The sequence below is a fragment of the Homalodisca vitripennis genome, chromosome 4 (assembly GCF_021130785.1).
Source record: "Homalodisca vitripennis isolate AUS2020 chromosome 4, UT_GWSS_2.1, whole genome shotgun sequence".
Taxonomy (NCBI): domain Eukaryota; kingdom Metazoa; phylum Arthropoda; class Insecta; order Hemiptera; family Cicadellidae; genus Homalodisca; species Homalodisca vitripennis.
The window spans coordinates 131,973,862-132,034,809 of record NC_060210.1 but is presented as its reverse complement, the minus strand read 5'-3'; the positions used below and the strand labels follow the sequence as shown (position 1 = coordinate 132,034,809).

General features: G+C 33.3%; 1 protein-coding gene and 1 pseudogene across 1 annotated transcript; both read right to left on the bottom strand.

Moving 5' to 3' along the window:
• Window positions 1-254: 254 nt before the first annotated feature.
• LOC124360176 (E3 UFM1-protein ligase 1 homolog) lies at window positions 255-21,300 on the bottom strand. Its single transcript, XM_046813558.1, has 14 exons — window positions 21,071-21,300; window positions 16,000-16,145; window positions 13,541-13,782; window positions 11,891-12,080; window positions 10,966-11,112; window positions 10,287-10,462; window positions 9,130-9,312; window positions 7,966-8,109; window positions 5,926-6,042; window positions 4,714-4,802; window positions 3,715-4,018; window positions 2,731-2,897; window positions 2,037-2,248; window positions 255-437 (listed from the first exon to the last, which is right to left on the bottom strand). Exons 1-14 carry the CDS (start codon window positions 21,148-21,150, stop codon window positions 295-297), a joined length of 2,340 nt encoding a protein of 779 aa, XP_046669514.1. The 5' UTR covers window positions 21,151-21,300; the 3' UTR covers window positions 255-294.
• A 4,004-nt stretch (window positions 21,301-25,304) lies between these two features.
• Window positions 25,305-25,397, bottom strand: LOC124361598 (annotated as a pseudogene).
• Between the last annotated feature and the right edge of the window lie 35,551 nt (window positions 25,398-60,948).

Below are 60,948 nucleotides of genomic sequence, written 5' to 3'. Positions count from 1 at the left end.
CCTCTCTTCAAAAACAAGAGCCTGGAAATATATTTTAACCTTATTAACATTGATTTTAATTTCCCACAAGCAAAGTGAAACTTAAAGAAAGAATTGGCTTTGAGTATTGAAAATGGAACTTATATGGTACACCAGTAAAATATTTATAACTGATTATATGGAAGAATTATCTATTAATTGATCATGAATAGTCACTTGAGAATTGCAGACTTGGATATGGGAATTGGTGGAAGGTAAAGAAACAAAACTTTTCATCCATAACCAAAGTAAAAATATATTAATCATCAACAATCCTTAGCTTGATTTGCTTACTGTGTCATTCTTTTTGTAATTTAAAGCAATATCTTTGACTGAGTTCATATCCTCTTGTAGTACTTTTATGATTTGGTTCTTTTCTTCGACGTCATCTCCAACTTTCAAAAGCTTCAATACAGAATCTGTAAAAAATATAAATATTTGAGTTTAAATTGAAATAGTACGAATAGTAACAAAGAGTTTAAGTAATACATTTTCAGAAGGCAACTGAAGGCAGAACATGATACATACTTCTTTAATGTTGTCAAACAACATTTCATAACAAATAAAGTAAAAATAAACTGAATTGTTGATTTGTTAATGATTTAATTGATTGAAGAGTTTACACATAAAAATAAAATGTCTAAGCAACTAGTTTTCACCTCAGAAAGCAACCAACAGGAATATCATATATGTTAGCATAGTTCAAGAAAGGTTTCACAAATAAGAGGGACGCAAAAGAACAAATATTTGAGAGAATGATGTAAAACTAAGCATTTAAAAATGAGACAGGTAGACTTATACTGCTGCATTGAGGATCGTGTGTGACTTCCTCCAGCCTGCTACCTTTTAATTCCACTTTCTCTTTTGAACCACTATCTCATGAAAATTACTCAGTTTCCTCTACAGAGAGTAAGCCCATACTTTCCCATAATTTTTATAGCACATGTATTAATTAAACTCTACACGTGTAGACTGTAATTATTAAATAAAACGAGTAAACTAACTCATCTAGCAAGATACTTCAGACATATCCGATACATTCACTAGCTTATCACAGATAAAAATGTTTTCTAATACTGTTGATTACAAATACAATAAATAAAGCAACAAGATGATTAGTTTATTTGGGATAAACCTTTCGAGAGAAAAATGGAAAATATTTTTATTGTCTTTACATTTTAACCTTTCACAAATGGCCAAAACTCAAAAAACATGTCAAGTTTATTATGGTTTTTAGGACAAAAAATATTTTATAAAAACTTGTTTTTTGACACATATTTATGTCAAATTTTGTGTTTGATAGTAAATTTGAACTAAATAGTGTTTTATGGTTTTATGGCAAACAAAGGCATGCTGATATATAAGATTCCAGTGTTGCCATTGCACAAAACAAATTTTCCTTAAAAATAATTATTAAATTCATATTTCAAAAGGTTTTATTTTTATAAAAATTATTTTACAATTATTTAAAAATTTTAAAAAAATTTTATTTTGTATCTGATAAATACGGTTTTAAATAGTTTTACGAAAGAATAAATTAATATGGTTATACCTAATTTTGCCGATATATCCACAAACCGTCCATGAAGAATTAAACTGTAAGCGGATATATCCGCAAGCCGTTGGCTACAACAGTCTTAAGCGGATACATCCATCTGTGAAGTGTTAAATACTGTATTTTTATCAATTATTTGTGTACTAAAGTGAAAAATTTTCCCATAAGCCCTCTTGAGTTCCAGGTGATGGCACATTAAATGGGATACTCCTTTCACACCAGATGATCAGCTAGGCATGAGAGGGGTATAATGTAATAAACCTTAGATAATATAGCTATGTAATAGAGTTCACAAAAAAGCCAAGTATATCTAGAACCTATATATTTAAAATCACTATTGAGTATCATTACAGAGTTTGAAAAAAAAACAAAAAGATTTAGTGACCAACAATCTAAAAATTTGGATCCTATATGTTCATACGGAATCAAATGTTCATGTAGGCAAAAAACATGTAGTGCTCACCGTGGTACTTCTGCAGCTTGTCGTAGATCTCCTGTGAGAGGTGAGGTGCCAGAAACTGCAGTATGGAGGATACAAAGCGGCCGGATGCCTGCAGCATTGTCTGGGTGACAGCTTGGAACAGTAGGAGTACCACGAGGTGCAGCACTAGTGCCGGGTCTTCACACACTGTCAGCTGTTGGCTCAAGGCTTGTCTGTGAGCGAACAGCTGGGGCCTGTAATACACATTGTACATACTACTCTGTTGTGGGCACAGGACATAATATTATTAAAACTAGCCTTCCTAAGCAGTGTAAGAAGTGTAAAAGGCTAACCAAATTTATATTAAAATTCTATGAATGGATGAGGTAGTATGACAACACATGAAAATTTGGTTAGATATGACCATATGATGACCTCCTCTTTCATTATATATATATATACTCTGTTAACTGTAAAAATTGATTAATATTACACTTATAATCATGAGCTGTTCATGTGTGCTGTTAGGATTTGACCTCTCTAAAAATCCTTTGCAATTCATGAAAGTCATAATAGTCCTCATTTTGATACTTTGTAAACAGATGCTCTCCACTTTTATGGGTAAGAATGACCAAACAAACAAATCGCTTTATATAAACTTTTGAAGTAAAAAATTTCACTGTTGGAACACACAAATCTTAGATGTGCACCCTGTACAAAAACTGATTATACAGACCTCTCCTTTTTCTTGTCAGGTTTCCGAAGCAGAAGACCGACAGCTGTAAATGCAGGTTCTACCGTCTCTAGAAACTCGTCAATGGAACTCCCACTCACAGCCTTGTGCAGTTTCATGAGTTGATCCTTCGTATCAGCAGGACATTCACCTAAGATCTTCAGTCGGTCCTTTAAAACAAATAGTTTAATTTCACCTCAATTTATTTTTTATCATAGAAATATGAGGGAGTACCCAGAAGTTACAAGAATAACATTGCCGTGATCAAGTATCATGTAGTACGCATCTTGCTGCTAGCACTCAGGACCCAAGGAATAAACTTGACAGCAACCCATTTCATTCCAAAATATTCTGTTCATTGAACCAAACTTCAAGATAATCCATCAATCTCTGATAATTGATCAATCGTCTACTAATGATTTGTAAGTTGACAGTTGATGAATGTCCAGAATGAGATGTTATCAATCAACATGTCACAATTTTCTAATCGAGTTAACCATTTGTACACTTGAATTTTTTCCACAGCGTCGTTCTGGTAAGCTGTTTCAACATTAAAACAGTTTCAGTAACATTTTTACTGGATAGAAAACAAAATTTCACAGCTCCATGTTGATCACTGAAAAAAAGAAACTAAATCAAAACAGAATAGTAAAAACACAAATTACTGCAAATGAACAGAAAAAACCAGTTTGACAAAACAGGCAGTACTGAACTGACAATGAGTTGTGCTGTATATGTCTAGCAGCAGGAATATGGTCCTCGCCCATGGCACTGTTATTGCAGTTACTTTTGGGTACCCCCTAGTACATACATTGATTCAATTATATCACTGATTTTTTAAGCATAAAAATCTTGAACAAATTTAAATATGAGTTTATCTACATACTTTTATACTGATTACATAATATGACTGTAAAAAATATTGCAGTTTAAACATAAGAAATAACGTTATATAATGCACTTAAATAATGAAAAAGTTTACTGAACCTCAGGTGTAAGGTCTTTGTCTCCACTCATGTCGGGGTGTGAGCCACTCTCTTGGGCGATAAAGTTGAAGATTGCATTGGCTATCTCGGTGGCAGTAGTCTTTAGTAGATACTTGGCAAGCTGGGCCTGTGTGTCTTTGTTGGGGAACTGCTTGATAGCTTTCTCGTAGAGACGAACATCGTTCACAGACACGTTCAACTTCTCCTGCAAGTCGGAGTGAGTCTTGCGTCGGCTGGAGCCGCGATTCATCATTATGTTCTCAAACGCTGTCTCTGCTGCTACGAGCGCTCTTCTGTTCACATCCCTGCACAACAAAGCCAGGTGTATGGTCTGAGAAGTTTTAATAATGGATGAAGATAAATTTTTAAAATTTAGAACAACTTTTACTGAATGTTATCATGCATCTGATTTGTTTAGTGATTAGCTGAGAGTTATCAAAGCCTATCACTTTTGTCTGTCTGTCCACATGATATCTCAAAAACAATCCAATCTATAGACTTAAAATTTTGCATGAAGCCTCACTGATGAACACTGAGTTTGATAATGGTGCATGTATCTCCATGTGATGTAGCTAAACATTAGCGAATAATTTTATATTGGTCTTATTGATAACTATAAGGGTTACGAGAAAATAGATGAATAAATAAATTTGTAAGTAACAGAGTACAATCATACAAAATGCTGTAGCGTTTTTAATTCACAGAGCAATAGAAAAATAATAGAGAGGAAAGTCAAATATTTCAGTCGGTGACAAGATTTGACTTCAACTCAAATTATACATTAATATTTTTTACAAACAATTCTAGAGGTGACTGAAAGTAAATCTATATAAATCCAATTATTTGAACTTTCAAGAACTACAACAATAATAAAGCATATTATGTAAAAGTGTAAATAAATTTATTTTATGATAATTTTTATTTCCATAAAATATAATTAGGGGCTTCAGTAGAGAAAAACCTAATTGGTTGAAGGAAATAATAACTTTTAAACACTTACGGAAGTACAAATTTGGCCATTTCAGTGATGAAATCATCTAGCTCTTCATCTTGAAGGGACTCTTCTCGCTTTAACACCTGAATCACTTCCTAACAAACAAACAATAAAATTACTTACACTTATGAACATACAGATGTACTCTTTGTGCTTGAATCATGCTGATCTACTTTCTAAGTGGACAAAAGTTTAAACAAAACAATAAAAGTTATTATTATAATATTTTAGAGTCATAGTTGTAATGTATCAGATCAATTTGTAATTTGAGAATGACTGTTTAATTATAGTTCCTATCTTGGTAGTTGTTTATATTGAACAATAAATGAAAATATAATTCAACCAGCTATTGAAGTTTTTAAACAAATATGAGCATTTTAATACATTTTTCTATTTTATTTATATATTTCTCCAGTCAATGTAATCCATCAGAATGAACCAAATTTAAAACAAGTAATGAATGAAATAAAATACAAATAGTAAAAAAAACAACTGAAACATTTTTGGTTTTATTTTATTTGATTATTATAAGTTAATATAATCTTAGAACCTTTGATTATTATAACCTTATTTTGAGATAATTTAATAAAGGTTATGGGAATCTTGTACGATTTCTTGAATGTTATATTAAGAACATGCTAATAATTTTTGATGAGATATGCTGCTTGGTGCACAAGCAGCATATCTCATCAATATTATAGTGTCTCACAATAATATATGCTTGGTGCACAAACTATAACGGGCATGTTGGTGCTAAAATTCAGGTTGTAGTTGGAAGTAATGGGCTGAATAACGTGGTTTAGTACTTGATCGTTTAAGAGCCCATGATAAGAGTGAAGTCATCGGTGACCCTGGTTTGCTGATATAATAAAACAAACTATTGTTACTGGCTAATGATCCTTGATTCAAATAAATATTACATTTTATATGTTTTATTTAATAAATACTATTAGAATGACTTGGATGGTTTTACAAGTGTCTTATCAATTCAGATTGCTAAATAATAATAATTACAACTTTATAACATTTTAATTTTTAACACACATGAAGTATTATACATTGAATAATAGAATAAGAGTTTATACGATAAATAAAATTGTTATAAACTTAAAACTCCAATTTCTTATAAAACCGTTTTGTAAATTACAGCATAAAACACAGGCTTGGTGTGACAAATTGTAGTAGCCAGTGTTCTTACCCTGAGATGAGAACACTTACTTTCAACGACAAAAGCTCCAATTTTCCACTGGTATGCTCTTCTTCTTCCGAGTCACTGGCTTCAACACGATTCTTTTGATACTTCTTCTTTGTTGACTTGGTTTTAGTCTCTCTACCCTGGAGAAGGCAATTAAGTTGTATAACATTAAATAAAATCAAATTCATTCATTGTGCATTCCACCAGCATCACTATTAATCAACCAAAATAGATTTAAGTCTATATAAATTTCACAACAAATACTGCTATAAAATTTACAAATAGTATTTAATGTCTGATGTTACTAACAAAATGCCTGAAAAGATAGATTATTCTTTAAAATTAGAATTCATGGAGACATTATTCATCAGATTAATTGTGATCACAAATATTAATTTTAAAAATAAGATCATTATAATCAGTGTAAATTACAAAAAAATATTATGCTCCTTAAACATTTTACATTTCTATTTTTTGTGGCCCAAGACTACATTTACGTAGATAATTTGTGTTGATCGTACATTTCAATGAATAAGATTGAAAAATACAATAAAAACATTACTACATAAACTTAACCCTTTTAGGAAGAGGCCAACATTTTATTTGTGAAACATTCATTTAAATATTTTGGTCCATGTTACAAAACCTGTGTACATGGAAACTGTACAATTTTGCATGCTTTTGGGAAAATAATCATATCTATATAAGTATCTATTCAACAGTTCTGGTTTTAGGCATTATTGTTTTACTTATAAATTCAACTAGAAAATTATTTTTTGAGTTTACATGTAATTTTGAATAAATATAGCAAATGTTTAATCTTTAGTATTTAAAATAAACAATATGTGAATACATAATCCAATTAGGTATATTTGCGAAAACAAAGTTTTTATCATGATTACAGGCAAAACCTTATAGCCTACTTAGAAAAAAGCTAAAAACGTGCCTGCATGAATATGAGACTGCCTTTTGAATGAAATAAGGAAGTAAAGGGTCCGTATTTTTGTGACTTGTAAATCATATATATATATATATATATATATATGATATATATATATATATATATATATATATATGTAATATATATATATATATATATATTACAAAAAATTATAAAAGTCTGACACAATTGATAATTTGGCCAGGCTTTTATTTAGTGTTTGTCATAAGTCTGTTTGTTTCAAAAAGAATAAAATAAATTTTGAAAAAAAGAATAAAGATTTCAAAGAATTTATTGCAGTACAATGAACGGATTTGTTCTACAGCTGTGGATGAATTTACTAACATTAAATAAACTTATAATATATTAATATATTTTAAATCATTTACTTTTATAAAAAATACAAGTTTTTTAATGTATTTTACAGAATATTTTTATTATAATCCATTTTGTGTTACATATCACTGGAAACAGCATAAGATTGATGTAAAATGACACCTTTCCTAGCTCTCTATGTTAATTAGGAGAGCTCCTAGAACAATATCAGGAACATCTGTTCATATCTTCTTAGTAAGTTTTTAGAAACTTTACATAAGCCTGTTTTGGAAACGATAAAAATTGGAAATTAGTATTTTTCTTAGTCTTAGCGCTTTCTATGAGTATATTAAATTTTAGCAAGCTCTAAAATGGTTAGGTAAATTGTGTGTTTTGAGTTAACATGGAATGACCTAATACTAAATTTACTCTAGCTGTTACATGTTTAAATAAATTTAAAACAAACATGTATAACGGCTATCTTATGTCCTTGACTTCCAAAGGATAAAATTATTTAAGTTTTATTTGCTAGGTATAAATTTCCCCTTTTTCTTGAAAAGCTTAACAATTATGTTTTAGTACCAAAATATATGTTAATTTATGAGTAAAAACAATAATTAGGCAAAATAAAATCTACATATTTCAAAAGAATAATAGTAACAGAAGCTCTTACACTAAACCCGCAGTGCCTCACTTAATGTACTGATCATAACACATGATAAGAACAAAAATAATAACCTCTAATGAAACCCACTTTGTTTTGGTTTACAACTTCAGGAAATCAGTAAGAAGTAATATACGGACCAACCTGTGTGCCACCTCCCCCCTTGCCTCCTGCTGCTCTCTTCCTCCGCTCCTCTCTCCGCTCTGCTTTGTGATCCACTTCCACCTGGACCTCCTTGCCCACCGCCCGGTCCACTCGGGACTGTTGATATTTGCCCGAGGATACTGCCTGGGCACACAAAAAAACTTCATCAGAGAAAGAGAATGAACCTTGTAACATCTAATACTAATTTTATAATTATGAAATTTCTTACTCTCTTTGGTATTCTTAGCAATTAAGAATGCAAAGTGCAATTCGTTACTAAATATAATTTGTAATTATATAGTAAGTAGTGAAATACTGGTTTGTACTTATTGTAGCTTCAACAAAACACAATGATAAAAACTATATTTTATTGCTGCCAAAGAATTCTTTTCAGAACATTCTTTTATAGGCTATTATATTTATAAAACTGCAATTCCAATTGTACTGGTTACTTATTTTCAGTTTCTTCCAGGAAGGTATTAAACAAGGTATTATTCATAATTAATAATTATTCTAAACTAGTAAATTTCACTTTTTAATGGAATACAGTATAAGTATTACTAATGTTATGATGGAATATTAGCATGGTCTTGATTTATTAGGCATTAAAGTCACAAAAGAAAGATATTGCAAACTCAAAAAACGATTTTTGAGCACTATATTAAAACAAAAAAATAATTTTTTAAAGTATTAACAGTTTAATTTATCTTGGAAATATAACATTTGCAAATTAGTATTGAAATAACCATATTTTACCCGATAAAAACAATAAGACAATGTAAGAATGTAATGATTTATTAAGAAAGGCTCAAGATCTTGATCTACATGAATATCTAAAAACTCATTCATTTGTTAGGTAGTAGCAATATCTACCTAAAAAACTAATTATATTAATTTTAAACCCATTACTTTTATTATACAAACAGTATTTGAAATTTAACAATATCATATTTTATTACACAAAATAGTTTGATTCAACAAAACATAACAAATAATAAATTTGTAGAATTAATATATATATATATATATATATATATATATGATATTTGATGATATATATTATGATATTGATATGATATATATTATGATATTATTGCTACATCATATTTCGGTAAAAAAATCTCTAGGACTAACAAAATCAAATAATTTTACAAGTTTACTTACTTCTTCAGCTTTTTTATCTATGATTTCTTCATTTATTGGTTTCATGACAGTTTGCAAGAAGTGATCAGTTACGATGAAAGTATGGCAAAAAGTATGGATTTGTACATTACTCTTGATGTTCTTCAACACTTCCTTCAAAATTTCTTCACCATCTTCAATTTCGAAAATAGATGGCAAAATGGACTAGAACAAACAATTTTCCATTAGAGAGCAGTCAGTGTAGTAAAATGAGCACAACATTCTTTAGTATTTAGGAAGCGAATAAAATTCATTTTTGGTCTGTTGTAAAATTCTCAATTTGAAATTTTGCATTGAACCCCAGTGAAGCGTGTTACGTGGAGTACCCCTACCTTGTTTATAACAGTAAAATTCTGATAATCTGTAGCATGGGTTAACCCAGGCTGCTTAAAAAAAATGATTAACCCCTTTGGAAGCAAGGATATAATTGCACTGAATATCTGTAATGTCACTGGTCTGTTTTTGAAGGGTGGGTGCACTGAACACTGTGGCAGCACTGTATCAACTGTTTGCATGGCTCTAAAGGAACACATTTATTGGTTTAAACTGGGTAGTAAGTCAAATTTATCACTCAATATTGAGTTTTTCTGTAAATCAGTATATTTCATTGTAATCTCCATCCGAGATTTTCCGTGTCTGAGGTAATTCCGGTCCTGTTTATCTCAGTTAATCGGACTCAACTAATTACTGTATGTATGTTTGCATGCAGTATCTGAACCTAGTTTGAACCAAGATGATAAAATAATGGTTCCAGTTAGAGCTTTTCACCATCCGCAATAAAAGTATATACACTCTATAAAATGAATTTCACCCACTTCAGATCATTAATCTTATTGTGGTAGTCTTAACTAATGATGTAAAACATAAAAAATCATGATTCTACATTGCATACTTTAAACAATCAGATTAGTGAAATCATTTAGAAAACTGAAAGGACTATCTTTCATTGCCATAATTCTGGCTAGGTAAGATACAAAAATTTAGTACCAAGATAACATAATGTGAAATGTACATTTCCCTTTTCTATATCCTCAATTGTGTGGAAGATGAAAAAAGTTGCGAAAGTAACAAGATTTTGATATTATTAACTGGTAGTTATATTATCAACCGGTACACTCTCGAATTAATCCTTGTCTCACCATGATATCTATCCAAGAAAGAGAGGTTATAGCATCCTCAAGAGAACCTTCTACCTGGTCCAGCAGTTGCTTGCCCACAGCACAAGACGGTAACATTACCAACTTCTCTCCGGAGAACTGGCGCTTCACAAACGACTGTGCGTCTGATATACCCAGCCTGTTCAACGCACTGTACTCTGAAACACAAGGCAGAGTATAAATGAACAGAAACATAGTACATAACATATTATACTACTTAGTAAAATATCAAAATGCAATTTAAGTTTTTAAAATTCTACATTATAAATGAAGATAATCTAACTGCCAAGTTAAATGGTAACTGTACATTTATAGCAATATAATGTCTAAATTTTAGCTTACATCTTTAATTTTTTATAGACTGAACAAAACTCTTTATTGAGTGGATTCTATGTAAGAACAATACATAAGAACAACACATGTGCTATTACATCTCACTGGGGTTAGAAGCCATTGGAATTTGGTCATCATAAACTTTAGTTTTTGTGAGATGTCTGTATTTTTAATAATTGTAATCCAAAATTTGTACATACTGGCAATTAAAGCTTTTCTTGCTATTAAAAGCATTATGAAAAAATGTAATATTTATCAAAGAAAACTTTGTCAGAAAAATACAACACTACTTTAAAGCCTTTAACTTAAATTTCATCTTAATACTTACCAATGTACCCATTCTGCTTATAGAAGTTATTCACCCATTCACTCTGAGCTTTGGAGTAAACATGGGGGATAAAAGTAGCTGTGCCACCTTGCCGACTAGTCAGGGTACCAGCAACTTCCTTGCTCTCTAGTAGGCTATCAATTACAGCTGTCAAAAACAAGCAGGATTAGTAATAATGAATTTCTTATCAATAAGGCCTATTAAGTGTCAGAATTGTTAATTGCTTTGAGTATTTGATAATGGCCAGCTGATCTGGACTTCTGGGAGAATGAATAAATTATTAGTTACCAGGTGTGCTGAATACCAGAGTTCAGGGGATAAAGCACATTACAAAATATGTTCGAGCTGAAATACAAACTGCAATGACCAGCAATACTTATTGCACGCACGCGCGCACGCATGCGCGCACACACACACACACACACACACACTGACGTTTAAAAGTTATAAAGATGTCCTAAAACTTAATTGTCACTCTATATAAAAAACATATTAGACGACTCTGAATCGACACTTTACTAGTACAACAGTATGTTAACTTACTGCTTGATTTGTTCCAGATTCTGGGTATATTTATACGTGCTAGTACAAATATCACTTTATTGTTCCTCATTTATTAACCTCTTAAAAAAAATATTCTCAAAGTTAGAAATAAAAGAGAAGGATCATTAAAAAGAACTATTGGACCCAGATAACGTTTTAATGCCTTAGCTTCCACAAATTTAGATATCCAATATTTATATTAATTAGATATTTAGATAATAGCAAATCTTGTAAAGTTTTCTAAAATAATAATATTGCAGGTTTATTAAAATATTTTATAAGACTAACGTAATTAATTTTAATAGAGAAATACTTTGTGTCTACAGTACATAAAAAAACAACATCTAAACCTAAAAAAGAAGTAAAAATGATCCTCACTTACAGAAGAAAGTCCTCTCTGAGATGCCGCACTGGTTGAGCACAGCTGTAATCGAGATGGGGCGTGTGGCTGCTACCAGAGCACCACGGACAATTGCCTTGTTACGGGCCACAAATGCATCGGTAAAGAACAGCCGATGATCCTGCTTGTCCTGCTTGGCGAAGATCACCTTGCCCAGCTGCTTCTCTACCACCTGAGTAAAACAGAAAACTTATTACAATAAACTGATACAATGAAGTAACAACGGACTTGACAGAACCTAAAGAAAAGGTACATGTAGCCCATTGAAGATTTAAGTGAAAATTTAGTGGCCCTTTAACCTTTTTGAATCAAAAATTAATAGAATTCTTCCTTGGTCCAAGAGGAACATACTTTCCAAGTTTAAAGTCTCTAGTAAATATTTATAAAATTTTGTCACACAGACAATGACACAATTTTACGATGGATCTGTCAGGTCCCCAATGAGTAGTACGTATAAGAAAAACAAAAAAACAATTGCTTATCTTTGTTCCAATTTGGAGTATTTAAAATTCTCTTATTCGCCAGGTATAAGTAGGCTATAGTTTCATTCAGCGTAACTTTTTAAAATAAGGTTTTAATAACATATATATTTTCTAATATCAAATTGTGGGCAAAAACATGGTCAATGATATGTGCAATGAACGTGGTCAACAAAGACAATACAATCCTAGATGCCACACTAAACTTAACACTAGAAACAGTAAACAGAACTCACTAGTGTTACGTTATAAACACAGTTTCTAGGTCTGGTCATAGGATGGTATTGTGAATAGTGTTCCAGTGAGACATTTGTGTTTTACGTATTCTGAGGAGGATGATTCCCACTTAATAAAAAAAATCAGTAAATTATAAAGATGCATGGGTTTTTACTGCGGGAAACGACAATACACTATAAGTTTTGCTTATTGTTGGATGTCTGCATTGTTGTTTTGTCAAGTAGTACTAATCAAGGTCATCACCAGATGTGAGCAAATAACGCCAGGCTAGTTTAGATTAGATAACGCTCATAGTGCCAGTAGTAGCCTGTTTTGATACCACTTCCGCTGCAGTGTCGCTTGCTGCAATTTATTGCTGTGTTCCCATTTCTCTTGGTTTCAGTAATTTAATATTTAACTGAACAAATCGAGCGCTTACGTGATCTGAGATTGAATTGTGGTACTATCTCAAGGGACGATTTTTGCCAGATGTGTAGAGTGGCACCATAGAGGTATTAATGATCAGTATTTTGTGTACCAAATAACCTTACGTGATCTGAGTAGGGGAAAGAACTGATTGACAATGCCCCTGGTCAGATGTGCAGCTTTCGGTAACGCCTTCGGTGTCACTCAGCATTTAAGGCGCAAAAAGTAAAACAACCCTCGAGATACAGTAGTACCTAAATTCAAGCTCAGATCATGTAAGTGCTCCTATACAACAATGAATGAAGACATCCAACAATAAACAAAACTAATACAATATTGTTGTTTCCCCTAGTAAAAAAACATGTATCTTTATAATAGTGAACAAGTGCCAAAAAAGCACAATACATAATAATGAGATGATGTAAAGAAACAAAAAATGTCACTACTGATGTAGGTTACTTACAAGAAGATTACAGACAATGTAATAATATATGTACAAAACAGATCTTACAGATTGTAGAAAGTCGCTTGGCAAGTCGTATTGCCGAGTGAGGTCAGCTATTGACACTTGTCCCTGTTGAGTCAAGCGTTCATTAATCTCCTCCGCTATATGTTTTGTATAGTTGCGGTCAATCAGCTGACCCAGGACTAGCTGGCATCCTGTATCTGCTCTCTCAATTTCATTTGCCTTCACTGTTATTTGGGCAAGGTCAACGTTCAAGACCTTTGAAAGCTCAACCAAGTTGATACGACCTAAAAAATATAACAAATTAAACAATGAATAATATAAATTAGATAGTATGACATTATACCGTCAATTAAAAATATTTCTAATACAGAACTTGTTTATCTATAATATGGTACACTTGTTTTATATTAAAAGTGGTAACACGAGTACAAACCAACTTTTTTACAGTACTAGAAGTTATAGAAATAATGTTTTTCGAGTTCCTATAATTAGGAAATTGTTCTTCAGACAATCTTTTGTCTGAAGTATTAAGTAGGTCCATAATTGTTAAGTATTATTGCGTTAAATAACTTGTTTTTTATTACCTAATATGAAAAGGCTACTTTTATTGAACAATAATTATGTATATATTTTTTGGGCAATTTATACTCTATATTTGCCTTTATTTTACTAAACTGTATATACTGCATTAATTCTATATCTCTTTCTGCGGCCTAGTGCCTACAATACCAATCCTTACTGGATTAAAATATTCACGTACAGTGACAGACCAATGAACCATTGTTTCACGAATCAGCTGTTTACTGTACACTCACCAACCAATCACAACGGTTGACTTATCAATTGCCCACCTTGCAAGCGACTGCACTTAAATATTAGTTTATCTCTATTTGTTGTACATTTACATTAACATTAAAGTCAGTGCTCTGGATTGGCAATCTCTACCAGAACGTCTCTGTTCCCGGACACCCACGTCTACCGTGCTCTACAGGACTGGCCACAGTGTTATGAACTATTCGTTTGCGGTCGTATTGTGCGTGAGTGAATCCGTGAAGGACATCTTCCGTCTTCACGCCTGCCTACAAGACAGCAGCCTATTTCCACACTTCCTGATCACAACCTGGCCCTCAGCAACAGCAGACTACGGTTACCCCTCATGAAAACAAAGGTAACTGTTTATTTTCTGCACTTTATTTGAATATGCACTGTTCATAAACTCATTATGTGTAACCTGGTGAACTCTTGTTAAAATCAGTGTGCTCGGCGTCTTTACTGCCTAGTGTGAAGTGGTCCTTCTTAATCGAGCCTCTAAAATCTTATTTCACGGTTCTCATAACCAAAATTCATTACTTCAATAGTTTATGTAATATCAAATTATGTCCTAATATAAGAATTTTTTCTATGAAAGTTAAATTCAGCTATATAGCGATTTACATTTTTTAAACACTGTGCTGTGTAAAAATACAGTCTGTACAGCCAAATGTAAAAATGATAGTTGAGGTGAGTAATTATTTATTTTGTTTACAAATGTGAGCATAAAGTTATTTTCACAAACTGTTCACATAATATACTTAAGGTTATAAAATAGATTAACAACCTGAATTAAATAGTTTATTTTTAAGGTAATTTTTTGTTTTAGTGTCATATTTCAGCTATAGAAATAAGTCATATTAGAAATAAGCAAGGAACTATTGACATACTGTTAGTTTACTGAGATAAGTGAGGAACACAGTTTTTATTTTCATGTTTTTGTGTTGCGCTACCATACCTACTTTAAACTGTGGCAGTGTTAATTCCATGTATGCAACTCGTAAATTGCACTGAGTTTTTGAAAAAAATAGATAAGAAAATATCTTGTTTGAATAAATTTAACCCTTAAATAACACAGAACTTAACCGTTCCCACACGATATAAAGTGAAACATAAGAGCTGCTCTGTGGTGGAATTTACGTATGCATATAAACGCTTGTGGCATTGAGTGGTACTTTTAAACTGCCGCCTGCGAGACAAAAACTAGTCTAGTATAAACTGATAATCACAGAGGCGGTTACATAGCATGCGACACACCTCTAAACTACTGAAAAATACTTCCCGCTCATTAGTGACTAATTTAGAACTACCATCATCAAACAAGACAAACAACCGTTTTGCCTGTATGTATACGCACTTACAGTGTTTAGAGCATGGTCAGCCCTAGTTCTCATAAAAACTGACTCGTGTATATAGAAAACATATATGGAAAATAAATTCAGACTTACACTGAATTAAAAACTACTAATAACTCGGTGACAGCAGAAGCGACATCGTGTTTAATATTATGAATTGAAAAGAATTTTTACTGGAAATAAATTCATGATAGATTTTGAAAGTTTTAATAAAGTATTTCATGACAACACAAATGGTGTTTGTTAAAAAGTTACAAATGGTGTGACACAGCTTAATTTTTGGGTATACGCTGTTAAAAATTAGGAATAATCTGAATAAAAAGCTAGAAAACTTACCACCATGAATAAAAAGTTCATCTTTGATTTCTTTCACAAGTTGTTGTGGTGTCAAATATTCTTTACCGTCAGTTGTGAAGATAACTTCTAGAAGTTTCTGTTCAATAAGTTTAGTAACAACTTCAACGCAGTTTCTTTCAGTCAATCTGGAAATAAACACAAATAGCTTTGTCATAAACACAAGTTATAACAATTTCTCCTTCTCTCAGAAATAAAGCAGACAAAAAAGAATGTTTAGAGAAAATTGAGTTTTTGTTGTTTATATTACTCCTGAAGCATTCCTTATTTTTAAAGTGATAATCATGACTTTTCATTATGTTAAATGTATGGAGTTACTACAGATAGTACACACAATATCTGTCTACGGTTTACCTAATTATATTCAACATAACTTGGATGTGACTTATGATAAAGAAACATTATGAACACAAAATAACTATAAACCACAGTTGTTTTTGCAATGATTTGGCCCCAAGGTCTTTGAGAAACTTGTGTTGAAGAAGGTCGATCGAATTCTGACTAAAGGTATTGTTCCTCAGCAGCATGGTTTTTTTCATGGCAGATCGACCGTCACCAACCTAGTCGTTCTACAAAATGATATAGTGGAAGCGTTCAAAAACACTGAGCAGGAGGACGCTTTATACTTAGACTTTTCTAAAGCGTTCGATAAGGTTAGTCATCCTCTCCTTATTAGGAAGCTTGAGGCTAGTGGAATCACTGGTACTCTTTTGAAATGGTTTGCTAGCTATTTGTCTGATCGCCAATTGTCAGTGAGGTTTGCTTTGTCGGTCTCAGAACCCTTCACAGCAGTTTCTGGCGTGCCCCAAGGATCACATCTGGGTCCAAAACTATTCAATATATTTATCAACAACATTGTCTACAATCTGGAAGCTAATACTTTACTCTTTGCCGATGAAATCAAGATCTTTAAGGCGATTCAACATCCTGATGATGTAAGGTTCTTCTAGATGACTTGACTGCAATAGAGGGATGGTGCGTGCAGAACGATATGGCGCTAAATAGCAAAAAGTGCTTAGCAATAACATTTCACAGGATCAAATCACCAACTCATTTCAATTACAGTATTGGTGGTGATGTCATACGACGGCCTCCCTCGGTTTGTGATCTGGGTGTGGTATGGACACCTACCTTGAATGCCGACGCTCATATTGCTAAGAGTGCCTACAAGCCACACGAGCCCTTGGTTTTTTGATGCGATCTGCTATGCCATTTAGTGATCCTGGTACACTAAGAACGTTGTACTGTTCAATGGTAAGGCCGATTGTCGAATATGCCTCTGTAATGTGGTCTCGGCACTAGTCAAACTTGATAAATGACCTTGAAAGGATTCAAACCAAGTTTTTACGTTATCTGGGCGTCCGAACTGGCTTCCTTTACAGAAAGGTACCTGTGGACCGTTTGGCTGAAGCGCTGTGTTTTCCACCATTGGCAGCCAGAAGAAAAGTCCAAGATCTAACGTTTCTTTATAAAATCATCAATGGTCTGATTGATTGCCCCGAGTTGCTGGAACGTGTGTTTTTTCGTCTGCCTTCTCATACAAGATCCAGAGAACTTTTTCGTAGATTCCATCATGTGACTAACTATGAAATGAACAGCGCTATGGTCAGGATGCAACGTCTTGGAAACTCATTGTCTGAATAGGTGGACTTCTTCTTCATGTTGGAGGCTACTTTCCGAAGATCAATTAAGGACTTCCACTTCTCTGGTGATCATTAGCAGTGGTGCTGTTTGTGTAAATATTTAATTGGTGGTGCCTTTAAAGGGCCACAGTATCACATGTTGTCAGTGGTCCTGTGATGTCTCACTGTGATCAGTGCCAGTACTGCGAATGGTAGTGCACTCGGGGGACTACTTATGGTATTTTGGAGTGGCTGTGATTGTTGCGGAGTCGTTATTCGATGTTATGGCTAAGAAATGGTTTGTTATTGTATGTTGCATGATTTATTTTCTTGTTAATGCTTACCGATAATTTACGTTAGTTGTTATGGTTTTTATTATATTTCTTGTTTTGTTCTTATTTTGGTTTATTGTTATTGTTATGGCATTGTTATTGTTATCACATTGTCATTGTTATTGCATGGTTATTGTTATCACATTGTTATTTGTATCGCATTGTTATTGTTATAGTATTGTTATTGTTTTCGTATTGATATTACTTCTTGAATTGATATAGATTTTTAATAAGCTGGATTTAGTTGGAGTGGATGTGTTTTGTGCACGGCTGCTACGCATGATTAATACTGTTGATTATTATAGAATGTTCCACTATCTCTTTGTTAATGCTTATATGATATATTTATGTTATTGGTTCTTAGTTTTTTATCTCTATATATAAAAATGAATGTTTGTGTGTTTGTCCTTTATGGAATCGTGAACTATTGGACCGATCATGATGAAAATTTGTACGTATATGTATTTTTCCACGGAGAAGGTTTATAAGCTATGCCCATCCCTTTCCCGATTCAGGATTCCGCCCCACTGGTTACAGAAATACCCATAAGAAATGCATTGCAGCAAACATATGTTAACGTCTTTTCAAATTTTTAATCAGCTGTTCTTTGTAAACATATATTACACTTATAGTTTTAAAGCATAGAGTAAGCTTAAGAGAAACGACAAATTTTGTTTAAACTGTTTTTGCAATCACTGTTAAACATAGACTTTACTATCCAGATAATACAATTCAAATTTGACGTAAAAATTCACCTTTAACTGCAATATTTATTTAATATAAACCATGCTCATGCTTGATCAGAAGAGTAATGCAGATATCATAATTACTATCTTACGTTGGCTACAAATATAAAGAATGTTATAAAATCAACCTTAGTTGTTTTTTTTTGACAGAAGTATGGTTCTCAAAACTCCGTGTGTACATATTCTCTCGATCGAGACAACAAAGCAAGCTCAATCGTGGCATCGGAGATATAACTAATTTAATCTAAAATTTATTATAGTAAAAAAAAAAAATTTACTAAGTAATATAAGGACTTCGGTTCTTAAGATTTGCGTGCGAAGCCGTGGGTAACAGCTAGATAGAGGCAGGAATATGGTACATACCTTCATAATGCGCCCAAGAGGCTCACGAAGGAACGACTATCAATTATCTCAGCAATGTTTAGAATGTGATAGAAAAAGAATAAGTGAATATAGTGTACTGTTTTCAACGGGAAATTGCGTGCGAAGCCGCGCGGGCAACTTTTGCAAAAAATTATTGAAATGCGCAGCAATGCGCGCCGGGCCCGCTAGTTATATATATATATGTGTGTATTTACATATATTTATATTCTCTTATTATGATTATTGTTATTTATATTACTTATAGTACTGTCATTGGTTGTATACAATGTCTCTTTTTTTACTTACATACCTCTCATGCACAATGGACTCTTGTTTGATTAATGTTGTTGCCTGCTGTCATCCGTGTAATATATAGCTATTGTGTAAATTTTTTGTCTTCAAACATTGAATGCTTATTGTTATGTAGTTGCATGTACAGTAATGGGTTTCCGTTAAATAAATAAATGATTAAGGCTGCAGTATAATAAGCGGTCACCACGACAATCAAATCAACTATCAATTAGAAATAGCTAAACTATTGAGTACAAAACATTTGACTTATAGATATTCATGATTAATAATTGTCAGAATAACAATGTTTAAATTTACGTTAATTCAAAGTAAAATCATCTGCGTAGTGAGTAGTGACATCGGCATGAACAATGGCGATGAACATGCGGTTTTTGTGATCATATGTATTTTTTACATTTGACCAATGTTTGAAATGGCTAGAAAATAATGGGTTTGCTCCTTTAAATCCAAATTTTTCAGTTTGTAATTAATTAGGAGGTAAAAACTAGAATTCAAGGAGAAAACATCCACAACATTACATAAAATGCACTTGAGAAGGCTTCCTTAACATTGTAAATTTGGTTTAATGAATATACATTAACAATCATGTACTATTTTAGTTGGAACCAAACCAACTAGGCTATGCGTTTCTAATAAATTAATGTAATTTTGACGTCATCAGTACATGCATAAAAATACCTTTGCAGATTGGCTATAATTTTGTACGGTTATAAAAGTATAACTGAAGAAGTATTATTTTCTATAATATTAAATATCTATAGACTATTCTTAACATATAAAAATCTAGCTTTAATATAATACAACCTTAAAAGTCTAAAACGTAATTTGGTTCAACATTACTGTTTCAGACAGCAAATTTCAAACAAAGTAAAATCGCGTATGATATTTGAGTAATGGCTTCAAGTATAATGCCGATGTACACACATGTTATTTGTGTCACGAGATATCGGATACATTTAGTCTTCAAAATAGTAAAAGGTAACTAAGTGTTACACTGTTTTGTTACATTTTATAAGTATACATACACTAGATAGTTATTTATTTATCATAAAATTTTAAGATATAAAAATAGCTGAACTATAATGTAATTTGAAATACCTATAGAACCTGTTACATGTCTTGAAGATTTATAAATACAGATTTTGTCTATTATAACGTAACTTTTTTTGACATTTTTGTTTCAGTAGTTTGAGATAACCATGAATATCGAGGATTGTCGTAAGGGCCGCTTATTATACTGCGGCCAAGGTTAATTTTCTCTTGAGGTTAAAATGAAACATTAAGTTAAAGTTGTCATAAACTAAAAATAGCCTAACTATTTTGGTACTCCTGACTAACCCTAACAGACCTATAAATTTTAATTACCATATTGAAGAGCCTATTATTTTACGTTCATAATATTTCTTTACCATATTAATAGAAAGAATGTATGTTATAAGAAGCTTGGTATAAATTAAACAATCAGAGAGTAGTACTTGAAATTGTACCCTATTGTTGCACAAAAAGATCAAGATGGTAAAAAAACATTCTTCATAACTTAGGCTTCACTTCTGGTCATTATTCAAGTGCTAGATATTAATATAAATTTCTTTAAGTTTTTTTTGGGAGATTTGATTAAAAATACCTCCATTCCAGAATACATAATAGGACATAAATAACATATTGTTTGGTTTATTACCTCAAAGATGTTACACTTAGTTGAGCTCTTTGAAAGTCTGCTGCTAAGCGTTTTACTTCTTCCCAGTCTCCTAACGACATTGTAATACACTGGACACAAAATCCTAGACTGTATAATTATATTCTTCAGTATTTATTTTAAAATTAATTTGTAAAGTAACCTAATGAGCTACTACTTCATAACATTAGAGGTTAGTTCACCTAACCACTAACCAGACGACACCGACGTCCGAGTCCGACGGGCAACGACAACACAACACGACAAATAGTTGCCAACAACTGAAACGCAACAACCACAAGTTATCAATAATACAGTAACTATAGTTTGTTACAAAGTCACTTTTCTGTTAATTACTTTTATAAACGAGCGTTACCGATAAATGAATATTTTATGTAATTTGTGTATTAGGAAGAGTAATTTTTCTTGTTAATTGCTGTTATTAACAAACAATATTTTTTTATAATTTACGCGGATAGTACAGTAGAAGTATGCATTAGATAACTTGATAGAAGTTATTATAAAAGCTACAGCAGTGTTATTGTCATTAAGATTATATTATAGAAGATATATTTTATTACGTCTCTATAAATGAATCGCTGAATGCGTTGCCAAGCGCCAATCTCGAGAACGGTTGGACAAATTCAAGTCTTACAAAATATTTATTGAAGTCAAGGTCATATGAAAATAAAAATAAAAAGTTTCCCAAAATACTTTAGAATTCGGAAATATAATAATAATTTGTATGTTTTAAAATCCAAATATTACTTACACAAGAGACTGCTGTTTATACTTTCAGCTGAAGCTATAGGAGGCTGAAATACCTGAATACGTTTAAAATTTTAGAATAAATTGAGTATACATTGTTTCAATAGTGTAATGCAGATAGCAGAGACAATTAATATGCTATCTCACATTTACTCCAGATTGCACCAATGACGAATTTAATACATACTAAATTGTTAAAATTATTTATATTGATTTAAACACCATTATAAAATCCACCTCAATGGACAAAGGTGTAAATGTTTGCACATAAGGTACCCGAAATTGGTTGATTTTCTTGACATTGTGACATGGCATTTGTACAGCAGCTTAAGGAAAACAAAAATGAACTGAACACTATCGTGTCACAACAAACCATTCTTTCTCAGACTGCAGTTAAAAAAAAAAAAAAAAAATACTTCTTACGTGCAAATGTATTATAAACGATTATTTTTAAATTCTAAACAAACTCAATATGGATTTCCCTCCTTATACCAAAATAGATATTGTTTAGTCAGGGTAGGCTTCTCAGCTCTACATATGAATATGCGTATATGTTCTTCAAACGGGACGCAAGACGAACTCATCTCTGGAAAATATCATAGTCCGAAATTAGATTACAAGCGCCGTAAGTAGGCGCTTTTTCATGAAGGAGGTTTCCAAGACCTACTGTATACATGTTACAAGAAGACAAACTCAACATTGGCGTCGGAAATGTAATTCGTTCGAACCAGGAATGCTCTGATTCGCCCAAAAACAGATAATCGAAAAGCCAATAGTAATTTCTATTTAAAAAACAAATTATGGTTGCCTGTAAAGTCGGTTTTACGGGCGAAGATTTTACGTGACAACGTCTTTTTTCGGTAGAATATTTATTGATATGAATATTATTAAATTGCACAATAGGAACAAGGAATTGAATGAAAATAAGAATTGCACAAATTTTAACTATAGAAATATATTTTGTTTACTAAAACATTGTACATAATTTGAAATTAATTAAAATTTGTTATTGTAAATGGTAAAGTTGAATAAAACATTTACTAAAATTGGAACTTGAAATTCTTGCTAAACACAGTTAAATTCTAACTCCGCGCGTGGTGATTGGTCGGTTTAGTTCGTTTGTTTGGTCGCACTGTTATGACAGTTTAGAGGTTATAATTTGTTATTTTAAATGTTTGACTAGCAATACGCGCTTTTTCTTCTCAATCGACTGAATTACGATTGATTGCAGAGTGATTTAAAACTAATAATTTACTTAACACTATCAACATTTGTCAATAGTATGACATAACCTATAAACTCAGTTTCTCAACTTTTGTGTCAATCTAACAATTAATCAATCAATCATAGTTTACGATAATGAAATATCAGTGTACAATTATTTACCTTTATTGTTGTAGTTGTTGTAAATGACGAATCTAAGCACTCCACATTTTCACGAATAAACATAGTTATCTGCTTTATCCCGTGCGGCGGACCCACAGTTATCTGCTTTATCCCGTGCGGATCCCGTGCGGCGGACCCACTGGACGGGCATCGTAACGTTACCGGGCGTTACACTTTTTCATGAGTGACTCCGAGCCGCAACCTAATATAAGACGTTGTCACGTCAAAATTGCGTGTGAAGCTGTGTGTATAACAGCTAGATATTAATGACAGTATTAACTAGGACTTACTACACTTTACTGAGCGTTTACATAGGTTCATAATTAAGGACAACATAATTAAACAACAACTCAAACGACAATTAAGCCGGTGTCTTCTAACAAGTAAGAAGAAAAGCGATAAAAAACCGCCAGTGAAAACTGTACCGTTTTTTATAGCACATATTTTAAATTTATATGGAGCTAATACTTTATAAATTAAACAACTTTTCGGAAATACTTGGTTTATTCCGAAATTCAAGTTTACCAAAAAAATTAACAAAGTTTACAAACTTTTGATTCGATTTTCTTCAAAACTTCACACAATCGAACAAATCTAATTAAGAGTCTGATTAAAAATGAATTAAAATTAAAATGAAACTAAAAATTTATACTTCTCAAAAAAAAAATGGTTTAAATTAACAAAATAAAATAAAAGTTCTCTTCTCAAAATACTCAAAAATCAATATAACACAAAACTTGATATTAACTTTATGACAAAAATTTAATTCACAATACTTCAAAAAATGTAATTAATTCTCAGGGACTCTGAAAGATGGGAAACTTTAGAAATTTTAATTACAACAGTATAAAAAATCAAAGATATTAACTAAACGCTGGTACGGGACTTACTACTTTGAAGATTACGGAGGCTGATAGGGATTTAATACGCACTGAAGAAAAATTAAAAAACTTGAACTTAATTTACACGCGATAAAAAATGGAATTACTCTAAATCCCACACTATAGGGTTAGAGGAAGAGCTGCGATTCTCAACAGGACCTTGTCGTCGTGGCTTCAAGACTCGAACTGAATCCTCCAGCGAGCCGGGAGGAACGCATCACCCGATACGTCACATGACCGATCAGCTGATTGCCGGTCCAACTGAACAAACAAAGTCCCCGCACCGCGTCTAGTTAATAAGAGCCTACTTCCTACCGCGATTCAGCATAAATGAATTTGAACTATGGTACATATTTTCCCTAGCCCGAAGCTGCAATCACGGTAGGAACCTAAACCTTTAAACACTCATCCCGGACTAAGTACAAATAATATCCCTCCACATGCACACTTTTAAATAACAATTCTTTTGTACTTATCACTACGTGGAGGCTGTGATGTGTAGTCCGAGGGGTGATGTGGTAGAAGGTGTCCGACGTCCAGTGTGGGTCCCCAGGTAGCCATCGCAGAGGGATGTGGTAGGTGAGGAGTAGAGGCAGGTAGCTTCTCCAATGATTGTACGGCCGGTGCAGTGCGGCGGCCTCGTTGATCTCGTGGTTGGCTGGCTCTGGTTCGCTAATAGCACTGCTACCTGCTCCTCCAATCTAATAACAAATTTCAGCCAGCGAGGGCATTGAGCTCTTGGAGGACATTCCTTTTACAAAATATTCCCTCCGTATAATTGTATGGCTGTCAGTCTTTCACGGTGTTCTTATTGTACGCCTGCGCCAGTGTCACGAATGTAAACCATTACCAGATGTTGTTAATTACAATACAATCAATTTACAGGGATTACAATGGCACAATAATCAATTGTTTACACACAATAAAACCTCATATAGTGATAAAAAACAATATTACCCTGTCCTTCTACATTTGAAGGAACAGGGAAGAAATATCACTATTAATTACAACTCATTGTATACCAAAAATATTACCCTGTCCTTCTCTATTGGAAGGAACAGGGGACAAAAACACCCACAACATTTACCAAAATTACCCTGTCCTTCTACATTTGAAGGAACAGGGAAGAAATATATCTCATGATATATCACAATACCTCTGTGTATTAATTTCATACACCATTAATGCCATTCATTGTCCCTGAAAATTACATGGTTTACTACAGCACTTAACCAGTATATGTGTTCCATCCTTGTCAAGGGGAGTGCTAAACGTCTTCTCCTTTCATACAACACTCCTATCGCACACTTACACTGGCATTTTATATTATGACTTCTCATCTTAGCCATACAATTGCTGAAATAAAAAACGTCGTCACATCACCCTTTCATATTCCAATATTTATTTGTATTATTATAATAAACTACTGGGACTCTCATACTTAACTTGTTTTGTGTTTTGGGCCAAATTAATACATAATTATATAATCAATTCTTGAAGTTAATTTAGAAATAAATTATATTGTCATTTTATTGTTTTTAGACCCATCTTCCATTCCTTTTCAACAATAAATATAATTGTCCTGAAAATAAAACATACTGACCTTTGCCGGGGGGGGCTAATGTTTATTGAGTTTTCAAAATTTCACATTTCAAGTTTTAAATTATAATTTTGAAATATGCACATTTAAAAAAAAAAACAACCTATCTTTATTTTAAAACAAAAAACACACATTTTACCAGGATCAATATTTCCTTGTTATTTCTGATAAGCATTTCACATGAAAATATTTAATCATATTGCCCAGTCCTATCTTTACTGCCGTGTCATAAACTCTTTCACTTATCGGGCCCACTTAGTTTTCACTTATCAGAGTCACTTCGCTTTCACTTATCGGGTTCACTTGTAATTAAACTTTACGATACGGACTCTACAAACAAATCCTTTTTACAAGGGGCTGGGCTATTGTGGCTTGGGCACATCCGGACCTTTTTAAAATGTACACAGGAAATTCTCAACAATATTCCTATCTCCTGCCCTTATTGTTCTTGACCCTTTCTACAATAACTATAATTATTTTATAACCCCTTTACGGTTACTAGCACTGGCCCTTATATTTAACTTCCGAAGGGACCTCGACATTTTTCTAAGATTCTAACAGCGTCGTATTTTAAAAAGCATTTCCGTCCCCTAAAAGTTTATTTCAAATATTAATTCCTCTTTGAGCAACAGATCTACATGCGCTAGCTCCATTTTTATTTTAAATAATTTTCTTAAAATAAATCAAATATTCCAAACTCACAATATTATTCTAAGTCCTCAGTCTTACACACTACACAAAATTATGCAGGTTTATACACAATGTTCAAGTTTCATACAAGTCTTATACAAGTCTTATACAAGTTACACACACTTACAGGTATCAGACAAGTTTATGCAAGTTTACAAGTTCTTTCCTGTAAATAAACCTGTTGTACAAGTTTATGCTCAAAAAGAAATAGCAGATTGGCGCAAATTATGTACCGTTTTTATAGCACATATTTTAAATTTATATGGAGCTAATACTTTATAAATTAAACAACTTTTCGGAAAATACTTGGTTTATTCCGAAATTCAAGTTTACCAAAAAAATTAACAAAGTTTACAAACTTTTGATTCGATTTTCTTCAAAACTTCACACAATCGAACAAATCTAATTAAGAGTCTGATTAAAAATGAATTAAAATTAAAATGAAACTAAAAAATTTATACTTCTCAAAAAATGGTTTAAATTAACAAAATAAAATAAAAGTTCTCTTCTCAAAAATACTCAAAATCAATATAACACAAAACTTGATATTAACTTTATGACCAAAATTTAATTCACAATACTTCAAAAAATGTAATTAATTCTCAGACTCTGAAAGATGGGAAACTTTAGAAAATTTTAATTACAACAGTATAAAAAATCAAAGATATTAACTAAACGCTGGTACGGGACTTACTACTTTGAAGATTACGGAGGCTGATAGGGATTTAATACGCACTGAAGAAAAATTAAAAAACTTGAATTTAATTTACACGCGATAAAAAATGGAATTACTCTAAATCCCACACTATAGGGTTAGAGGGAAGAGCTGCGATTCTCAACAGGACCTTGTCGTCGTGGCTTCAAGACTCGAACTGAATCCTCCAGCGAGCCGGGAGGAAACGCATCACCCGATACGTCACTGACCGATCAGCTGATTGCCGGTCCAACTGAACAAACAAAGTCCCCGCACCGCGTCTAGTTAATAAGAGCCTACTTCCTACCGCGATTCAGCATAAATGAATTTGAACTATGGTACAAAACAATCCAATATCACTAATATCCCTATATTACTAACATCTTATGAACTTGTATCCCCTGGAAATATTAATTAATTAATTAACTATCAAAATATAAACATAAATGTATTTTTGTTTGATTTTGGTAACAACACAATGCTCTTTTCTATATTGTTGTTTTCTAAAGGCTAGCAATATTGTTTACATTTCTTTAGGTTAGTAACTGTTAAAATCCATTTTGTATTTAAATAATAGTTTTCAACAGTTAGTTAATAGTTTTTACTAAATACAATTAATTACGGTTTCTCTCAAACGATAATCGATTTAATAAGGTCGCTTGTGCAGGTAGTCTTTTATAAGCTACACGATAATGCACCATTTTCTTCCAACACATAGTGCATTAGTTTTCTGGTTCCTTAATGTCTTGGACGGTCATACCACGCCTCTATCTCCATTATTCTGTTGTAGTGTTAAATTTATATACACATTCTTATGAATGTTTTGTTTAAATTAAATGTTAGTTATATTTCATCGACTCGTATATTTATTTATTACAATGAACGGCAATACACCTTTTTACAATATTTGGTTTCTTGATGACTACCTTTTGCTCTTTACATCAATAAATTCAACCAAATTACACCCACATCATAACTATAAATTAATCAGATCAACAAAACAACTAAAAAAATAACAAATTAACAGTAAACAATAAGAACAACAATGATCAATTAAATATATAATATTCTTAAAGGAAAACGTAAGTAGACTATGTATAAATGTAACAATAATAGAAGTAACAAAAATAATTGTACAGGGTGGAGCGCGGTAATTTGCTTTTTTGCACTGCAGGCTGTGGCGGCACTGTTGGTCGAAGAGAGGGGAGAGTGGACGTGGCTTATAGTGGCTGACGGGAGATTTGTATTCCTCCGCGTTCCAGTTGCCATCATGCAGTGGACAAGAGAGGAGAGGCCGTTTTGTGTTGAAGCGTATTTTTCAAATGCCCACTCGATCATTGCAGTGCAGCGTGCTTTTCGTTTACGATTCGCTGTTCCCCCACGCGGACATGTTCCTGGTCGGCAATCAATTGTAAATTGGGTAACTGCATTCAGAACAGCAGGGAATGTGTCATGTGTACGAAGGGGACCTCAAAGAAGGATTAAAACACCGGAAAACATCGATAGAGTTAGAGAAGGAGTACTGCAATCTCCAAAACGCTCTGCTCGGAAGCAATCACTTGCTCTTGGCATTTCAAGACGTTCTCTCCACCGGATTCTTCATGATGAACTGAGATTTCACCCGTATAAAATGTGCGTGGTCCATCAATTGTCAGCACGGGACTATTTGACACGGCGTACTTCTTGTGAAGATATGCTTGCAACTATACCGCGTGAAGCAATTGTGTTCTTTTCTGATGAGGCAAATTTTCACCTCAGTGGGTGTGTCAACAAGCAAAACATGCGCTACTGGAGTGAAACAAACCCCAGAGAAGTCCACCAGAGACCTCTGCATTCGGACCGCGTCACCGTGTGGTGCGCCATATCACGAGTAGGCATTATTGGCCCCTACTTTTTTCAGGATAACCGTCGTGCCATAACTGTGAACTCCGAACGGTACATGACTATGATACAGGATTTTTTTCAGCCAGCTCTTGAGGCAATGCAATTAGAGGATACATGGTTCCAACAGGATAGTGCCACTGCACACACAGCTAGGGTTACCATGAACTGTTTGAGGCTTATCTCTTTGAGGGGTGATGTGAACTGGTCGGCACGCTCACCAGACTTAGCCCCATGCGATTTTTTCCTTTGGGGTTACCTGAAGTCGAAGGTGTATATCAACCGTCCCAACACCTTGGAAGACCTAAGGAACAATATTGAGGCTGAAATTGCCAGAATACCAGTCGACATGCTTGTTAGAGTTAATGAAAACTTCAGAAAACGTATTCAGCAGTGTGTGGATGCCAAAGGTCGACATTTGCCAGATACATTATTTAAAACCATGTAATTTAAAAATTCCCTTCCTGTTCAATATAATTAAAATAAAAAAATAATTTGTTCTAAGGTTCATAATTTTTTTATTTCATTTCCAAATCAGCAAATTACCGCGCTCCACCCTGTATTATAACAGTGACATCAGGCTATATAACAATAAACTAATCAAGCTCATGCAGTATAGTGGCTGCCCTCCTCTTAAATGATGACAGAGGCATCCCAAAAAATCCAGATCTGCAGAGACTGCATTTCCAATCCTCATCAATCTTGGAATAGCGCTGTGGTAAAGGTAGTTTGTCGAGAGATGATGGATGGTAAACAGCTGGAAATGTCTCGCCGACCGAGGAACGTGGAAATCAATCATTTGAAGTATCTCGGAACAATCAATGGTGTTATTAAGAATTTTGTAAAGGAACATCAAGTCAGTGAGCGTTCTTCTTGATGAAAGAGTTGGTAAATTTAGACAACGCTCCATTGCTTGAATGTCAACCTCTATGTATCTGTATCCGAGCTTGACTCCAATCATCCTAATAAATCGTCTCTGCACAGCATCCAAGGATGAACAGTGTCCAATCTGATGAGGAGACCATACAACAACTGAATACTCCATTATTGGTCGGACGAGAGCAACATAAAGAGTCTTGAGAGAAGAGGCAGACAGTCCCTGCCTAAAATTCTATTGACAAGCCCAAGTGTTTTTAAGAGCTTTTCCACATACATTAGATATATAAGCTCCAAAATCCAGATTTGCAGTCAGAAGAATGCCCAGATCTTTAACCTCCGTAGCTCTTCTTAATGTGACATTTTGAAGTATATAGTTAAATTGATGAGTCTGTCTGGATTTTGAAAATGTTATCATCAGACATTTAGTAGAGTTTAAGTCCATGCAATTGAGTACGCACCATTCCTCAATCTTCATGATATCCTCTTGTAGATGAACCAGTTGTTGATATGATGCCACTTCCCCGAATAGTTTTACATCGTCAGCAAACAAAAGGAAATCTCCTTCAAGATTCATGCCAATATCGTTCACAAATAAAGTAAAGAGGAATGGTCCTAGATGGGACCCTTGAGGGACACCAGAAGTTACTACAATTTCCCTCGATAAGGCAGACGCATATTTTACTCGGAGAGTGCGGCCTATAAGATAACTGTGAAGCCAGGATAACAAAGATCCAGAGAGCCCAAGAGCTTCGACTTTCCTGACCAAGTGGGCATGGCTGATTCTATCGAAGGCCTTTGAAAAGTCTAGGTAAATGCAGTCCAGTTGCGCCCGGTTTTTAAAAGCGTTTAGAATGTTATTCATGAAGACAACTAAGTTAGTGGATGTTGATCTGCCCTTCTGGAAACCATGTTGTTGCGGAGTAATGACATTTCTGAAGCTGAAGGCAAGTTTATCAAGAACAAGGCTTTCGAACACCTTAGCTAAACTAGACTGAATAACAACAGGCCTATAATTCTTTGCTGATGATTTGTCGTCCGACTTATGTATTGGTATGAGGTATCCAGCTTTCAAATTTGAAGGAAAGACTCCTCTGGCAAGCAGATAGTTAAAGTAGATAGACAGATGAGGCGCTAATACTTCACTGCAAAACTTTAGAGCAGCAGCAGGAATTTCATCTGGACCGGGACTCTTCGAGATATTCAAGGATTTAAGTTTTAATTCGACTTCATTAGCAGATATGTACATAGAGGAAAGATGAATGGTCTCCCCAAATGTGTAGACAGGCGCTAGTATGGTCTCCTTCCTATACACAGATGAAAAGAAGTCCGCAAAAAGATCCGCTATAGCTTGAGGTTCTTCAGCTTGTTCATCCTCAAACCTAAGACTTATTGGACTAGAAGTTGATGATCTGACTTCACGTAAGAGACTCCAAAACCTTTTAGGGTTACTTCTTAGACTGTCATCAGTTTCGGCAAGGTAATTTTGGTGGTTAGCTCTGGCCAATCTTTTACAATCGTTTCGAACCTTACTGAACCTAGCATAAGTAGCCTCACTCAAAGAGTTCTTATAGTCCTTGTGAAGTATCTTCTTTTGGACGATAGGTTCTTTCAGTTCTTTGGAAAACCATTTAGGGAAGAGATCCGGTTCCTCTCTCTTCAAAGGGCAATTCTTAATAATTGTCTCCCTAAAATTATTGCAGAAGTCAATAAAGTTATCTTCCGCATCATCTAAAGGAGAAAATGATGGGTATGTTTGTCTTTGCACCCAATTGAATACTTCAGTCAAGTTACATTTCCGGAGATTATAAATTAAATTCCGACACTTTCTCTTAGATTGGGGGCCAGTAGGAAGTTCAAAGACTAGAGCAGGGTGAGTGCATTCCTGATGCAACAAGGAATCTTCACAGCTCATTACTTCAATGTCATGCATTTATGAGAACACTAAATCAAGGATAACGCCTTTGGCATTTGAAATATTGTTAATTTGCTTCATTTGCAGGAATTGTGTAGTATCCAGTAAGTGACGTAAAGCTGAAGAAGGGGGGGGTACATGCGGCATTGCTCCAGTTTGCAGAGGGAAGGTTGAAGTCACCAGCTATGATAGTAAGATCATTCTTTCCAGTTGACAAGTTTGCCTCTTCAGCTGCATCGCAGAAACTAGTATACAAGCTAGAAGGGGAGCTAGGGGGCAAATAAACTGCACCAATCAGTAAGTTTAGCCCTGGAAGTTTAAATGATACGAAAACATGCTCTACGTTGATGATAGAGGTCTTGACTTCAGAAGCAAGGAAATCCTTACGAACAGCAATCATGATTCCACCTCCTGATTCTTTAATACTGGTTGATGATGAGCGGTCACATCTAAATGTTGTGAAGTTGTGCATCCCTAATTCAGAAGTAAGAATGTCTGGTGTAAGGTTTGTTTCGATAAACACAAGTATTGTATGCAAGCATATATTGACTGATTCTTTCAACATACACAGTTTCGTTCTGAGACCATTGACATTTTGATAATAAATTGAGATTTGCGAAGGTGTATTGCTATTTAGTAGTTTTTTGGAAGTTGTTTGATAATGGCTGGGATGCCATTACGAAATGTTTATTGTCAATCCCTTTTCTCCTTTCTCCTTTCTTTCTTCCAGCTCAGTCTTCAGGTTAGAAATGTGTACTCTTTCTTTAGCAGTTCTATCTCTTGATATACTGATATTACCAAATGAGTTATCAATATCCTAAGCAGCATCTCTAGAAAATGACTCGAGAAATTGGCGAGCTTCGTAATCCTTTTGGAAAACTACTTTCATTGGTTTCAAACTAGCTGAGCCTTGTTTCGGTTTTCCTACTCGAAATACTCTCACATCTTAGTGCTCCAGATTAAGTACAAAACCAGCTATAAGTTTTCTCCGCCAATTCCTTGTCATGTGCGATCTTGGAATCAATGACAGTGCTACGACTCTCTACCACATTATAAACCATTATATTACGAGCCCGCATTGAGCGATCATTAATTTCTCCAATAATATATTCTGGCATTATTGCGTTACTTGGATTAGTTTTTCTCCTAACTTCCTGCTCCATTTCATCCAGTCTCTCTTCAACAGCCTTCAATCGAGGCTCAAGTTCTTCAATTTTGTTAGACAATTTATGCAGATCAGCCTTTATGTCGTTAATACCAGAGGTAACAGTGGCAATCTCATCTTTCGTTGCTAAACTATTTAACTTGTCCATCATCGAAGCCATTTGAATGGAAAGGGAAGTAATAGGGTTTATATCATTATTAGAGTAATCATTATCTTCACAATCTGTTCTATTGCAGAACCACTTCCTCTTCCTGTCAGCAGAAAGTTTTTTAAATTCATCTCAGTCAAGTTTGACACAATCAGGATGAAACCATCTATTGCAATTAGCGTCGCATATTATACCATCCTCCCCATCAAGAACATATTTGACGCAAACAGAGCAAATATGACTCTGTGGTTTAGCTTTCGGGGGCATTCTTGGCAATTCTTAGAATTCAGTTTTTAAACAGATCAAAAGGTTTATATAATATATTGATGACTACCAACCTGGAGCTACTCGATCTACCCAAAGCCAGTGAATCAACAATATAAAAGAACAGACGCCGAATTATTAAGTACAGTACAGAACCAAAAAGCACTGACGAAATCTAGCTGGCAGTTGCAAAAAAAGTGTCGCAGGTATACTCGTAGGTGTTTGGTTGCGTTGACATTAAATTGTGACTTGTGAGTGACAGATGACAGAAATGAAACATGTTAATCAGGATATTTAATGTGAATAACAAACATCAAAATTTACAAAACATTTATTTAGGGGTGAGACACAGTGACACATTTAACTCACTGACAAAGATGAGAGTAATTGAATGCAACTAGAGTCCAATGGATCATTAATTCAGGTAAATAACGAAGTATAGCGAGAGCACTATTCACAACCAACTTCCTGGTCAGCCATCTTGATATAAATATGAATACGATATAAGATATGATATGATATACGAATATGTAACACATATTTCACCCTTCCTTTTAACATTACAAAAATTTCATTGACTTCTTTGTTTAGATTTTCAACGTTCCTTTTAACTAGCATAACCCATCTAGTATTGCAGATATGTTACCTGGGTTTAGTCCTCCTTTTACCCCTGTTGACACAATTTATCTCCGTTGTCATGATCTTCTTCCGTGTTTTAATATTGGTTCTCTTTGATTTCTTATTCACTCAAACTAGATGTAATACAAGCTTATATTCTGCCTCCTTTTGAAATTTGTATTCTTCTTCATTTGTCTATTCATTACATGTTTAAAATGACTGGTTATTAATCCTTCTTCATTTCTGTTCTCTGATCATCTTAGCCTCGTCCAATCAAATATTTTTTATATCTTGAATGGTCCATCTAGGATTCTAAATTTTTATTTAAATTTGTTTTGTAAATATTTGTTTAAATGTTAAATGTTAAATATATTCTTAAACAAGATTTCAAGTTCATAGAATATTAGATATAAATATTTCATGTAAAATGATCGGTTGTATTATATTAGTTTAATTTATAGTACTTTGTAACTTTAAACGTATATTCTAGGCATCACGTTGGTCAGCACTTTATATAAAATCTCTATTGGTAATATATATGTATAGTATTCTTATATTTAATATTTATAAGTGTAAAGCAGACACAAGACTGAAATATTTTCTTACATTATGCAAAGAAAAGGTGAACTCTAGAAACGTACTACTACAATACAACTCTCGTCTGTTTGAGTTGACTGCTTCTGCTACTCGTTTCAACTTTTAGACAGACATCGTTTCTCTTCAACATTTATATTCAAAGTTTGCTCTTTTCAATTACGTCTCTTTCACTGAACAACTTCATACCAAATATAGTTTTCAAAGGAATCTTTTACTTTCAGAACGTCTTTTGAATTAAAACTATGTTGAATAATAATGTTACAATATTTTCGATTTATACCCAATTTCTTAACAAGTTTAGATGTATTATACTAGATAAATACCAAGGCTATATGTTTTTATTCTTATGATATAATAGGCATTTTTAAGCCAACCAGAAGTAAACCCTCCGTGCGTATAAGTTACCTAAATAAATACGTTGTGTTCATGCATTTTAATATTTTTTACTCACGCGCTGTATGCATACCTAAATTGTATGAATCTAGGTGTCTTCTTTCAACGTTTTCTACCTTTTTGTAAAAATTTCATGGATGTTGAGAATTCGTACGCCTGATGGATTTTAAGGCTTGAACATTGAGTGGGTTTGAATAACTTATAATCACTCAATACATTTTTCAAAGCTTCAAATTTCAATCGAGAAATCCTATGCACATAGGTAAATGTTTAAAGAAATAACATATATACACACAAATCTTCGAGTAAATTATCAAAAACCCTTATTTTCTCTGTTATTTCAAAGACAATCTCGTTTCTTAAACTAAAGACCAACATCAATGATATTATGTTAAGCAAGATGGTGAGCGTACCATCAGCGAGCCAATTGTGATGTAAATTTGTGCAATGTCACTATGGTTGCAAATCGCTTAATCCTTGAGGGATGACTGTGCATGCATTATGTCTACTACAATAGCTGAGGAGCTTATACATAATTTAATCTCCTGCATAATCCCTTCGTGTTTAGGTTCTCTTAAATTCACGCAAATGTATCAAATCACATTTTTCTAGCTGAAATTTAACAGGTTACCAAGACAAAGGTTCTGTGTATACGACGTGTTTTCGTTAAGACGTATATAAACCCTTTTGCGTTTTGGTAGAGCATCAAAATACCATAATTTTGGCAGTTCAACATCATGGTCCTGCTCCTGGATTAACATTCTAATGATCTTACTTAATACACCTGTAATAAGCTAAGACCATTAAAGCTTTTATTTGTCAATTTACAATATAATATACTGCAATTGGAAAAGCAAACATTAATATAATATGGTTACACAAGGCATGATAATGATATGATTGTTCTAATGTACAAAAAGTGGTTTTGAGAAAACCTTTTTTATAAAAGGGTATAGGATGGAAAACGTTTTAATAAATCATCTCTGTACCTCCAAAAAAGCCTTCAAGGTCTTCATGAAGGGGCTCCGTAATATTGTGGATGGCTTATAGGCTACTACTCGGAGACTAAAACCTTCGTTGACACGGCTATACCACTACCCAGCAGGGATCACTTCTGGCTGGTTTATACCGTCCAGTTGAAACCCACCACTGGGCACAGTAAAAACCAATGTGTCACTTCAATCTGAGCAAGTTTATGGATGTCCAGGAGCGGCACCTCACTAACCGCATATGTCGAGATTCTGGGGTTCGTGGATAATTCGATAGGTCCTAGTTACTGTGGGAGATGACTGTTGGAGTGGATGGGGTTTGTTCCCTAACCTCAGAGGTCGTTGGCTAACCTCACCAAGGGTACGCCACCCCCTGCCCTATTTTGACTGGAGAGGCTGGTTTTAGAGCTGGCCTCCCCTTCTTCCAAGGGACATGACTTTGAGATGTAGTGCCCTAATTCTTCCTCATGGATCTCGATAGGAGCGCGGCCTCTACTCCCTAACCTTACCCATCCTGAATATCCTATCACTCCGGAAGCAGCGCAAAGGTTCTTACAGACAGGACTAAGTGCAATTTATAAGCTTCTTGTCCTAAGAGAGAAAAAAGGCTATACCACACCAGGTGTTGCATAATAGGCTTCACTTAACAAATTCCAAGTCCTTTCCTCATTATATTTTACTAAATGTGTTACTTAGTCACATATTAAAATAATATATAGACTACTTATACTGAGTTTGTTCACGAATTTATTTATTCTCCTATTTTTCACGTTGGCGTCAACATTACCAAGAAGAGCAATGTAAAAGTTTCGCTAACGGTCTGCCCATGGAGTGACATGCACCATTACTGAACTCGATGTTGCCTATATAAGAGTGAAGCTTCAAAAGAGTTCATGTCTATCGAGATATCACACAAACGGACACAGTCCGACAGGTAGACAGGGGAGAGAGACATACAGTTTTTCAAATCTTTTGAGTTATGAGGTTCACTAACGCTCAGTCAGCGTTGCTAGTGTGCATTGCCAGTTAATTTTGAGCTTTGGGTTGTAAGTGGAAGATTTAATCATTTCAGTTACTACCCTTAAACTGACATCACTCAAATATATATATATATATATATATATATATATATATATATATATATATATATATATATATATTTATACTGAGACTTTATTACCTACCAAATAAATACAGCCCAATTAGTATAAAAATAGGTTTAACATCGTATAATATATCTAGTAAAGAACAACCCGTACAGTCTCTGTATCTGTTATACACGAGTACTCTTGCAGTGCCACGGCCGGTTGGAGAGTAGCGTCCTAAATCGCTGTGTAGGACGAAACAGGACCGGCCGGTTGGCACTGTAAGGGTTATCATCGTTTAATATTAGAGCGAAAAAATGTCTTTCCAGAGGAATTTGTTAAAAATAACTTATAAAGAGAACAAAAATGTTATTTTTGTATGAAAACGTGCTGTTTGTGCTGTTTTTTGTAACCTAATAAAACACAAATTAGTCCGTTGTAAAAACAAATAAGGTCCCGCGGCTGAATTATGACACACTCAGCCCAAGGTGTCTCCATTACTTTTTATTTGCAAAAGTAGTAGCTGTGTAATAAGTAAACAAAAGATTTATTATTGCAACGCCTTCTACAAATCGCTATACAGAACTATCTTTACCGAACAACATTTCTGCTAACAAAATCTCATTTCGATGCAAGGTCTATTCTATTTTAAAGTCAAAGGCGTAGCAACAGTTTGATACTTACATTCTGAATACGTTTTATCAGAGACGATCATTTAATTTAACTGGTCAAATTAATAAAATACAAGCATTTCGGTTTTAGAAAACAGCTGATTGTAAAGTGGGGGTGGCAGTAAAATATCGACATTGAAATAGTATCACTCTTCTATTCGTAAACATTTATACAGTAATTATAAAGAATTCTACAAATGCATTTAACATATTATTTTGACGAGAAAAACAAACTCTGATATCCATCAATGTCATCACGATTCATACAAAGACGGCTAAACTTGCAGAGTGCCCTAAAACAATGCTAAACTCAAACACAACTGTCCCGAATATTGCAGTTCAGAATGGCTGAGCAAGCTGAAACTTTTCATGTTTGCTTCTCGTGTGTAAGTGCGGAGTGAACTTTGTACAGCTGCCCTTAAGTATGTTTGCTGAGACGTAGCAGGGCTTTGTCATAGAGTACACATTTTATGTGGCAGGATAAAGCTTCTTATAAAAGATATTGTATGATTTAGATATTGATCCTATTGTACCTTTATATAACCTTTATTCGATAAAAACATTACTTTGTTGAAAGAGGTCATAAAATAATTCGGATATAAATATAAATAATTTATAATTTTTATAAATAAAAAAACACAACAATTTGTTGGAATTTAGAACAGACTATTTCACTGCCACTAAGAAAGAGCAGGTTGAAATGATTAGTCACGATCAAGTCACAGCAGGGAGGCCAGCTGCTGGAGAAATGACTCCGGCAGGGTTCTGCTGTCTTGATTGCGCAATCAAAGTGAACGTGAATTGCTTAGCCAAACACCAACAGGACACTAACCTAAAGTTGAGTTTTATGATAAAAGTTACATGTTTTGTTAGGCCACTATTAGAAGATTTTTGAATGTAAATTCGCTGTACAACATACAGTGTTAGCTTATAAAGGAAAATTATTATTTATTTGCTTTAATAATCCTTAGAGAGAGATTTCCCCTATATTTTCACCATAGAACACAAAGAATGATTACTAGTTATTTAGAGGAAAATGTTTAGTTTACCGTATTGTGTTTGTTTTTTTTTTCAAAATTCTGTTATCCTAAGCATCCATAGAGGAAGAATATATGATTCCAGAAAATTAAAAAAAGTATTTATCGTTAACCTATAATTGTATATTTTAGATGCGTTTACACCATGGTTCCGTACTTGACACAAATCCAAACAGTTATACCATTTAAATTCACAATAATTTAGTATTTCCAACATGACTGTTTCACATTACAAGAATAAAAGATAGGAGTACGTCACACCATGTGTTGCGTAAGAGGCTTTGCATACAAACCTTTTAATCTATAACTCATTTAATTCTCGAGATGGTCTGCGGATAGATAGAGAAAAATAAACACGAAAAATCACACATAAAAGAAATGTGATAAAAATTAGCCTAAGTTCAGATAAATTTTGTATTTGAACATGCACCGTCAAATAACACATTCTTGTCTAAGTACAAATGAGTTTCATGCTCCATTTAAAGTGTACGGATGAAAACCTACTCGTGATATCTTGTCATATGATACATTCAAATTTTGTTCATTAAGAAAAGTTTCATAGAAATCTTCAAATAATAAAAGTTTTGGTGAGCTAGCAACCGGTACCACAACACAAGAGAGCGCTAAAATCACATTTTGACACCGACAAGCTACACTGACTTTCCACTCTATTATTTTTTCACTTTACTCTCGTCTATACGTCAGTCACACATGAGTGTACGCAGTTTGTTTTAAAACTTGTTTATTTTGCTGTATTCTCGTCGCTATCATGGTTACCCATAAGACAAGTAAAAATGTTCGCCAACGCTCAACCAAATCCTATAAGGTAACATAATTTTCATTGAACTTAGTATTCCTCACACAGAAATGGACCTTCATGCTCAATTTCAAGTCGATAGGCCATTTCGTATTCCTGCGGACAGACAGGCAGAAATAAACAGCTTTTGCTAAAGCCCAGCCAATAATTGATAGCTGTCAATCATTGATTAATTAACCATAACAATCAATTCAAACCCTGCAGAACCCTTCCAAAATATATTGGTTTGCACATTTTAAGCTTTAATTAAAAATCAAATTAAGTCCCTACAAATCTTAAAAATTTACACATCTCTTAAAAATGTACCATCCAAGACGTAAGAACTTTAGCTAATAAAATATTGAGAAATAAGGTCCTCTTTCATAATTTTGAAACAATGCGTAAGATTTTGAAAACCAATTTACAATTTCTTAAAACTTTAATTGTATTTGTATAAATTATCCTCATTTCATACTCTAATTTCAAAAAAGTACCATTAAGACAGAAAAGTACTCCCACTTTCTATCGCTTTCAAGAATGAATTAAAGATAAAAGGTTACTGCCATCTCTACTACCAGCGATTTATGTTTTCTTGTATAAATTCACCCCATTGTATTGGTTCACAATGATGAAAAAGAGAAAAACACAGATTAATATACTGCTTTGAACTAATTTTTCCTTTATATATAAAGAAAAGGGTTTGAAGATATTGTACTCCAACCACGATGTTATTAATGACATATTTTACAAATTCATAGTTGTTAAAACATTAAAAATTTTAAATTTTGGTCTCACGCGAGTCCTATAGATGCGCTCAAGAAGTTTTCAATTACTGTGGGTATAGAAAATTCTCTTAAAACCGTAGAAACAATACTCCGACGCAAAAATAAGATAAAATAAATTAAAAATAAATAATTAATAAGGATTATATTCACTTTTGATACTTGCACTACAATAAAGTACCATTAAGAACCTAAACACAATTTTACAGCAGGATAAATGCAATATCTTACAATACAGAACAATTTACAATCTTTGGTACTTGTTCTTCTTCTTCATTACTACATTTTAACACTATTATACATATGATGTATAAAAATTTATTAAGTATAACCTTATTATTTACCTGAAACATTGAGAAAGTAAAAGATTTACGTAAAACTATATTTATTGGAATGAAGATTTTCAATAAGGGAGAGTTAATTGAAAAGTACAAACTTTGGATATAAATGTTGAAGAAAATCGCTGCCTGTCTGAAAGTTGAAACGAGTAGCAGAAGCAGACAACTCAAACAGACGAGAGAGATATGCTGTAGTAGAACGTTTCTAGAGTTAAACTTTTCCTTGCAACTTTCTCGCTGTGAAAGTAAATATTCCACTGCCTTTTGTCTTATTTGTTGTTATAAATAATAAATGTACGTATTTATAATGATTGTTAATTATTTTTTATAACTGGAGCCGAATATATCACATCATTTTTATTTAATCCAATAAATAAATACTATGTTTTTATACAATTTAAAAATATTTTGTATTGTATCCTCCGCGTAACTGGTCTGTTACATTGAATATTCAAACAATACACGTTATTATGCGAGTATAGACACCCAAATTTATTACATTACGTCTTAGTCATACTTGGATTGGTCGTGTGTTACCCAGATATTAGAAAATGATTAGCTGTTTAATAGGTTAACAAAAGAATATTTCATACTAAATACGTAGCTCTAAGCTGTAACATCGCCTTAATTTGAGTACATTACTCGACTCTCGAGATTGTCAATGAGATTTCAAACTGCAATTAGCTGCTATCTGTGTGTCGATACTCAGGAACAGGATCTGCCACGCCAGAACACATCATGATTCGGTGAAATATGGTTAGGTATCAGTCAGATATAAAACAGTAAATAACTAATATCACTCATATATCGAACAATATATAACTCTTATCTGTGAGTTGATAATACAAAACCAGTTTTTCCACGTCAGAACTCATCATGACTTGGTGAAATATTGGTCGGGTATCAGTTAGATATCAAACATTAAATAACCGTTATCTGTGAGTTGATATTCGATAACAGGATTGATAGACCAGAACTCATCATGGCTCGGGGAAATATGGGATGCTTATCAGTCAGTAATTGGACAGAAAATAACTGTTATCTGTGAACAGATACTCGATAACTGGATTTGTCACGCCATAACGCGGTGCAACATTGGTCGAGTGTCACTCAAATATCAAACAGTAAGAAATTGTTATCTATGAGTCAATACTCAATAACCAGAATTGCCAAGCTATAGCATATTTAACACGATGAAATATCGGTTGCTTACCACTCAGATATCGAACAGTAAATAACTGTTATCTGCGAGTTGATTCTCAATAACCAGATTTGCCACGCTAGAACACACTATGTCCTGGTAAAATATCGGTGCGTATCATTCAGATGTGAAAAGAGAAAAAAATAATTATTTGCAACCAATCCTTTCGTTTCCTGATTTATAAATTCCGGAGTTTATTTTCGTTAATGCTGATAAGATACAGAAAGTATCATTTAGACATTCAATAATAAATAGTTCTTACTACACACAACGTAGCTAGGCGGGAAGGGTTAATTCAGTGTGGATGTTATATTTAGCTCCAGTTCTCATTCCGCTTAGCTCGTACTATCCGTTGGATGATGGTTATTAACAGGATTATGCGCTTTATACCACGTCATGATCCAGGATTTTTACGTGCAATTACTCAGATGTCCAGAAATAGCCAGATCGTATTACTGTTTGGATGATGTCCAGTAAAAAAATTATGCACATAATAGTACAAAATGGATATTGTAATATTCCGTAGATTTGATATGTATTAGTCAGTTACATGTCGATAACATGATTAGCAGACCTTCGGTTATGCAATCGGACTTTTAGTATACTGTACTTATTGATTGGAATCAGTCATATGCTTCTCAAGCCAAGCAAAACGATTAAATTTCCTTTACTCGTTTAATTAATCCTGTGTTGTAGACTCAGGATACGGTATATTGTATAAAATCTTTGTGTTCTCATGAATTTTAAGCTGTTAATCTCTGGTCACATTTATCAAATTTTGAAAGTTACGGGAATCACCTGAGCTTTCAACGGTAAAATAGTTTTATCAGTTGCTTTACATTCCGGTCCAAAGCCACACATAGTACACCATTTGTTGTCTGCAGTAGAGGCTGTAGTTACATAGGTGTGGAAATTGAGAATATGCAGAGAAAATTGATAATGAGGACGGTATGAAAACTGCCTGAGCTGGTTGAAAATAGTTTGCTAAAAGAGATTCAACTTCCTGATCTTTCAGGGTCTCGTACTTTCATGGATTGTGGACTTTTTTATAAAGTCGCGATTCTACCGAAATAAGACTTACGTTTAAGAATTCTTTGTTGTTTTTGGGACCTGTTCGTTAAATTTATAATTAAAATATGTGATCTAGAAATATACTGAATTCACAAATGTTTTGAATTTTAATTACTGATTTGGCAAGTTTTACGAAATGTAAAAAATATTTTTACTCAATTATAGCAGTCAGTTTATTATATCTCAAGTTTATGTAAGTGTTTCATGTTTGGTACTACGTGCTCTTTTGAATACTTGAGTATCCAAGAGTTCTACGAATCACGGTTTCATTGAGCTGTGAACCATTGATGAGGTGTGTAGGGGTTAATGAAAATTTAAATTAAAATATCCAACATTACCCAGGGAGTATATAGATTGATGATCACTATCCAGATTGCGTATACAATAAGATGTCACAAGACATGCCAAAATATTTCTCAGGTTTGACGTATTTCATTGAAATGTTATACAATACTGGTTTGCTACGTTAGCAGACTGGTGCTCAATATAGAAAACTGATAAAGATCTTGTCTTCACCTCTTGGTACAGCCTGACTTGACATGTTTGGCGAAAACGGAACAGCCATTATCGGTGTCCGACTTGATTTGGAACGTCAGTACTTGTCAGATCTCTTGTAGTTGGACATTTTAAAACGTACGCTTAAATATTTTGGCCGTTCCACCTCAATTAATAGCATTATATGAGTTACCTCCTGTGTAACTAATAAAATTAAAACTAAGTTATTGTAAACTTTTCAAAAGTTTTTAATGCCAATATTCTTAAAGTTTATTGAGAAAATAACCTGAGTGTTTTAACGCTTTTTACGGGTTTACCTTACGAAGTTATTAGTTTTCATTTATCAAGGCACTTTCAACTAGGGATGTTTTTAGTAGGTATAGTAATTTATGTGGTAATTAAAAATTACATAATTTGGCAAGCCTACAACTTGGTTCAGGGTTCACAAAGTAGACAAAGTCAATACTTTGATTCTTACAAAAATGTATGCATACGAGTAGATGAAAAAATACTAGTATGTAGACACTGTGCTATATTTTGAAGAGGAAGTTCATTTTCCTACATACGTAATTCCTGAATTCCTTGCAGCTCTCTGGAATATCTCTGCTTAAATTAGAGTTGAAAGTAGGGTGTCCCGTCATTTTAAATATGTAACCTTAATCTCCCTAAATTATGCAATGGTACACTATTACTAGTAAAATCTTTAAAAACCTACATAATAGAATGCAAAATACTGACTCGATGTGGAACTTGAGAGGTTATTTTGATTCCTTGGCTTCCTTTAATCACTACAGACTTACCTTTCCAATTTAAGCGGCTGCAATTTCCTGCAAAATTGCCTTTTTAAATGATTACAATAAATTACAATGGTCGACATTCAATGTTGCAGGATTAGATTTAACCGTCTAATGTTTCATATAGACATCTATATGTTTCCCTTTCACGAGTAACTTCCAAGAATAACCTATTTGTGTTGCTCAAAGAAAAGACTGCTGTAAATATTGTGTATAAAGTTATTTTGTAGTTATAATAGTAATAATAGTCTAATGTTAGGTAAATCATTATAAATTGTTCTAATTTCATAATATTTTTTGGTTGGTAAGGCGATTGGTTATTATTAGCCAGATTAGTACATTATATTATTTTGAGAATTTAGGGGAACATGTGATCAATATCAATGAAGATATCAATCAATGATTGTTTATGATTGGATTTATAACTACATTAAAAAAAAATGTATTGGACTCGTGCGAAGCCGAACTAGTTAATAATATTGTTATGATAAGTTGTCCATATGTTTTATACAACTAAGTTTTGCTGTTAAATTAAACAGTTGTCTGCTGAGTGCAATAAAACTTCAGACGAGATTTAATTGGCTTTATGGCGCCTAACTCTTGAAGATAACTGTGCTTGCCATCCTCCAAAGCCTCTACTCCCAAGTAGCCAGATAACTGTAAGCAACAAATACACACCTCTGTTGTCAATCAGAGAACCACAACATCTGCAACTACCAACCCCCTGCTAGAGAATTTAAGGTCAATACACCTAACAGTATTAGACCTAATAGGATTAATGTCATGCATACGCCTAGATCTACGGTTGATAGATCAAAACAACCCTCCACCAAGCCGGGTTCAGGTAGACAGACTCAGCGCACAAGAAAGATCACATCTTTCATCACTCCTGAAAACAAAACTCGAGGAAATAAGAGGTAAGCTTAATTCAAGCACAATAACAAGTCTTAAACAAGTTGATGAAATTTATAGTAAGTTTTATGAACAGTGATTCAACTGTTCAAACAAAGACGTGCTCATTAACTAACAATACCAAACCTAAACTTAGGAAACTCATCAAATAGTAAACAACACTCGATTAAATCGCCAGATAAAAATGGCAGTAAGTAAAACTTAACTTAATACAATGGAACGCTAGATCTCTTAAGCCTAAATGGCCAGAGATAATGCAAATGTTTGCAAAAAAAGAAATACACATTGGTGTTATACAAGAGACCCTGGTTACAAAAGGATGATATTCTATCCGATAATAATTACACAATATGCCATCTTGATAGATTGGATGGATATGGTGGCACTGATTTTATTATTCACAATACAATCTCCTACAACATCATCTTAGAACATAATGATAGCACAACCCAAATTCAGGCTATACAGGTGAATAATTACAATAGGCCTATTAATATTTATAATATATACTGTACTGATAAGAAGATAAACAATAATCTCTGGCACAATCAACTCTTCAGTAAGGACAACAGGTTATACCTTGCTGTGTGGTGATTTTAATGCTCACCACCCATACTGGAATGCCACGCAAGCAAACAACAGGGGATGTAGAATATTTAATGAATACAACCAATCTCAATTCATACTATTAAATAATAATAAACACACACCACTGTACCAACTAAGTACCATCAGGCATCCACCATTGACCTCACCTTCGCCACTCCCAACCTTCATGCTTTGCTAGAAGAATGGGTGGTAAGTAATGATCCATTAGGAAGCAACCATCTACCAATTTTTATGAAATTTAATACTTGCCCTATTAGTTATAACTATGACATTAATTCCATGTGTGTAAAAAACTAAGCAATAAAAGGAACTTCAAAAAGGCTGACTGGGCGCTATATACAGAAACTGTAGAAAAAACAGGTAAACGAACGAACTACCAGATATACCACTAGATGTACAATGGATGAAATACTCAATATCATAGAGTTAGCAGCTGACAAAGCAATACCAAGGTATAATATATCCAACAGAGCAGGTTTACACCAAAAAAATGGTGGAATGAGGAATGCTCTCAAGCTGTTGCCCTTAGACGATTAGCTTTTAAAAAGTTTTAAAAATAACATGACAGCAGTTAATTATCAATATTATCAAACCACACAATTGAAAGCCAGGGAAATTATCAGGAAAAGCCAAAAATGAAGGATGGGAAAAATTGTGTCAGGAAATAAGTAGTAAAAATAATTCCTCATTTGCTTGGAAAATAGTTAAAAGACTAAAATGCTTTATACAAACGTAAGTACACCATCCATATTAGCAGACCAAAACTTGTGTGAAAAAATTATGTGTCACATAGTCCCAGATCATGTACCAATGGAACATGAAGTAAGAGGTAGCTCTAGCAATAACTCTTCCGAAAACTCTGAAAAAATAGAAAATAGTTTTAGTATTAAGGAATTGAATGTAGCAATAGAATCTAAAAGGAAAGATACTGCACCAGGTTTGGACGAAATATCCTACAGTATGTTACGCCACCTACCAAATAATGCACGATTATACATACTGACAATATTCAACAATATTTGGAATGGAATCACTGATCTACCAAGTAAGTGGAAACAATTTAAAATTATAGCACTTCTCAAAAAAGATAAAGACAAACAATTGGAAACTTCATATAGGCCTATAGCATTAATAACCATGTGTTTTAAAACTGCTCAATACTATGATTAAAAATAGATTGGAAATGGTACATTGAAAAGTCAAATATCTTACCTAGTACTCAATATGGGTTTCAGAAAAAAAAATAGGATGCAATGATTACTTGATCAATTTTGTAGCAGATATTCAAACTTCACTAACCTTCAATGAAACAACTATTGCAACCTCACTAGACTTATCCAATGCATATGATACAGTTTTTATACCAGAGTTGATAAACAAGTTGAAGTACTACAACATATTCCATCAAAGTTTTGTGACTTATATTAACTCATGGCTCATAAACAGACAAATGACTCTCATTAGTCCTAAGTTTATCATAACTAGGTATACTAATAGAGGATTGCCCCAAGGCAGTGTGCTCAGTCCTTTATTGTTTGCTCTATATATAGCGCACATAAATGTTCATATACCAAACCTTGTAAAATCACTTCAATTTGCAGATGATATAATGATTTATTCATCTGGAAAACTTGTAGAAACAGTACGATCAAATGTTCAAAACGCACTAAGCAGAATCCAAATGAACTTCAACCAACTTCACTTGGAGTTTAACGCTACTAAAAGCAAGGTAATTATATTCTCCACGCAAGCAAAACACTAACGTCGAAAGACAGTTAATAATTAATGACCAAGTGGATTCCTACTGTAAAATTGCATTAAGCTCTTAGGTATACTTATAGATAATAAGTTAAACTTTAAAGAATCACATCAACAATACTTCCTTAAAATGCCAGAAAGATATAGGAATTATAAAATCCATTGTATGTGGTTCAAAGGGCGCAACACCAGAGTTTGCAGTGAATATTTATAAAAGTTTGATAAGAAGTAAGTTTAGACTATGGGATCATTTTTGTTTGGTCATGTCTGTAACAAAGACTTGAAGAAACTAGATGCAATACAAAACCAAGCTTTAAGAATATCATTAGGGGCATTTAAGACCACTCCAATCATTGCTCTACAAACTGAAGCTAACATACTACCATTAAATATCAGAAGATCAATACTTACAGATAAGTTAGTTTATAAAATATTATCAGAACAATGTCATCCTGCATACAGAAGTCTCATGTTTCTCAACATGCTAACTGAATGTAGACCATATTGGAGAAGGAAGACTAAACCATTGTATTTACACTCTCTTACAAAAAATCAATTCTTTTGACCCAAACTTATCACTTAAAAGAAAGCTGTAAAACCTTCTGGGACTTTAAACAACCTATATTAACAATGGACAATGAAAATAAAATTTGTCTTCACACTCGAATGTCCAAAAAAGGTAAGCAACAACACTATTGTAAAACAACGTTTTCTCGAAGTAACCTCAGAGAAATATACAAACAATCGCTAAAAATATATACAGATGGATCAAAAACCGAGAATGGTGCTGGTGCAGCGTTCTACATTCCAGAATTGAATATCAGAGGTAAGTTCTCCCTGCAAGAAGGAATATCCAGCTACTCAGCTGAGCTTATAGCCATATTGCAAGCAACCTTCACACTCGCCACCATCAGACAAAAAGACATCATAATATTCTCCGATTCACAAGCAGCCATAACAGCACTGAGTAACGTATACAACTACTCCAAAGGGGAAGGTATTCGGTGAGTATCATCCATAATGTAATAGACAGTGGCAAGAACGTCACTTTTCACTGGGTTCCAGCACACGTAGGTATTTTATCATAACGAATATATAGATAACCTAGCAAAACAAGCCATAGCAGACGGCACAAAATTGTTCAATATTTACATCCCAACATCTGACTTCAAAGCCTATCAACAAAGACAGTATGCAATAGCATATAAGCAGGTATGCCAACGTACACCAAAAGCGGCATGGTACAAAGAAATAGAAAGTACGACAGGCCATAGCCCTTGGTTCATCATGACAAACTTCAAAAGGTGGGAGATAGTCAATTGTAATTAGAATGAGATTTGGACATGCTCGGGTCAATACAAAGTTGTTTGACATCAAACAATATTTCACACCACTTTGTTTAAGTTGTACCCTCGCTGAACGAGAATCCCTGGACCACGTTATTCTACGATGCCCAGCCTACGAGTTTGCGAGAGACCTGCACTTTAAGATATTAAATAATCTACTTAGATCACATAATATGAATTTGATTGATATATTAAAACTTCATAACATAGAAATATACAAGGAACTCAACCAATTTTAAAACAAATAAAAAAACACATATAGCTTCAAAGACAGAGCCTAACCATCCCACTAACAGAAAAAATAAATATTATTCAATGAAAATCCATAGTAACACAAAATAACATATGTATGGCAGAAGTTTACCCCCAGAGAACCACGAGGCGTCATGGGAATTCACCCGAGCCTGTTTAATCAAACGAAGAGAGAAAAAAAAAAAAAAAAAAAAAAAAAAAAAAAAAAAAAAAAAAAAAAAAAAAAAAAAAAAAAAACTGTTGTGATACACATCTGTATTGTTTTTATATCCAGTATATGACGGTGTTCTATCATATTAGTACAGTTTTATTTTAACAACAAATGTTGTTTTGTGAATTAATGATTTGAACAACTCGATATATTGTTGTAGTTGATGTGTTGCCCCTAATGTGTAGATTTTGTATTTTATTTCACGTCGAAATAAAATTAGAAACTGTTTCTAAAAGCCTTCAGGTTTAATTAACGCTTCCGCAATGTCTGTCTCAAGATCTTCTCAAGTTTCTTATTAAATATTGACTCCGTACTTAGTCTTCTTTCAACTATGACTCATAAAATATTCCGATCACAAATTAATACTTTTCTGTCTTTTTTAAGCATCAATAAATATGTTTAAGTTGATTTTTTTAAACTTTTCTTTTAATATTGCTCAACCTTCTTTATATTTTTATTTGAGCTTCAAAAATTTCAGGGAGTATATATTTTGGATGATTTTTCAGAATGGTATGTAATATAATTTAATATGTATGGATAGAAAATTCTTATTAACTTAATGGGGATCCCTTCCACAACTTTTACAGCCTAATATCTTAAATCATGTAAATAATATTTACTAATATTACATAACAAATTTGTTTATAGTTAAAATAATAAATAATTATATTGTATTGTATTTGTGTTTGTTCACATTACAGTTTCATAATCAGGCGTATTTTATTTGAATGTTGAATATATGAAATATCAAATGAACTTTTATGGCTCCTATACGTAAATAAATAAGTAATTGTGTTTATGTTATAGAAAATTGTATTAGTTCTTGCTTAATAACTCAACTATAAATTATGTAAATTATATATGTTGTACAATTTGCATTTAATTAATTTTTAGGGTGTTAGAAAATGTTCTTTCAACTCAATAAAATATATGAAAATAGAAACTGATTTTGAAGCATTCAAAATACTAAATAAGTTTTCACAGCTATACCTATTATTAAATTTAGACAGTTTATCTGTTTTAAACATATTTGGACCATTGTTGTTACTATTTCCATAGTAATGGTTAACATATTTGTAATAATTTATGAACATGAATCAAAATGAACCAACATGGCACTACAGTATGAAGGAGGTAGTCTACATGAGTACATGGGTCGTGAGTCTTAATCAACTTTGTTATCTTTGTTATCACATGTAATTAGTTACTATTTACTCATGTCAATTCCTCTGATTGAGAATTAATTAGGCTCATCTAGTTATATTGATAAGTAGGCGTAGTAAACTGGAGATACTATCTAAAGCTGATATGAAATATGCTTGTAATTCATAGTTTTGGTTTAACATTATGTTGACTGCAGAAAGTTCTCCACGGCAAGTCCGAAGTATTCCAAGAATTTAATTTTTTAAGCGACGTTTTTACGGGAGATGTTAGTTCCGATATGAAATATTTTAAAACGTGGTTCCCATATTACAATAGGTTTTGCACTGATGTTGTATTGTGGAACTGTTACGGACGGAGAGTTTTAGTAATGAGACAGAAGTGATTACATCAATTTGTGATTTTGATAGGAAGGTGGAGATACACATCAGAGGTAAAAGAACAACAGAAGGCGTATTCCGATTTTCAACTCCTGTGTAATTCTCCACTAGGACGCCTACATTGGCCAATATCTCCACAGTTATGCACCCACTTCTTAAATCCCAGCCCCTCTCTCTCCGCTCCTCGTATTGGTCTATTAATGACCATTTCGAGGGGCGTGAAAAGCATACACGGATTCCCGCTTCAAGAATATTCTTGTCAGCTGATCTAACGCTCCAGTCAAAATCTACATACCGCCCACTATTCCTGTGCCAAACCCGGAATAACCAGAGATCACGTGATGTATGAAGACTAAATTATTTTTAGGTATTTGTAGGTCAGACATTAAATTTACATGTTTGTTTAGAATATAGTTTAATCTACAAATTATTTTGTTCCACAAAACTCTACATCCAGAAGTAACAGTTTCATATACTGATTTTCGTTATCCATTACCCGTCAGGTATTTAATAACTTTAACATGCAGATTTCCATCAAGAAAATGTAAACATTCATCTAAAATAGCTGCATTTTAATTAGTTAATACAGCACTTACTAACTTAGTTTGTTACATTACATATGTAACACTGGGAAAATGATTAACAAAAGCTCAGTAAGTTAAAATACAAAAATCAAACTAGTACATACATAGACAGTTAGAGGTAGTCAATAAAATGTATGCCTACAACTGGAGTCGATGTATATGTTTAATTGACTGTTATTTCTCACCTGCATACAATCAATAACCTTTAATTAAAAAAGATTTATATAAAAATAATCTTATCGTTGTTTAGCATTATTTGAATGTTTATTGTTGAATTTGAAAGGATAACAAGATTTCGGACATTTTCCATTGTTATGCAGTATCCCACTGTAGCCTGTGCTGGTGTAATGTGTGATTGTGATTCTCGTACTGGTGAATTATACTCGGGACTTACATCCTGTGCAGTGAGGGCAACGCCTGTACTGGATTCCAAGCAGATTTTGAGTAGTACGTTTGAACCCTTTTCTTTCCCTTCTTTTCAAAAAGTTGTGTTGTACCATTTGTAACATACTAGCAGTTTCCCGCAGCTTCGCACGCAATTTACCGTTGAAAACAGTACACTATATTCACTTATTCTTTTTCTATCACATTCTAAACATTGCTGAGATAATTGACAGTCGTTCCTTCGTGAGCCTCTTGGGCGCATTATGAAGGTATGTATCATATTCCTGCCTCTATCTTTCGTGGTTTTTGCTAGGTGTTGATAAGTTATTCAGAACAGTTACTGTATACGGATGAATCTCGGTAAACTAATTAGGTTATAAAGAATCACATTCGGTCTGTTAAAATTAATTTTCTGTCTAAGATATTTCCAGTATTATTTTAGGAGTGTGCCTTCAAGAAAATGTATCAAAGAAACCAATTTTCGATCATAAAGTGTCTTCTTTCGGCTCTTTTCATTTACCTTCGATGTGACCAAATTCGATTACCTTATGTGCAAACATTCACGGATTTGTATAATGAGGTTGTTTTCATAATAGCGTTTAATAGTATTTTTCTTTGAATTAAATAGTTTATTGATCATTGATGCAATCTGAATTTAAAAAAAAACTACTGATCAAGCACTTTACAATAAAAATGTTTTAAATTTTAAAATGTAAACAAATGTTTCTGCCTCTTTCATGAACTTCAGCTGAAAGTATTATCAGCTGTTAAGTATCAGTTCGCTTTGTATTACGTGTCGTAGCGCAGTCTGTCGGATCCAATATAAAACACACCAACATCAACAATTTATAATTAAAAAATTAATGAAATAAACTATTAAAATTGGACAAAATACCTCTCTAAAAGTATGCCTATGTTACTTCCAGGAACGTGTAGAATCACTGTACAAAATTTCACGATGTTTCGTGCATTGGTTCCAGACTTATAACGGAACATACAAACAAACATTCGCATATATATATATATATATATATATATATATATATAACGATGGAAAATTTCCAAAATCCTGTTATACATTCTAACCTTACATTGTCAATTACGAACTTTAAACAAAGAATGTTGAATTTTGTAACGTGAATATTTTTATGACATAGATTTACTATCTAACGTAAAACATTTATTTTACGTTTTATTCTTATATACTATCATACTGTATTTTTCACTTGAAGTTTAGTTTTATTAGTGTGGCGAAATGTTTTGTGTTGATAACAGAATTTATAGGCAGAAATGGAAAAACTGTCAAATCATTAGAAATGTCTGTTTTACGATTGGAAATAATTTCTTCCCTTGTTTACATACTTGGTTTACAACATTTATATGATAATATAAAGCGTTGTTGTAGATAAGTCTCTAACGTCTAATTTTGCATTTGTGGCCACATTGCTTTAGGAAATGAAAACTAATAAAAAACCAATTGAAATAAAAATTGAATTGAAACTCTCCTTAATACAAATTGAAGTACTTATAAATCTTTAAATTCAATTAACCTAAAACCCGTTATTAAAAATACTAAGAATAAATGTTTGGAATTTGTAATATAATTGTTTATGTTTAAAATATCATATAATAATATATAATGGAATAGAGATTAACTATGACATATTCATCAATTGTCAACCCTACACCAATATTTCTTGTTGTAAATTTTCACTGGTTGACTTAGATTAAATTTCGTATAACGGGAATGTAAAATGTGTAAAATGAAATTGGCGGTTGTGTATTTGTTTGGCTCTGATAAGCTTTAAAATTGTTGATTTTGCTGGTAGGAAATAAATCAGTAGAGTTGTTTACTTTTACTGAAGGTGCGAATATAACTGTATAAACTCAAAAAGTTTGTATTACTAATAATATATTGAAAATATTAATAGTTCTTTATTTTATCACTACTAATTTTCAATTTAATCGGTGATAAAGTTCTGTAAATAAAGCATGAGAGTTGGAACTTTTTCTTTATTGCTGGCTTCAGAGATGGAAGGATATCCGATTTACAACATCGACATTGCGTCAAACCTTGAGCAGGGTAAAGAAGTGTGATGGCCTGGTATTTCCCACGCGGTCGGGTCAGTTCTCACGTAGTGAATGGATGGTTCCTATGACTACTGCGATTGAGAGATTTATTGTTTTGTCCACTTAAAAATACACTTTTAAACTAATATAAATGACATACGATTTGGCCTTCTAAAAATGTACAATTAATGTTTCTTGTCTATACATTTCAAGCATGGTATATCGCCAGTTAAATACATTGTACGACACAAAATTAAATAAATAAAATGTTACATATGAACATAAAAACGAATATATTTTCTGCAGTATAAAGCTTGATAACTTACGAGTATCACCTTCTGAATCCCTAGGTACTGCAGTATTTCATGTGATTTGCTCATTTAAAGTCATCGGCAATACAACCCTCCATAGAGTTTCACCTACTGAATCCATCAGTACTACAGTACTCCATGTGATTTGGCCATTTAAAGCCATCGGCAATACAACCCTCCATAGAGTTTCACCTACTGAATCCATCAGTACTACAGTACTCCATGTGATTTGGCCATTTAAAGTCGTCGGCAATATAACCCTCCATGGATTTTCACCTTCTGAACCCATTGGTGCTACAGCACTCCATGTAATTTGGCCGTATAAAGTCATCGGCAATACAACCCTCCATAGAGTTTCACCTACTGAATCCATCAGTACTAAAGTACTCCATGTGATTTGGCCATTTAAAGTCATCGGTAATATAACCCCAACCCTCCATGGAGTTTCACCTACTGAATTCAACCGTCCTACATCTACACGCTTTTTTCAGTGTTGAACTACAAAATGTATTTGATTTGTTGCCAATAATATCCATTCGGTTATTTAATCCTTTTTTTCTGAGTCAATAACACAATACTGACTTCTAGATATGAATATTCTTATATTAAATACACTGTAGTGACAGGAAAATACAATGTCTTAATTCTACGTAATCCGTTACGTATACACGAATTTTATTTTCACAACTAATATTCTTTATGTGTGAATTTTATTAATTACAATTTCTGATATTGTAATAACTAATAAACAACTAATAATGAATCTTAAATACGTAATGAAATAGTTTTAAACACGTGTTGTTTACTGTATGAATATAAATAACGTTTAATATTGCGGCAAAACCTTATATAGACTTATGATAACGTAACCCAGTAACTGATATACCGAAGGTAAATTTACTTAGTCAATTATTACCAGCGAAAACTGAGCTCTAAATCCCTTGCCTCCAGGGAAATCTTGTCAGGATGATTGTACTGAACGTCTGGTGGTTCTTTCACTGCGAGTTTGTATATTCAGTGTTAATTACTAGGCAAAAAATGCATACATTTTGGTACTTATTTAACAAGTAGGCAAAGTTAAATTACATTATTTAAGATTTTAATTTTTTTATTTTAAAATGTTTTTGTAACATGTATCAAGTTTCCCCCAAACTATCAAACTTGTGATGTTTACATACTTTAATTAAAAACTGTTCTTTTTGGAAGAAAAATAAACAAGCATACATTTATTTAAAATTTAATCATGAGAATAAAGTTTATTGTTAACTTTTAATATGTTGTACTAAAATTAATATGTTTTTTAATTCATTGTTATAAATGCCGTATTCGATCATTTTCTTATTTTTTAAGTATATTTGGAATTATTCAATAGTTCTTACAATCTTGACGAGCCTTTTGTAGCTTTAAAACGAATACGAATATTATAGGACTCTGCCCTTTGCGCTTCCAATGTTCCTGCGTTATGAGATTATACATTTTGTTTAGTTTAAACAACTGATTCCTTAAACACATAAGTATCTGAGGCGCTTATATCAATCCACCAACCGACTTATTATTAATTAATGTTATTTTGAACCTTTGTTGTGCAGAGCTGTATACGTAGAGTTCTTAGTATTTCCCAGGTTATTGGCTGAGCCTTAGCTAAGCCTATCAGTCGAGGGGCTGACCAATTTCATTACTGTTTGCATGTATGTCCACACGATATCTAGAAAATGAACTAAACTAAAGACTTAAAATGTTGCATAAAGCTCAATAAGATATGGCTGAGCGTTAGCTAATATTTCAAAATGGGCATTATGGGTAAACATTGGTGGTTAAAAGCAGAATATAAACAGGGATGGGGGCAGCAAAGTGAATCTCTTTTGGGGCACTCTTGGAATGATACAAGGTGATTTCTTGGAACTACGTAGTCCAAGAAAGTATAAAATTCCCTTATAGTTAGCAATTATTTATATTTTCTCAGTCAAAACTGTCAGTAGATGGCCTCATATTGAGCTCAACTGCTTATTGAAGAGATTCGACCGATTAAAAATTATTAAAATTCTTGTGTTACAACCTTGGCCGGCTCAAAACGACACTCAAATATGTCTTTGGTGAATATCTTTTCAAACGTGCTACTCGTACATACAAACATTCCCGGTAACACTCCTAGACAGTATTTAAAAAGTTAAAACTCATATTTTAACAAGAAAATCATGATTTTCTAAGGAAATATGTATAATGGCTAATTGTTTACGTTTTATCATATAAGATACCAACAAATCTGGTACAAATAATTTTAATGGAAAAATACGTTAGTGAATTATAAAATATTGGAGTATCATTGAGATTTTACTAAATTATTGCCATATTTTGATCATATCCGTGTACCGTGCTTGGTATATTTAGATGCAACATGATAGGTCTAGTTGAATTTGGAGCTACAGCAAGTGCGGGTTTAATACATGGTCGACATGTCAATTATCAAATACAACCAAACCATAAGTGGTCGAACCCCACTACCTAAGCGGTCTGAAGCCTGGATTAACCGTAGATCCCTAGGGGTTTCTTCACTTCACCCCTACTACTCGATCAGTACAGTATGTTATATCAAGCGTGGTAGGACCAAGTCTCATCTTATACTAAATTTATTTGCTTCTTATAATTTGATTAATCAGTTTCCCTTAGCAATATCACTGGTTTACAAAAAATGTAAAACAAATAAAATGGTTGATGAAAAGTCATTGTACGCTAGATGCTATGCTTATTCTTACTGTATTGTTTGACACAATGATTAATTATCAATAGTCAGTATTGTACCCAGGATAAAGGTATTATTAGATTATGTATTTATCAAAGTCTATTAAAGACGTCAGAGTAGTTACTCATAAATACGATAGGAAATATTAAGATATAAGTATATTACAGGCCTGAAGAGACAGAGGGTAGAAGGCGAACTGGTTTATCTAAGCTGACTTGTGACTGAAAAACTAGCCTAACTTGGATTTTCCAAAGGAGGAGGTGGGTACCGGGAGTTTGTATACATGGGAAAAGGGACAACGGCACAAAAAATCCAGAATTGCGATTCATCGTTGATCGTCAACAATGTACTATTTGAGTGTTAGAGCATGAATTATATTTCTAGGACTTTTTCTCCTTGATTTGTAATGATTGCTTAATACAGTATTCATAATCTTGATTTCACGCGGAATAACTATATATATCAGGCCGTGTAAGTTCTGGCTGTGAACGTGTTCTGGGTGGAATTACAGGGAGGATAGTTTTGGACAATAACAGGATATAATTTCCAATTATTAGTTTTGTAACCTTTAAATATTAACATAGAAGTTTATAAAAAGTATACCAAATCGTGTTACACCTAGAGTAGTATACGAAATGATGACCAATACTGACTTTTTACCATAATATTATATTATCAATGCCATATAATTACTTTAACAGGTTTTTACTGATAAATAAGTAAAAGTCAATTTCGTGTCAAATCTCTTTTGCAGTTTTTAAAGTCCTCACACATTCACTTTGAGCACAAAAGGCTGCGGTAAATGGCGCGAAACGTTTGAGCTCAAAGTTAAGGGTGCGAGTTAGTGCACAAAGAAGCGCATCAAAACGTACGGAGCTGAGAAAACTAATTTAGTGGTGAAATCGGCAAAGCACTGTGACGATACTACTGAGCAATAAGTTATTACTAATTTAAGTGTTATAATTTCCCCTTATGATAGTATATAATTATGAAATCCATCTAAAGATTTGTCATGGACTTCATAAAATGGTGTCATTATCTGTCGTTTATGCGAAAGCTCTTAGTTAAAATGACCTAGATACTTAAAACTTGGTACTTCAGTTTTCTTGGTCCAAGGAAGAACTCTATTGGTTTTGGGGTCAAAAGGTTAAAGATAGCATAATTACGGTCAGTTCGTTAAAGGCTTTCATATGACTCCTAAGGTGAAAGTCGATATTCTGTTTTGAGTGGTTGAATCACTACCGGCAAATGAACTGTCTGAGTGGTTGATTCTCAAGAATAGCAGGTAGACATCCTGTGTCGAGTGGTTGACTCACTACTGGCAAATGAACTTTCTGAGTGGTAGATTCTCAAGAATAGCAAGTGGACATCCTGTGTCGAGTGGTTGACTCACTATTTGAAAGTGGAATTTCTGTGTAGAGTGAATTTCTCTTAAGTGGCAAGTGAATTCTCTTAGTGGTTGGCTTCTAAGAATAACAAGTGGACTTTCTGTGTCGAGTGGTTGACTCACAGTATAGGACAGTTGACTTCTGTGTCGAATGATTGACTCTCTAGAGGCAAGTATATTTTCTATGTCGCATAATAGACTCTCAAGTTGGAAGTAAATTTACTGTGTCGAATTATTGATTCACAGGTAGCGAGTGTATTTTGCATATCGAGTCGTTTGCAAGCTGCGACAGTGAGAGATAGCTCAGTCTCAGAGGGCCAATAACTTTACTGCCGTGTAGTCGCGTGACGTACAATTCTTGGCGAGTTCTAAGTACTTGGAAATAAAGTATTGAAATTTATTTTCACTAATGTTGCTTGCAAAAATCCAAATATATAGCTCATTTTAAAATCGAGATGTCCTTCAGACAGACAATCATACAAAAATAACATCCTTCAATTCATAAGTTTTCCTTCTATCTGGAGCATGTAAAGACGAATTTCACACAAAATTAAAAAGGATTAAGATTTAATCTTTCTCGTAATATTTTTTCACATAATCACATTTTTTCCAATTAACATGGTTTCATAGAATTCCTAAAATAAACTTTCCGGTGAGTTAGGGAGGGTACATTATCACAAGTGTGATCTAAATAAAATTGTATTACTCACTTTCAACAATGACTTTCCACTCTGTTATATTTGTCGTTCTACTCAACGTCTATTCACCAATTAAATATGATTTTTATTGTACAAATAAACACTTATTTTTTTATATTTTCTTGTTGCATCATGGTTACTTATAAGACCACTTTTAAAAGTATATGCTAACGTTCGGCCAAATCCCATGGAGTGACATGCACCAGCATCGAACTTAGTAATCATTGTAATGTAACACTGTAGGGATTAAAGATTAACTATTTGGCGGTAATAAACCCATCAGTCTGATTAGAAGTTAGATTCCATTCTCAATCGAAATTGAGAATGGATTAGATGTAACTGGTTTTTCACTTATTAAATGGTTACCATTTTGGTGAATACGTTGTTTGGAACATATTTTTCTTTCTTTATCATCGAATTATATTTTATGTTCCGTGATGAACAACTATTGAGTAAAATTTATAGCAATTTCAACCAAATATAAATGGTTTGTTATCACTTACCTACCATTGATAGTACTGTGTGTAATTAAACTATTGCATGTTTGTGATATCTGCCGACTTGCAAACACTCGTACTTACGAGTATATGAGGAGAGGAAGAGCCACTGACAGCATGTCAACTTTTATCCTAGGTTGAGGTACAGAGCGTTAATAGAATACTAATCATTACAGTCATTAAAGTGGCCCGTAAACTATAATTATCTAATATAAATGTAATCTAAAGTGTTTGATACACAACTACAGGAACAAATTATACTACATGTGACTATGCTTAATTTGTATGCGAATTACTCAGTTAATCAGTAAAGTATATTTATAGATGAACTATTTATACACCTCAGCAAATAATAATTTGGTTACTGATTGTTAAAAATAGCACAGAAATCCTGGTTTTCACCATTGTAAACAAACAATGACCAAATAAAAAAAGTAGTTCGACACGTACATTCCCGGTTTCAATAGTTGACAGGCGCTCTGTTATTTATCAAGTTTGTGAGCAGTTTTGGTAGAATTTCCCGAGGGATATGCACTGAATAATGTACCGAGCCACACCACAGCCTGACCGCTCTGTGGTCGTTCCCACATTGTATATGTCCGGTCCGGCTCCGACCTCGTTAACGGTGGAAACACTGGTCTGCCCTCACACCTGCTACAGCTAGAGCTCATAGAACTTTACTCCCGGGCTTTACAGTTCTACTTTATTTGTTTTATTAATTCAGGAGTATTGTAATCAATAACAGTTTTCAAACACGCGAAATACTCAGTGGGGTTTGCTTGTTACTAGAACATGTTATGAAAATTATCTTTATTCTCCGTAAAACCAAAACTGTACGACTGCCTTTTATTGCTCAGGCAAATATCATACAACTGACTTTACTGATTATAGAATATTACAAATATGTGATTACGTTAAATTAGAATAGCAAATAGAATAAACTACATGTCTATGGTTATGTAACTGGTTGTTACTGCCTTCCTACTTCTTGCACATTGTAGTTACACAAAAGGCGTAGTTCTTAATAAAAATTATAAGTAAAATATGTATTTAAATTGTTAATGTGTAGTAGTGAATATTTTTCTCTACTTAAAGCTAAAATTGGATAAACGAAAAACTATTCATTATTAATTAAAAAATCATGAATTGATCGAAGCCGATTGGATCATCTGTAAATAATACGCTCCTAAAACTATTTTCGATTTTACATAAATAATTTTCAAAGTTAATAAATGTGAAAATAGAAAAAAAACAGGACATATTTTTAGCGAGCTGTTTATAATTGTATATTATATTACCTTATGTTGAAAATTATGACAGAGTTTCAGCAGAGATTATGCACTCTGATATTCCACAGAACATCTCCGGAGCAGTGTTGTGACAGGCGACGCGACTGGAGAGGCAGTTCGTCAAGATGTTGAATAAGGGAGAACCGCCATCTAGTTA

Coding starts and splice junctions, on each gene's coding strand:
- LOC124360176 (XM_046813558.1), bottom strand. CDS start 21,150: ATGTCGTTAGGAGACTGGGAAGAAGTAAAACGCTTAGCAGCAGACTTT. Junction 11,113..11,890: donor CTCAGAGAGGACTTTCTTCT/GTAAGTGAGGAT, acceptor TGTTTTTGACAG/CTGTAATTGATAGCCTACTA. Junction 8,110..9,129: donor TAGATAAAAAAGCTGAAGAA/GTAAGTAAACTT, acceptor TTGTGTGCCCAG/GCAGTATCCTCGGGCAAATA.